This window comes from Ochotona curzoniae, unplaced genomic scaffold (assembly GCF_017591425.1).
Source record: "Ochotona curzoniae isolate NIBS_2020 unplaced genomic scaffold, NIBS_Ocur_1.0 contig_1, whole genome shotgun sequence".
Taxonomy (NCBI): domain Eukaryota; kingdom Metazoa; phylum Chordata; class Mammalia; order Lagomorpha; family Ochotonidae; genus Ochotona; species Ochotona curzoniae.
In genome coordinates, this window is record NW_024464918.1 from 46,300,022 (window position 1) to 46,370,475 (window position 70,454).

Sequence of the window (70,454 nt, forward strand, 5' to 3'; positions counted from 1 at the left end):
AGGGTTACCTGTGTGACACAGCAAAGGAGCTGTTTATTCATAACTGCAGTGAGGTGAGGAACTGGGTAGGCATCAGAGCAAAGTGGTTCAGACCTAACTCACATCACAAAGTTGCTTGGTAAGTCATTCTATGGCTTTGCCAATAGAATTTCCATGAACTTGTGAATTCTGAACCAACACCTCATGGGATGAACTAAGAGCCACTCTGCGCTTAACATCCTGCACTCCAGCCGGACAGTGAATTCTTGCTTGTATATTTATACTCATGGGCTAATCAGGAAACTGTGGAACAGAAAGGTGGAGAGAAGGAAGGGGTATTGGTGGCCGGTAAGACAGAGAAAATCAAGAGACTATGAAAAGCTAGAGCAAATAGAGCAAATTAACTAGAGTTGGAAGAATACAGAGATGTTGATCCAGAAGGAGCAAGGGAAAGAAAAATTAGGCAAGGGCAGTTGGTGGAATGCAGATCTGGGTGGCCCTGGAGGTGCTGCCTTCTGCCAAGGCACAAAGCCTGTCCCGAGCTCCAGGGGAAGATGCGGGCCAGCACTGCCACAGAGGAGAAAGCAGGCAACCTCCCCCCGCCCCGGCATGCAGACTGAAACTCTCAGCCACCCCTCACAGACACCCTCTAAGCCAGTCGTCTACCCTTCAGCCCAAGCCACACACTGCTTGGGAGTGTTTCCCGGGCTCCTGGCCAGTAGCACTCCCCAGGTCAGCAGCTGGTGCTCTGAGGACTCAAGGTCTCTGCAGAACAGGCTTCTGTCCCCGTGTGCAGAACACTGCTCAGGCTTCCACCCCCAGTGGGTCACCTGCTCTCTGCCATGTGTGTCTGCTCATGGCCCCTGCAGCACACAGGTCCCGCAGCTTCGCTCCCAAGCAATATCCTTCCCGAGTCCTTCCCCAGGTGCACAAACTCCTCACCTCCTTGAGTGGCAAGATCTTGCATCTCTGTCCGTGTGTCTTTGTTCACTTGGTACGGACTGAACTGTGCATGTACAGAGCTCACAGAACACACATGACCTTACCGCTGTGTTGCACAACAGACTAAGATCCTAGGCTCTCCTGTGCAACCTGTCCGCCTGTGCTTGCTGCTTCCTTGCCAATTTCTGTCACCAGATAAAATCTGAACTCTCTCTCAGACTTGGATTTCATTTCCTGCACTTTTCCATGGTGCATTGTAGGACAGAAAGACTTCATTCTTCCAATTCCCCATAATGCGCACCTCACAGTACGCATTTTCAGATGTACTTTGACATAATACAAATTTGTGTGCTTTTTAAAAACTATCACAGTGAGTGCTAGTATTCCTTACTGGCAGCAATTCCTGGAAATGCTTTCTCGTTAGACTGCTGTTCCTGGTGGGTATCTATGTGCACTGGATCAAGCAAGCACTCGTGACACACACAGCGTGCCTACAAGCCACCCTAAAGCCCAAAGCCAGGAACAAGCAGAGCCCGTGCAGCCTCCCTTCTGCCCTCCTGCTCTAAACACTACCTGACAGCAGCTGGCAGCCTCAACCTCACCACCTCGCTCAGCCAGCTGTGGAACAGATGCATGCGAAAGGTTGAGTCCCGTGAGTGGGACTAGGGCCCTGAGTTCATGGCTGTTGACTGTGCGAGCTGCTACCGGCTGGGACAGAACATCTGGGCAATTGTGGACCAGGGCTCCCCAACTCACCTCCTAGGGATTCCATACAAGTGCAGCCCTTGCAGGGCAGTCCAACAGCTTTAAGTGTTAGAGGAAGCCCAGGGAACAGGATTTTGCCATGTCATTGACGATTTAAGTCTGCAGTCCCTCTGGAACCTTCAATTACACCACTGCAGGTTAGCAGCCGTGTTTTCCTCTAGGGCGTGAGACAAAATTAGTTACCCATCTTGAAAATGAGAATCTTACTGCCATTTAAGATCACAAAAAAGGATTTTTCCATTTCCTGGGTTAACAAAGAGAAATGCTTTTCTCTCTTCTGGCTCATTCAGGCATTAATGATTCCATTTCACTGTGTTTTCAGAAAACTTCTTTTTTGTTATTCCATTTCAGAGAGGGGAGGGGTTTGAGAGAGAGAGAAGATAAGTTCCCATCATTTTCTCAATTCTGCCACAGCTGAAGGCTAGCTGGGATGAAGACGGGGGCCAAAGACCAGGAAATAAACCCAAGCCCCACAGGAGTGATGGGAGCTGGAAGCCATGACCCACATGAGCAGGAAGTTAGTGAATTCCTGGAACCTGAACCCAGCACACCACACAGACACAGGTGTCCAATCCAGTGTCTTACTCACCAGGCCTGATGCCTGGCCCTGCTTTTATTTATTTATTTTTTCATCTCTCATATTTTCAGGCTATTCCTTTCTTTACCTTACAAGCTTGAGGCAGAAGCAGGCTACTGGATTTCCTGCTTTTAGATAAAATGTCTTCCCAGTGCCCTGCCCTTTGACAACTGCAATCTGTACTCTGCAAATGAGTTGTATGAGTTCCAACTGGCTGAGCCCACTGGCCTTGAACATGGTGATCCCACCATGTACTCTGTCATGATGCCATGGCACTCCTGTTGGAGCCTGCCATGCATTTACCTCCTCCAGCTGTGCTGTGGCTGTACCTGAGAACAGGGCTGCACTGGAAGCATGTGCCAACAGTCACCACGTCTTGTCAGTCACCACGTCTTGTCAGTCACCATGTCCCGTCAGTCACCGTATTCTGTCAGTCACATGCCCCCACAGTCACCACTTCCTGTCAGTCACCACTTCCTGTCAGTCACCACTTCCTGTCAGTCATCACTTCCTGTCAGTCACTCACTCGCAGCACGCGCTGACTGGCTACAGCAGGCTGCTCTCTGACAGTGCCCTCGGCGCTTGCATCCCCACCCTCCTAGCACTGCTAAGTGTTGATCAGTGTCTTGTGGCTCACTGGGGTGTGGGTGCCAAGTGGTGTTATATGACTCTGTCACTTTTCTAAGACCCAAAGACCAAGTTTCAGCCACTCTTGGCTGGCTTGTCACCAACATGGGACCATTCTTCAGGCTGTCTCTGTTAATTTTGGTTGGATGTCCCAGCCAAACTGAATTCTTATTTGTCCTGAATTAAATAACATTTCATTAGTCTTTGCTTCTTTAAGGTGTCCTTTATTTTAAAAAGACAATACATCCTTACATACTATGTTGAAATAATTTTGAATTGAAGTATATATTTAAGTTTTACATGTATCTGCATTCCATTTTCCACGTTTCTAAAAGGTATAAAAATACATTTACTCTATGCATTGGGCACTGTTTGGAATTCCAGCTGTTCCATTTCTGACTCAGCTTCCTATTAAGGGAGAGTGCCTAGTGCCCTAGTGCCTGAACCCCTGCCACCCCTGAAAGAGAGCTGGGTGAAGTCCCACACTAACCACCTGATGAACCCATGTCACCATGTGGGAGAGCTGGTTGACATCCCGTGCTCACAGCTGCTGAGCCCATGTCACCATGTGGGAGAGCTGGGTGAAGTCCCGTGCTCACAGCTGCTGAGCCCGTGTCACCATGTGGGAGAGCTGGGCGACATCCCGTGCTCAGGGCTGTAGCCTGGCTTAGCCCTGGCCATTCCTGGCATCGGAGAGTGAACCAGCAGATGGAAGACTTCTGTTTACTCCTCTCTCTCTTACTCTGCCTTTGAATTGAAGAAGTAGTTATTTGTAAAAAGAAAATTAAGATCACTCTTATTCTAGGGCTATCAATATTTGAGGAGAGAATAAATGCAGAGACACATTCGTTCTTGCAATATTTGATTGACCCATGAATGACATAGTCACAGGGTGTGTCTCCAGTGCGTGTATGTAACATTAACGGTCAGATCCAGGTGCCTGCATCTCCATCATCTCAGAGACATTGACTGTGCTGGGGACACTCAACATCCCCTCCCACCTGTTCCAAAAAGCACTGTGCCCCTACTGCGTTTGGAGCATAAAGGTGATTTTTCTTGGCCAATTGGCATGGCAGGTTTCTAGCATTAACATCCTAGGCATCATAAGATTATTTTTAGTGAGAATTCCCAGCTGTACAAATGCGTATTATAAAGACGTTTTTATTACCAGTTCTTTCAAATTATCCACAAAATCTCAGAAAAGAAAGATTTGACCTGTAATCCACTTTGATGCCTTATTTGCCACACCGCAGCAATGCTGACTGTCTCAGTACTGACAGATGAATTGATTCCCACTCAGTAGCTCTGGCTGGGCCTCCTTCGCTCTACTGAGTCCTAAACGAAGCGTGCTTTTGTGATCTTCTTGATGGCACCCTTTATCTGCTTGTTTCTGAGACTGTAGATGATTGGATTGAAGAGAGGTGGGATTATGGTGTAAAACACAGACAGGACCACGTCCTGCAGGGCTGCAGAGATGGCGGCTGGCCTCAGGTACACATAGAAGCTGGAGGTGAGGAAGATGGTCACCACGAGGATGTGGGGGACGCAGGTGGAGAAGGCCTTACTCCTGTCTGCTCCCTTCGGGAGTCTGAACACCATGAACAAGATGTGGACGTAGGACCTGATGATGAAACTGAAGCAGCTGCCCCCAAAGACCAGACCACAGACAAGGATCACAACCTCATTACTGAAGGTGTCAGCACAGGAGAGCCGGAGCAGGGACGGGATGTCACAGAAGAACTGGCGGACCACGCGGGACCGGCAGAAGGACAGCCGGAATGTGGAGCCTGTGTGCACACCTGCATAGATGAGGCCACTGAGCAGGGCGGCCAGCGTGGCCTGGACACACACGCGTGGACTCATGATCACGGTGTAGTGCAGGGGCTGGCAGATGGCCACATAGCGGTCGTGAGCCATGAAGGTAAGGAACAGAAGTTCTAGATACACAAACAAGACCACCAGGAAGACCTGGGCAGCACAGCCCACCACGGAGATGGCACTGCTGTTCAGCAGGGAGTTCATGAACGACTTGGGCACAGTGACGGAGACGAAGCAGGCATCCAGCACAGAAAGATTCCTAAGGAAGAAGTACATAGGCGTGTGGAGACCCCTGTCAAGCGTGGTGGCTGCAACAATGAGAACGTTTCCTGTGATCGTGACCAAGTACAGCAGGGAGAAGGACACGGCATGCAGAACCCGTAGCTCCCACGCGTCTGCAAATCTCATGAGCAAGAAGCCCAACATGGCGGTGGAATTGGGCATCTGTGGGAGAGGGGAGACATGCCGAACCCTTGGAGAGGCAGAACAACAGCTGATCCACATAGACAAACCATCCTTGCTCCTGTGAACCCCGAGGGTCCTCCAGTGGCTATGGGATGTGCTGTACAGATGCTAGCTGTTCAGACTCTTCAAGGATCCTGTCCTGTGGAGTGCTGGAGTCACAGACACATTTGCTAAACATTTGCTTTTAAGACACTGAGTAAGTGGCAATGCCCATCACTAACCAGGGGAGGAAGGCGCTGGCCATGGTGGCTGGGAGGGAAACCCCTGAGCTGACAAACCCCATGTTCTGCGGCTTTCTAAGGCTTGTTGGTTCATGGTAGAAAGTCCGACAGTTGGTGGATATCATGGGATTTTTGGTTATTTGGTCCATGATGATAGCTCCCTTCCTGGTGTGAAATGGATGCTTCATTTGTTGAGCCAGGAAGGATGCTCGGTTCTGCACCTGCACCTGCTTGTGTGTATTCCCGAAGTGTTCCCTGTTGTCACTCCTGGTTTACTGTCCGCTCTCAGGATGCCTGCACACCCATCAGGAGCCTGGTTCCAGCTCTGCCGACCCTCAGCTCCCAAGCAGGTCTCCTGCACTGCCCTCTCTGGGGACTAGAAGGAGGCAGCAGGGATGACTCCACTGTGGGTCCATGCCACCCACATGGGAGGCCTGCATGGAGTTTGGCTTTGGTTCTCACCCAGGCATTTAGGGGGTAAAGAAAAGATGGAAGAGGCCTCTTTCACTCTTACTCTTTCTTTATTACTCTGCCTTTCAAATACACAAAAAAAATTTCAAAACAGATACACCAGTTTAACGTCCTTGTGAGGGAATCAAGAAGACGTACCGATTGTAAACATATACCACATATATATATATATATATATGGACTGGATATACCAAATAGGTGTTAGGGGAGTGGAGGGGAGTGGCTGGGTGGTACCATCATAGCGGGGAGCTTTAATTTGACTTTCCTAGTTATAAAACAATATCCTACAGAAAAACAAAAACAAAGAGAAATAAAATAATACCATCTGCCAGGAAGTAAGGCTCCATGCCAGGTGCATTTCTGGCGCATTTTGAGTTTTAACCTCAGAGATACCACAGCTCTTCTGGGGACAAGGAATGGCCATGCAATGCTGTCTTCTCATAAAAATTTGCATTTCTGCACTTCCTCTGCACTTCCTCTGCTGGCTGCCCTTTAGCCCACACACAGCCTCCGCACAGGACACAGGTGGAACCTGACCGCGACCCAGGCAGAGTTACTCTCAGTAGCTTGTCACCAGCGAGGTGTCTGCACCCCGCACTACTCCCTGCCCCTGGAAGCCAGCCCTCCTGCTGCCCCCTCCCCCTCCGAGTCCCACTGCTCTGCACTGCTATGGCCCCCACCACCCTCCTGCCCCTGGAAGCCCAGGCCAGCCCTCCTGCTGCCCCCTCCCCCTCTGAGTCCTACCTCCTTGCCTGACGCCTGGAGCATGGTTTGTGTGTCTTCCCTGTGGTCTTCTAGCTTCGGCTCGTTTCACAGACATGAAGTGTTATCTCTTCCCTCTACTTCTGACTTGTCTCAATTACCCTCAGATGTCAATTACTGCTAATAATTGCCTTTTAAACTAACCATACTTAAGCACTTCCAGAACTGTTAAACTATTAAAATGCATGCTATTTCAAAGGAAATCTTTCAATTTGCTGATCATGTGGTATGGAAGGTGTTCCCTTAGAAACCTCTGCTTAACAAGATGACCCAATTCTGTACTTATAAACGCACTCTCTGTTTGCCGCTGAAATTCTCCAGGCGAGCCTCTCTGTCCCTCCAGGTCACAGGCTCTCGCTCCCGAAGCACCCAAAGACATCATCTGGACGGTTTCTCTCAACTGGGATCAGTAGCTGAGCTTCTTGCCTGAGCTCCAAAGACAATGAGTTTCTGTGAAAGCATGAAGGATACCACAGCCTTACCTTGGAGAGGATAAAAAGAAAATCTACTGCCCGAGGTTTCCATTACTCATGAAGTCAGACACTTGTTCAGCCGTTCAGGAACTCGTGGCTGAGTCGGTGCCGTCTCCCTGTTCGTGACCCCAGGGCTGAGTGGTACAGAAAAGAGTGCACCCTGGTTTGTGACGTGGTCTTTAAATCATGGAAACAGGTATAACACTTTAACACTTTTTACAGTTGCCATATTCTACACTAAACATTAAAAATAAGTTTGTATTCCTTTATCTTCCTTTTGAATTGTGATTCCCTTTTCTGTCTCAGAGCCTGTGTCTTGGGGGCACTGCGCGTCAGGATAAGCTGGGTTTTAAGTCCCAGTGAGCTGTGGCCTCTCTTGTTTCGGGGATCACCCCAGCCAAACGCCACAGTCATTAGGGTGGTAGAAACAGGGACAGCGCTCAGCGGCCGGGGTCACTGCTTCCACCCAGCTCGCAATGCAAGCTGACACAGAATGAACTGGTGGGTTTTTATGGAATAATTGATTTGGGTGACTTCACAAGAAATGTGGAATAGTTAAGTTTTGTAACCACTGATAGACGCTATTTCTAATTGGGTTTATGTTTTGTTTTAACATAGACAAGAAGGGAGTGCATGGAGGGAGCAAAAAGCCTGAGAAAGAAGCAAGAAAGGGCTTATCGTGGCCATCACCCTCATCAACAACAACGACAGATGCTCACCATGTCTGTGCCCTGCACAGAGGACCGACCCCTTTGACAGTAGTGTCTGCCTCCGAAGCAGGTAACATGTAGATGAGTAGTCTCTCCAAGTCTTGACCAGAACAACCGTGTTCCTTCATGGGGAGACCTTGAGGCATCCTACAGTCTGGCTGTGGCCATTAGGTTCATGTCCACATAAATGCACAGCCACCTCCGTGTCTCCCCTGGCAAGTCCTTGAGGAGCAAGGCTCTAAACACGTCCAGGTGTCCCAGGAGCAGCTGGGATGTGGCCTCTCGGCACTGAGTGGATCTGGCTCAATTAGGCGAGTAGACATGCATGCTGTTCACATGGAAAGATGTACTCACATGAGTTTCATAAACTACCCCTGGGATTAATGGCTGCCCAGCACTCAGAGAGGTGAGGAAGTGGTGGAAGCCTCGGTTACCTCATCAGTGACAGGATTGGGAAGAAGAGACCTAGGCGGGTGTTGGACTTGAGGTCTAGAGGGAGTTCTTTGGAAAACTCGGAAACTAGCCCAGCAAACCTGCAATTACCTGACACTCTGTCTCTCCTAGAAGTCGGACTGCAGGAACAATGCAGCGCGAGTGTTCAGACGCCTAAGGTGCATTTGCAAAGCCATGGCAATGAGCACACCACACTGCAAAGGAGGGGCTCACACCAAAGCCCCCACAGCTTACACTGAAACCCCCATGGCTCAGGCCAAAGTCCCCCATAGCTCAAGCCGAAGCCCCCACAGCTCAGGCCAAAGCCCCCACAGCTCACACTGAACCCTCCCCTCCATGTCTCACTCCAAAGTCCCCCATGGTTCAGGTCAAAGGCCCCACAGCTTATGCCCAATCCCCCATGCCTCATGCTGAGCTGACTGTAACTCTCTGAGGTCACTGGAGGCAGTGCTGGGTCAAAGGACCATCCCGACTCTTCAGCATCTGACTTTAATACATTAGCTGTAAGTGAACTAAAGTGCCACTCAAACAGTGTTTACTGAGCACCTGCTGTTTGCTATACAGTATTTCATAGAATATGAATAAATGAACAAAATAGAAAAAGAATTTTGATGTTGAAAAGTCTTAAGCTCCATTAGTGGGAAGAGAAAATGACTTTCTACTGAGTAAGAAAACAAACGTTTACATTATACAAGCAGGTGACAGCTGTGAGGACAAGTCTTCAGACAGGATACAAGCACCCTCGTTTCCAGGCCCAGGCTCAGCAGCTCCAGGGCATGACATGGCTGGGAAACACCCTCAGGGAGCTTGTCTTCCAAAGCTGGCACACTGCTAGTGGGCAGCTCTCTCCCTCCCCCCAGCTCTTGGAGCTACTGTTGGGGTTTCCTTGTGTGAATGGGACAGTGTAGACACCTCATACAAGTGGCTTCAACTCAACACAGTGCCTGCCAGTTCATCTGTTACCATTTAGGGTGGGGTACTGGCACATGGCACACCTCTACTATCTTTTGCTGACACCCTGGTCCATACATCCACTGATGGACATGGGCATGCTTCCCCTTAGGGTCACTGTGAATCGAGTGGCTGTGAACCGAGTTCAGGAAACATTTCTGAGTGCATCATTTAGGAGGAATTGCCTATTACAAATTTGAGGAGAAATACAACATTTTAAAGGGAGATCAGCAGAAGATGTCCCAGGAGTGGACTTCCCAGGGTAGCTGGTCCAGGATCAGTGGACACTTCCCATGGCCCCATGTGGGTGAGATTAGAGAAGTCCCAAGTGGCTAAGGATGCAATGCCACCACTGACACACTGCCTGCAGCTCTTAAAATAGACTCCCACTTTGACTACATTGCCTGGATATGTTTTAAACTGAAACTCATTTCCCAAGATGGAGGTTTCCAGGCAACAAGATGTTTCCCACACGATGTTTTAAAACCAATTTTGATAATTTCCCAGGCTTATCAAGAAATGTAAGCAACCAAGGAAGCACTGAAACTTACAGGATCGAGGCCTCGACAGCGGCAGATGCAGCATCAGCTGCAGGCAGCCCAGCATAGGACCTAGGAAGGACCAACAGCATGAGGGCCTGGCAGCAGAGGCCTCTGCTCCGTCCTCTGCAGGCAGAATGTGAGGGGACACATGTGACTTGGCTTTGCGTCAGTGTGCACTGGGGAACAGGGAATTGTTTCAAAGATTTGAAAGAGGAAGTATTAGGTTTGCTGACAGCGCAGACTCTGTGTAACAGAACTGCCGACGTGGGAGCCGGGCTCAGCCAAGGGTAACAATTCATCAGGAAACAGATGTTCCCAGGACAGGTGTTTAGCCGAGTGGTTAAGCACCTGAATTCCACATCTGAGTGCGGTGACTCAACTCCCAGCCTCACTTGCAGAGTGCAACTTCAGCCAGTAGAGACCCCTGGAGGCAGGGGTGATGGTCCTCTCCCCAGACGGGAGACACGGTGGAGCTCTGGGACTTACCAACTGATGCTTGCTCTCTCCAGCTGTCACTCACCTCAGAAGCTTCCATACCCACACTTTGAGGTTTTAGCGTTCATCCTCTTCCTCTTTTTTCCATAGACTTAATGTCCCTCTCAGTACGTCACTTCTCTCCAAAATTGTCAGCCATCATCTCCTTGGGTCTTCTCAGTTTCCCACTAATAACTAATGAGAAGACATATATGTGGATCAAGATGGATCCAGATACGGGAGGGCTGGACAATTGTGACATTTAATCCTATCTTATTTTTTGTAAAGATGCTTTAATCTATTTGGTAGGTGGAGAGGGAGAGAGAGAGAACAAGGCTTTGAAGCACTGGCTCAATCCCCAAACACCGAGAAGGATAGGGATGGAGAAGACCAACCTGGACAGTCAGGCAGATTTCCCATGCAGGTGGCTCGGCACAGCCACCTGAGCCTTCCCCGCTGCCTCCTGGGGTGCACATCAGCAGGAAGTTAGGAATCATAAACATGGCTGGGGAAACAGATGTCCACTTAAGGCTCTATGCTCACCTTGACTAGTGTTTGCAGATGTGAGAAGACAGAAAGCAGCTTTTTCAGTGCTGACTGCCTTGAGAGCAACAGTCTTCATGACACCCACCTACAGTTACTGACCACTGTGGCTGAGCTTGCTGGGATTAGAATAAACGCACTGTTGTCACTTGCAGGTGAGCCTGTGTCCTGCTGGGCAGTGTCTTCCTGGTTTAATAATGGCTGAAAACAGCTGAGCCAGTGGCCCACCCACTCACTGCAACTTTCAGGCAGCCCCTGAAGTTGGGGAAGGCATCCCATATTTGGAATGCTTGCACTGCCAGCTGAGTGCCTTGTCCCATACCTATCTGAAAACTGAGCCTAACTGCTTACCTTCCCTAAAACTTCCAGGTATGACAAGCCATCCATGATGCTCTGGGGGAAATCATACTTTCAGCCCCACCTTCATCCTGCTGGGGATCTTCGACCACAGCTCCACTCACACCTTCCTCTTCATGCTCATCCTGGCTGTCTTCTTAGTGGCCCTGATGGGGAACTCAGCCATGGTCCTCCTCATCCATGTGGATGCCCAGCTCCACACACCCATGTGTGTCCTGCTCAGCCAGCTTTCCCTCATGGACCTCATGCTCATCTGCACCACCGTGCCCAAGATGGCCTTCAACTACCTGTCCGAGAGGAGAACCATCTCACCAGCCAGCTGTGGAACCCAGATCTTCTTCTATGTCTCGCTGCTAGGAATGGAATGCTTCCTGTTGGCAGCCATGGCCTATGACCGTTATGTGGCCATTTGCCAGCCCTTGAGGTACCCGATTCTCATGAGCCACAAAGTGTGTGGGCTCCTGGTGGCTGCATCCTGGCTGTTGGGCTCACTGGATGGCCTCATTGTACTGGTGGCCACCCTGTTGTTCTCTTACTGTGGCTCCCTGGAGATTCGCCACTGTTTCTGTGATGTGACTGCCCTCCTGCCTCTGTCATGCACAGACACATCTGCATTTGAAAGACTGCTCTTCATCTGTTGTGTGGTGATGTTGATCTTCCCAGTGACTGTCATCACCATCTCCTATTCCCATGTCCTCAGAGCTGTCCTCCACATGGGCTCCGCTGAAGGCCATCACAAAGCCTTTGCCACCTGCTCCTCCCACCTGTCTGTGGTAGGATTCTACCATAGGGCCGCCATGTTCATGTACATGAGACCTGCCTCTAGTCACACTCCAGATGAGGACAAGATGGTGTCAGCCTTCTACACCATCCTGACCCCCATGCTCAACCCCCTTATCTACAGCCTGAGGAACAGGGAAGTGGCCAGGGCTCTTAAGAAGCTTTTGAGGAAGGGAACGGCTGCATAACTTCATCCTACAGCTTCCACTTGGTCACAAGGAACCTGGAATCACTGACACTGCTCGATTCTTGCCACCTCGTGTTTTTCCCTCTCTTTAAATGTAAAACATCTGTAACATACTATTGGAAACACATCATAAGCCAGCTGGGCTGGAGATGCACATTAGCAGGCCCCGTGTCTCCCTGAGAACATTGGCTATGCTATTGGTTGCTAGCCCTGAATGCCCTCGACTTGGGCATGCCAGGAGCTCATGTACAAGTTCTTAGCTTTCCGTGAGGACACAGGCTGGAGCTGATCCTCTAGTCTCGGAGAGACGCCCGTTTGGTCATAGATCCAGCCAGGCCTGTCTGAAGTTTCTCTAGTCCTCTATCCTGGCACTGACTAAGGTAATTCCAAGAGTTTGGAAGTGGATGATGAATGTTAGGTTTCTGTCTATAAGATAACTTGTACAAATTGCTATTTTGATCCTTGTTAAAAGTAGATATTGTAGTAGGTCCAGATACGATCTTTATTTCATTTAGGCACACAATCATCAGCAACTGATAACTTCATCATTGTCATTTCTTATGCATTCTTGTGTTGATAACTACAATCTTTCTAAATAAATTAGAAGGCTATCAATGTTTAGAATGGCTAATTATGATTTTGGATATCACTTCAAGAAATGCAAAGAATTTTGCACAAAACTCAGGAAAGTTTTTCTAAAGATTTCTGCTCTTTAAGTCTGTTTACATAATTATTACTGCAATGATCCATGAGTTGCCCACACTTGGGATGTGCACAGGACGACCAGCAGATGGCAGATGCAGGTGTTCTCCTCTGCATCACACTAGGACGACCAGCAGATGGCAGATGCAGGTGTACTCCTCTGCATCACGCTAGGGCGACCAGCAGATGGCAGGTCTAATCCCTTAGCATCATTCATGGATTAATAGCCGCTTGTAGACTGTTAATTTACATCACTGAGCATTTCCAGCAGATGGCGCTCTGTGTGTTTAAGTCCTCTGCATCCTGGAGAATTGAACACAGCCCTTGCCTGCTCTGCAGAGCATTGTTGCTTTCTGTGCCCATGTAGTTCATCAGCCCTTATCACACAATATCTTGTTACTCTAATGGATTTGATTTATTTTTGCTGCTTAAACTAAATGTTAATTTTGTGTTTCAATGGCATGACCATGCATTACATCTGCTGCATCCCTGAAGGCATTATAAAATCCTATCAGGCAACTAGAATATCCCCAATGGGTTTTTTAGGTAAATTCATATACATAAAATTTGGCATTTATAATACATCATTCAGTGGCTTTTAGCATATTCACAGATTAGTGTGAACACAGACTGTCCAATTGCATTTTTTAAAAGATTTATTTATTTTTATTGCAAAGTCAGATATACAGAGAGGAGGAGAGAGAGAGAAAGATCTTCCATCTGATGGTTCACTCCCCAAGTGGCTGCAATGGCTGAAGCAAAGCCAATCCGAAGCCAGGAGCCAGGAGCTTCTTTTGGGCCTCCCACATGGGTGCTGGGTCCCAAAGCTTTGGGTTGTCCTCAACTGCCTTCCCAGGCCACAAACAGAGAGCTGGATGGGAAGCAGGGCTGCCAGGATTAGAACCGGCGCCCATATGGGATCCTGGGCATGCAAGGCAAGGACTTTAACCACTACTCTATCGCTCTGGGCCCCAATTACATTTTTACTTCTCCCTTAAAGACTTCACATCATAGATTCCAGCATACACGGTGCTTGTGAGAGCCAGGATTGGTGTAGAATGGGGTGGGCTAGGTCTTGGCTTTTGCTGAACCATGCAAAAGCTGTCTGTGTGGGGGCCAGGGTAGCTGGGCAATAACACCCAACAGTAAGAACTGGAATAGATGTGAGTCAATTGGGCAATGCCATTGTTCCTGTCACAACAGGAGGTGGAATAAGTCAGCCTGGCCAAGGACCCACTGGTGTGCATAAAATCTGCCACTGGGAGGACACCTAAGAGAGGAGCTTCAGGGACTCCTTTGTCAGAGTGCAGTCCCTGCATGTGACCACAACCATGGCAAAGAGCAGCTCAGACCAGGCCAGGTTACAATACCCACCAGCACATGTGTGGCTCAGATCTGGGGGCAGGCCAGGCGGGGCCAGTTTATAACACTCACTGGAAAATCTGAGAACCAGGATAGGATGTGGGCTGGGCCATGTGGGGCCACAGCATCAGCCAGTCCACATTAGGGCCAGAACTGGGGGCTAAGTGGGCGGGGTTGGGTGGCAGCAACCACTAGCACGAGCTGGAACTGTGGCTAGATGGGGGATGGGCCAGGCTACAGCAGCTGCTGGTAAATGACAATGTAAGATGAGCCATGCCGGACTGAGCCACAGCACCCACCAGCTGTGACTTGGTGGGGGTGGGTGCGAGCCTAGCAGGGGAGCTGTGGGGACTGTCCTGCTGAGCCATTCCTCCTGCTGGTGAGCATTGTACTGGATTAGTTGCTTGTGTTGACTGCTGAGTTACCTCCTCTGCATTCTACTCCCAAAGCTATGAAGTGCACACATTTGTAAGAGTCCATTTTTGGGCTTATAAATGTGGTGTGATTTTAAGGAATCTGTGATGAAATTTGCAATTAGAAAGATTTGAGCCTATATTTTCTTTGAAGAGCACCGTGATTTTAGTTTCTGTTCATGTCAAGGTGATTCCCGTGTGCAGGGGCAGGCAGGAGCTCAGTTCCTTCTTCCGCATGAGTACCTGTGCCATTAGCCAAGAAGCCCATGCTTTCTCTATTGCATTTTAATACTCTGTCAATATTCAGTTGATCTTGGATTTGTGTGTTGACTTCGAACTCTGGATTCAACCTCATAGGCCTATAAATCTATTTCATGTTAATGTTTACTAACATAGTCTGGCAGTAATGATGGATTCCAGGAGGCTCCACTCTTCTAGGGCTCTTGCACACAAACATCCCACAGCAACACTGGGGTCAGCTTTCCAATCTCCAGAGGAATGACTGCTGGTAATCCCCTAGCAATGATATGGCGTATATTGATCAATTTTACAAGAATTTTTATTTTGACAACAAATCTTCTAATTAGTGGATACTACACTTTGTGTTTCTTTATATCAATCTTATAGTTATGAGGTATACAAATATTAAAGCATGTTATCATTTACATTTAGTGTAAAGTTATGTTGGCTTTGATTGTTTCTTGTGTCAGTATATTTTGTTGAAATTCCAGTAATGCTACATTTGCTGAAAATTTGACCTATGCTTGATCCCTTTTCATCCTTTTTATGATCATCTTCATAGAAATGGCTTGTGCAGTAAGAATGTGATTCAATAGTAACTCTATCATCATTATCTGGGTCCCTGAAGTAACTTGGCAGGTTCCCTTGTGACATCCTCACTCGGAAGCCTGCAGTGCTAACTGTGACAGGCTTATTTGACCATCCTGAACAATAGACTTTGATGATTAACTCCCACATATAACATTTGTGTCTGAAATGTTGTCTAACTTCCTAGCCCCAAAGTAAGACTGAATATTGTCAAATATCAGGTTTATACTTTGTAGAATTTAACTAAACAGCAAGGCTTCACATAGCATGTGGCACTCAGGCCAAAGTGGTTCAGAATGACCCACCTGGCTTTCTCTCCACCAGGGTGCAGGCTGTGGTCCTCTCCAGGGGCAGGCTGTAATCGTCTCCACCAGGGGGCAGTCTGTGATCCTCTCCACCAGGGGGCAGGCTGTAATCGTCTCCACCAGGGGGCAGGCTGTGATCGTCTCCACCAGGAGGCAGTCTGTGATCATCTCCACCAGGGGGCAGGCTGTGGTCCTCTCCACCAGGGGGCAGGCAGGGGGCAGGCTGTGATCCTCTCCACCAGGGGGCAATCTGTGGTCCTCTCCACCAGGGGGCAGTCTGTGGTCCTCTCCACCAGGGGGCAGGCTGTGATCCTCTCCACCAGGAGGCAGTCTGTGATCCTCTCCACCAGGGGGCAGTCTGTGATCCTCTCCACCAGGGGGCAGGCTGTGGTCCTCTCCACCAGGGGGCAGGCTGTGATCGTCTCCACCAGGAGGCAGGCTGTGATCGTCTCCACCAGGAGGCAGTCTGTGATCCTCTCCACCAGGGGGCAGTCTGTGATCCTCTCCACCAGGGGGCAGTCTGTGATCCTCTCCACCAGGGGGCAGGCTGCATTCATAGCCTGCAGAAAGGAGTTGGTGCAGTCTAATGCAGACCTTACTCCCTGCCTCACTGCAGCAGTTGGTTGAGGACTGTCAGCTTGCCCCAGGAGCATATGCTGTCACACTCTAGGTCACAGCTGGCTTGCACATCAAGTCAGGTTACAGTTCATTGCCTGTGGAGACAGGGTTATGCCAAGTCTAATGGAAGATTACGTGTGTGTACCTAATCTGGGACTTTTTTTTAATTTTTAAGTTTTTCTCTGTTTCCTTTGTGGAAGTCTGGGAGTGGCGAGAAAGTGGCATCCCACACCCAGCCAGTTTTGTTCCGTGCTTTCCCTAGGTCCAGGAAGCCATCCAAATGAAGGACATTCTTAAAATACTGACACCTCTCACAGGTTCAAGTCTATGTGAAAGAGAAGACACCATGTAACTTACCTAAATAACTAAACGTGATTCTTCCTGGTGTTACACATTTTCTTTAATTTCACAAAACAGCTCACTAGTGACCTGTGCCTCTCAGCCCTTCCAGGAATGCTGCTGGTACGCAGCTGCGGGCCCCGCTTCTGCAAGGCCTGCTCTAGGTGGGGAGCCAGCTAATGCCTGTGGCAGTGCAGGCAGTGCAGGGGAACACGGCTCCTCTGCCCTCATCTGGTCCCTGCTGGGCAGTGCGGACTCACACGGCTCCTCTGCCCTGCCCTCAGCTGGCCTCTACGGCCATTTCAGCTGCTCACTGCCCCGTGGGGACCCCAGGCTGTTGCAGGTGTTCTGAGCCAAGTCACTTTGGCCACCTACGAGTTAACAAGGAGCCTGTTGATGATATGTTCTCACACGGAAGCACAGAATCCCTGATGGAAAACAGAGGTCTGAGTTTGAAGCTGTCATCAGGAAAGACTGGATATCCTGTGTGGAAGGAACCGCTTTGGCTGGCAAGAAGTGCCTTCTGGAGAACATGGGGAATGTATCCGTGGTGACGGCAAGAGGATGACGGTTGCTAAGTTGATTGATACTCTGGAAAACAATCAAGAGATACAGCTGATCATCACTTGAAAGCTAAATGAGCGTGCACTGGACCATTCTGGGAGCTTCTCATCCCCTACAGAGAGTCGAGTCCAAAACAGTGACTTGGGATAAGTGCTTGAAACAGATGCTCTGACGAAGAGGCGAAATTGTCAACCAAAGCCATCTGCTGTGCCAAGGCCCGGGCTGGGAGCGAGTGGCGCCTTGGAACGTGGTGTCCTGATGCATGGATTATGTCCCCAAGTCTCCTGTGTTCGTCACGACTGAGCTCTGATGGGCTGAAGTAGCTCACCCCGTCCTGTTACTCTGGGAATGCTCACATGAACTCCCTTAATCTGAAGCTGTGCTGCAGTTCCTTCCCCACAGGACAACATGCATTGTGGCTGATCCCCATTATGGCCACCAGGTCCACAAACAGGATCAGACTACTGTAAGACTCAGCTTGTAGTGTGTGTGTGTGTGTGTGTGTGTGAGAGAGAGAGAGAGAGAGAGAGAGAGAGAGAGAGAACATGGTGCTTGGACCACCAACAGTGAAACAAGCCAATCCCCAGCACTGTGGCCGCAGCCCCAGCAGGAGGTGGGGAATACGCACAGGAGTCACCCTGCTGCCCTCAATAGCACAACAAGGGTGTGTTCTCAACTTGGACACAGGGCTCTGTCCTCCAGGGATCACCCAGCAGGTGGCTCCCAGAGGGGTGTGACTGTGTATGCATCAAATCAGACCTGAGCTACGTAAAAATGAAGATGCACAGAATTTGCTTCTAATCTTAAATAAGATACAGTGCAAAAGCATCAATTATTATATTTCCAAATTTATAATGTGTATATGTGCTGCTGAGGCGAGCACAATTTCCAGATTTATAATGTGAATCAACCTACACTATATGACTGTAAAATTTGTTGTAAGACTCGTATGCAAAGTGGTCTACCTGAAGATAAACTTGTAGATTAAGGACGCTGATCCACCTACAAATCACTTGGAAACAGAAAAAGCTAATGGTGAAAACCAATTTCTCATCAGCACCCAAGGGTGGCACCTCGGGCATCTGATTCTTTCTTCCTCCTGTTTGACTCATGCACACTTATGCTCAGGCTATGACTGGCCACGTGCTGGGCTGCACACACCGTGACTGGCCATGTGCTGAGCCCCCTACACTGTGGCCAGCCACATGCCAAGCTACCACACTACTGCTCGCCACATGTGCAGAGCCACTCACACTGTGGCCAGCCACGTGCTGAGACACGCCCCCTCCATGCTGTGGCCCTCTGCATGCCATGCCCTCCACGTTACAGCCAGCCATGTGTCCACAGCTGCTCACGCTGTGGCCAGCCACATCCTGAGCCCCCACACTGTGGCCCTCCACATGCCAAGCTCCCCAAGCTACATCCGGCCCTGAGCCAAGCTCCACCTGCTGTAATGAAAGCACCACATTTACCAAGGGATCCACTGCTGAAGCTCTATGAGGCCTGCACCACTCCCCTCTCACAAAGCTGATGAGAGCACTATCTGAAATGCCTTCTGTAATGTAGTGTTGCTTCTGATTCTCCTGCCCTTGGAGAGCAACTACAGTTAACAGCATCTGCTGTGCCTTCCTCACCTGAGTGACCCAAAGTGCCCAGCTCAGGAGACCAGTGGTCAGGTATTCCTACAGATTCTGCTCCCACATCCTGTGGGAGACAGAGAGATGATGGGGGTCAGCATGTCTTCCTTCATAAGCTTGGCTTCTGATCATGGACAGCCTGGGGTACCCGGGATTCCCATGTCACCCCTGTGGCATCAACAGACCACCTGAGCCCCAGCAACAGTGGCATCCCCATCCAGTCTCCAAGCCCTTCTTGGAGGACACTCGTCCCATAAGCACCCAGGTCTCAGGGCCTGTGCAAGGTGAAGCCAGAACCCACGTTATCATAGAGGACCTGGGCGAGAGAGGGTGGTAGGCGACACCACCCCAGCTAGCCACCAGGGGGCACTGGTGGTGTGATGTCGCAGGACCACTGTGGGTAGTGCTGGGGGAGGAGACATTCATGGCCGGTCAGGGCTCATCTCGCAGGTCTGCTTCCCAGAACCATGTGTGCTGTTGACTCTCTCAGTGTAAAGGAGGAAACAGAGGAATCACCTCACTAGGAAGGTGGTGGGCACCTAGTGGATGCAGCCATTTGGGGAAGCAGCTAGGCATCTGGTGGTGGGACTTGGTGCATGTGTAAACAGACCCACAGCTCAGCCCCAGCTGTTGCCGGAAACAGGTGGAGGCAGAACGGAAGAGGGTGCTGTCGGTGCGCTTCTGATTTTCTCTCACGGCCCAAGCCGTGATTCTGCCGGCCCTGATGATGCATGCCCAGGAGGACATGAGATGGCTCGGCCATTGGTGCTCTCGAGGGAAGTCTTGGATCCCAGCTCCTGGACTTCCCTGGCTGCATGAAGGAAGAGCAGCAGGTTGGCTCAGACTGGGACATTGAATGGGCCCTGGGACTGGATGAGCGGGAGGACGGGGTAGGTCCTGTGCTGCAGCCTGGACTTCCTTGGACTCTGTTTTGGATGACCGGGACCATCAGGACACTTCAGCAAGGACGTGGATGTGTGCTGTCCATGAAGGCATGAGGCCCCAGACATTCCCGACCACCCCACGTGCTTGGCTTTCTGTCCCGAGCAGCAACTGAGTGGTGCAGTTAATGACTGAAGCCCAAGCCTGCAACACCTCTGCTTTAGGGGCGGCTATTTCTCCACCGCCTTTAGTACCAGAGTCTCTGGGGCTGCACACCCCGCCCCCGACCAAGCACTGGCACAGCCTGTGGGTCAGGCAGGAGGTACTTATGGGAGTGGGCAGCTGAGGCAGGAGCAGGATAGTCCTGCCCTGAGTGCATGGGTCCCTTTCAGGAAGGCCAGTTGAGCCGGTGGCTACTGAGGATTAGAGAGGGAAACTGAGTTCTTGGGTCTGGGTCCCAAGGTGTTGAGAACCCACTATGCCCTCCCCATCAGCCTGTGCACCTGCCACTCTAATTCAGAACAGCAGTGATGCCTGCTGCCCCTTGGGGGGACAGGCCTCAGGAATGCGATTCCCAAGTGCCCGCCCCTTTGTTTCCAGAGCTGTGATACAACTGAGTGAAACACTGGACTCCCAGAGGCCGTGTCCCCCAAGGCCTGGCTGCTGAGACACACTGCACATAGCAGACTCATTGAGAGATTGCTCCAGGCTGGCCCCTGCCCCAGCCAGTCCCGGGGTCATGGGGTTCACTGTGCTGCCCCTTACATGGGCCTGCAATTCACATGCGTAGCGACAAGTCTCAGGGACTCTGCAAGTCTGTGTCTCAGGGACCATGCAGGCTTCCATGTCTCAACAGACTGTGACCACAAGTTGAGAGTCACGTCGCTGCCAGGTAACCCAGGCAGTCACAGACTTGGCTTCACTTTCTGCCCACACCTGGGAGACAGGGATGTTGGCTAACCAGGTGAGGAAGATGCAAAACCCCACAAGCCCGGTGCCCCTGCTCCATGCTGGGCGGGGAAAGTCCTTAATTGGTAGAGTGTTGGCACACCTTGTTTAACCAGGCTTCCGGGATCGCAATGGAAAACTTTTAATGAGATTGGCAAGGCTGGGCATACGGAGCCTTGTTAGTGTCTCCCAATTAACAAGAGTTGCAACTTTATTTGTCCCTCTGAGACTGGGGATTAATTGGAGTCTTGGGGTGCTAGAGGAGGAAAGTTCTTGGGGATCAATCAGGACACTCCGAGCCAATGCACAGGAGACAGTCAGGAGGTTGCCATGGTGACCCTTGGCCGAGAATGTCTCAGGGCTGTGAAGTCACTTTTCTCCAAAGTCTATACCCAGTCAGCCAGCGGTTGCCAGCCTGTGCTTGGCAGAACAGATTACCCGCAATGGGATGAGCTTTTAGCAGCAAAAAGTTACCACTGTGCCACCTTAAAGGCGTGATGTTAATTCAGACTCACACATGCAGAAGGAAGTAGACTTATTTGTCATGCTTACAGAAAACAAATCTTCCCTTCCAAATACAATTGCTGTGTCATCTGCTGCCAGGCCTGTGGTGGACATCTGCTTCCCAGCTACATCCTGGGAACTTCTGCCTCTCACGGGGGCGGGGAGGGGAGGCAGTGCAAGTCCAGGCACAGGGTGGACAGTCCCCGGGACTGCTGAGGACTGTCCCTGACTTGGGATGCCTAATAGCCCCATCTACCAGATGAGAGGGAGAGCTTCAAACCCAGAGTAAATTAATAAAAGGAAGTAGTGCTTGATTTGAAATATTCAGGGCGAGTAGAGGATAACATAATAAATATGCAGACATCTAACACTTGGGTCGAAAAGGCATGTGTCTTCCCAGACTATATCCTTTCATTTAAGATGTATTTATTTTTATTGGAAAGTTAGATATACAGAGAGGAGGAGAGACAGAGACAAAGAGCTTCCATCTGATGACTCACTCCCCAAGTGGCCGCACTGGTCGGAGCTGAACTGATCCAAAGCCAGGAGCCAGGAGCTTTTTCCAGGTCTCCCACATGGATGCCGGGTCCCAAGGCTTTGGGCCATCCTTGACTGATTTTCCAGCCACAGCACCAACAATGATATGTGGAAACTGAAGGTAAAAAGATGCAAAAAGATATTCCAAGCTAATTGAAAGGGAAAATGCGCAGGTATAGCCATTCAGGCAATATAGGCTTTGATGTGAAAAGCATTAAAAGAGATGAAGGACACCATATATTGATCAAAGGATGCATTCAGCAAGAAGTCATGATAATAGATCTCTATGCACCAAATGCAGGGCACCTAGCTGTGTGAAACAAATACTAACAGAATTAAGGGGAGAAATAGACTCCTCTACAATGGCAGTGGGTACCCTAACAACCTTCTACCTCAATGGACAGATCAATGAGAGAGAAACTCAGCAAGCAAACAACAGAGCTCACCCAGACAGTAGAGCTAACTGCTATCTATAGAACCTTTCATCCTACAGACACAGAGTACACTTTTTTCATTAGTACATGAAACCTCTCCAGGATTGATCATATTATAGGCCACATTACAAGTCTTGGCAAATTTTAAAAAATAGAAAATATACCATGCGTCTTCCCAGGCCATTAGGAATTAAACTGGAGATCAACAAGTCAAAATATGCCCAGAATATATGTAAATACCTGGATATCGAATATGGGATCCCATCAAGGCAGTGTTAGGAGGAAAGTTTATTCCATTAGTACCCATGTCAAAAAACTACAAATGTACCAAGTAAGTGGGCCATATATCTGAAAGAGCTAGAAAAACAGCATCAAAATAATTCCACTGTGTGCTGATGGGCTGTTTGGTAAATATTTGGTCAAACATGTATTAACTTGGCTATAATTGCATTTAGAGCAAAGCATAAATAAAGCTGTGGAAATAGCCTGGGAATACTGTCTTTGGTTGCTTCAAGAATTTCTAGGGTGTTTTGAAGTACAATATGGTTAAAATAATTTTTATTACTTTAGAGAGGACAATCAATGTGAGAAAACAAATGAACTTTTTTGTGGGGATTATGGGTGATTGCGTTTTCCTAGTTTCACATCTTCCTTTATTCTTAAAGTTAGGCTGACATCTGGCTTTGTCAATCACGGTGTGTTTTATTTTCCTGATAATGCTGTGTAGTTTTTTCTATTGGTGCGCTGGTAAACTTTAAACTGTGTGCTAGCTGCAATAAATTATATGGACTGAGAAAAAAACAATTTCAAGGTTAGCAGGAAAAAAGAAAGAACCAAAATAAGGGAGGAAAGAAACCAAATACAGACAGGAACAACACCTAAGTTCACTGAATCAAAACTCTGGCTCTTTGAGAAAATTAACAAAATAGATTTCCTACCTCTCAACTAATCAAAAAAGGAGAGATAATATATGAATCAATAGAATCAGAGACAGGGGAAAAAAAAAGGAAATATAGCAACGGACACCTCAGACATACATAAAATTGTTAAGGAATATTTCAAGCTATTATATGATAACAAATTGGAAGACCTAGAAGAAACAGGTTTTTGGAAATATAAAATTTGCCAAAACTGAATTATGAGGAAATTAAAAATCTAAATGGGCCTATAGCCAGGATGGAGATTGAATTAATAATTAAATCCTCCCTAAGCAAAAAAAAGCTCTGGACCAAATGGCTTCATTTCAAAATTCTATCAAATAGTCCAGCAAGAACTTACACCAATCCTCCACAAACTGTGCAAAACAATAGGGAACAATCCTCCCAAACTCTTCCTATGAAGCCAATATCAGCTTAATCCCAAAGAGAGATAAAGATACAACAGAGAAAGAGAACTACACACCTATATCCCTGATGAACATAGATGCAAAAGTCTTCAACAAAACACAAACCAACAGGATCCAGCAATACATCAGACAAATCGTCCTTTCAGATCAGGTGGTTTTTATCCCTAACATGCAGGGGTGATCTATCATAGGCAAATCAATAAATATGACACACCACATGAACAAGTTGAATTATAAAACCATATGATTATCATAATAAATGGAGAGAAAGAATTAAGAAGAACATTCTATAACACAATCAAAGCAATATACGAAAAACCCAATGTCAGCATCATACTGAATGGGGAAAGACTATACAAGGATGCTCACGTTCACGCTGCTTCTCAACACAGTACTGGAAGTCCTTGCTATAACTGCTAGACAAGAGAAAGAAATGAAAGGATTGGAAAAGAGAGATTACAACTACAGTTGCTCAAGGGTGACATGATTCTATGTATAGGAGAACCAAAAGACTCAATCAAGAGACTATAGGAACTCATAAGGGACTTTGACAGGACAGAGTACAAAATCAATGAACACAAATTGATGGCACCAGTCAGTAATATATACAAATACTTCATGGTTGAGAAAGAACTTGTGAACAGTCTTCCTTAAAACAGAAGGGCCTCTGAAAAAAGAGAAGAACCTTAAATGCCTTGAAATAAATCAACCAAATATGTGAAAGACACATATGATGAAAATTGCAAATCAGTTTAAAAAAAGAAAGAAGTGGAAGAAGGCATTAAATTATGAGGAAATTTACCATGTTCCTGAATTGATAAAATCAACATCTTCAAAGCATCCATATTACTAAAAGTAATGTACAGACTCAACTGATTCCAATCAAAATTTACATTCTCAGAATTAGAAAAGAACATGCAAAAGCTCACTGAGAAACACAACAGGCATGAATAGTCAAAGCTATCCTGAAGAATAAGAGTATATCTGGAGCAATCACAAGGCAGTGGTAATCAAAACAGCCTGGTTCTTGCACAGAAACAAAGATCAGTGGAAAAATCTGCACACTAAACATCAGAGAGCGGACTAACATCCACAATTTACAAAGAGCTTCAGAAACACAACCACAGAAACGCAAACAGCTCTGTGAAGACATGCACAGAGGAAATGAGCAAGTATTTTTCAAAAGAACAAATTCAAATGGTTAATACACATTTGAAAAATGCTCAGGTCCCCTAGGTAACAGGGAAATACAAATAGAAATCACATTGAGGTTCTGTTTGACTGCAGTGAGAATGGGCTACATTTGGAGATCTTCCAGTAACACCTGCACAAGGATGTTGGGAGAAAGGAACCCTTCCTCCACTGTTGGTGGGATTGTAGATTTATTCAGCCACTATGGAATTCAGAATGGAGAGAGCTAAGATAACTGAGAATTCATCTACTGTATGATGCAGCTCTCCCACTTCTGGGAATATATCCAACGGAATTGAAACCTGCATATGAAAACGTGGCCCGCAACCATTTATTTATAAGAGCACAATCCACAATAGCAAAGACATGGAAATAACCCAGATGCACATGGAAAAAGGAGTGGATAAAGACACTGGTACATTTGCTCTATGCAATACTACTCAGCCCTTAAAAAGAATGAAAAGCTATTACTTCCCAACTGGAGTCCATTATGCTCAGAGAAACAAGCCAATCACAAAAGGACAAATTCCACATTTTCTCTCTGATACAAAGCAACCTTCATACAAAATACAAGCTCACTAGGTATACAGGTAAGCATGTATACATGTTTCCTGTTGTCAAGGTGTATTTAACAAGTTTCCTTGGGAGTTCTCCATTTATTTAGTAGTGGAGATGCATATAGGAACGTATCTTCACTTCTCAGTATGCGAGCCTCCATTTTAAGTTCATCTATGAAATCTTCCATCCACAATATGGCCACAATAGCTAGAGCATGACCAAGTGGAAGCCAGGGTCCAGGGGATTTGCTGTGTCTCCCCTGGGAGTCACAACAGCCCAAGGATCTGAGCTGCGTTTCACTGGCTTCCCAGGAGCATTAGCAAGGTGCTGCTTTGAAAGGGGAACAGCTGGGACTTGAACCAGGGCCCATACGGGCTGTTGGCATCATGGCAGCAGCTTAACTCACTGCCGTAACACCAGACCCTTATTTCTCATCTTTAAATCCAGTTATTTGCGATGTATTTTTTTATTATTTAACAGTGAGTTGTCTATATTCCGTATGTGGTTTTGAATATTAATCTCTTATCCCATGCATCACCTATAAGATATAGGCATTGATTTTTCCCAGATCTTATTTTTAAGCACAGGACATATGCTTATCTGTGTCTTTGACTTTATTTGGTAAATATTTCCCTGTCTTTAGTGCACCAATCTTTCATCTTCTTAGGTGCATTAATTATGAAATATTTGTGTGGTTGCTGTAAGTGTAACATTTTGTGTCGCTCATTTTAAGGTGTAGAAGTGTTGCTGAGTTTTACCCACCAGCTGTGTATCCTCAACACCCTAACAGCTCTGGTGGCGTCTATAAAGTAAGATCACATCATCAGGAGACAGAACAAAATTCTTTCCTACTTGGATTTTCGTCTTAGTTTTAGATTTTTTTAAAGCTCGTTTTTCTTACCTAGTTGCTCTGTGCTAACTCAGGAATCGGTTTCTCTTTTTTACCCAGTTCTCTGAAGTGCTGACTTGGAGTTTGTTTGCTGTTTGTTTTTGTATTTATCATTGTATTTTATCTATGAACTGCTTTTGTTGAATCATGTGGGTTTTGACGTGTGAATGTGTATTCAGACTCATTCCCTGTCCAGATGACGCATGACAGAAAGTCTGTTATCAAAGCCTGCCTCCTGCTGCAATTGTGCACACCCCCTCTAGCTGTCCTGATCTATTCTCATTTGCTTTATAATCTAGTGTGAGAACTGGCTTGAACATCATCCCTGAAGTACCCCATCATTGACTGGGTACTATTTTAGGTATCTGCTTCGCCTTCCCAAGGCTCCCAAATTTCACACTGTTCTGGTTGCCCACCAATCCACTGTAACCTCATGGCACTGTATCTGACATCCCTCTTCACCAACCCTTCACAGTCCCTCCCACTAATCCCTGTCCACCTGCCAACCCTGTGGCTCTGACAATCCCATCCATCAATCCCTCGCACCCTGTAATGCCCACCCCCACCACAAAGCAGGCACACTCTGGTGTGTGTCTCTCTTCTCCCTTGGCATGGCTCTCCCTTCCCCTCCCCTTGCAGCCACCAGGTCAGAACACATTCCCCTTGTCTCTCCCTCCTTCTGCCTCTGCTCTTGTCCTTACCCTGCTGGAATAATAGGACCTCCTAGGTGCCCCACTGCATCTGATATTTCAGCTTATTGCAGCAAACTTATCCTGAAAAGAAGACCTGGTTCCACGTAAAAGCTAACATCTAGGGGTTACAGCATTGGGAGCAAATGAATTCCAAATTGTTCCATCATCTTGAGGAATTATCCCAGCCTTCAATATGCAATGATCACTTTTGCCTCGATGTCGACTTTGTTGCACATACGACTTGCACTCTCCTGTGCATCTTCTGCCTTCCGTTTGCATGGAGAACCTTTGTTCAGCCCTTAGATTTCTCTTTTTTCCTTTATTCAATTTTGTCGATATGGGGCTTCTCCCCCTGCCCCTTCCTTCCTCCCTCTCCCTTCCTCCCTACCTCATTGTCTCCTGTATTTTATAATAATACAGTCCTTCAGCCACATGACATTGTAAATGGATTTTCCGTTGTCTTAGCGCTCTCCATTCTGAATTTCAGTGGCTGAATAAATCTACAATCCCACCAACAGTGGAGGAAGGGTTCCTTTCTCCCAACATCCTCGTGCAGATGTTATTAGAAGATCTCCAAATGTAGCCCATTCTCACTGGAGTTAGGTAGCAAAAATAAATTGAGTATGATTTTAAAAGCAACTAAAGATCTAAGGATTAAAGAAGGGCTACTGCAAAGCTGCTTTTGTTCTGTCCTTTAATGTGTTTCACATGTGAACATACTGTATGTGTATGAGAGAAAATCTATTAAAAGCTTTTAATTATCTAGAATGTTTTTAAATCATTGACACATTTGTGCTTGAGTTTGCTGGTCAAACAAGACACTCTCGTAGTTAGATGTTCATTGCTCCCTAAAATATCCAATTTAACTTCCACAGTGCTTTAGAAAAATTCAAAACTCAAAAAGTAACCATGGGGTTGGCACAATGGCTCCACAGATGATTAACCCTCTGCCTATGAGCACCAGCATCCCACATGGGCACCAGTTCTCATCCCGACTACTCCACTTCCCATCCAGCTCCCTGCTAGTGGTCTGGGGAAACAGTAGAGGATGCCTGAAGCCTTCAGACCCTGTTCCCATGTGGGAACCCTGGAAGAAGCCACTAACTCCTGGCTTCAGAGTTTGTCAGCTCCAACTATTGCAATCATCTGGGGAGTAAGACAGCAGATGGAAGATCTTTCTCCCTGTCACCTCTTCTCTTTATAAAATTTTACATTCCAAGAAAAATAAATAAATATTTTAAAAATACTGTTTATCTAATACTTTAATCTCTTGTGTAACTCATGTATTATTTCTCTAGGTAAATGTAAAAGATAAATGTTTCCCATACATGTACTCTTGTCTTAAAATCCACAGAAGACATTGCACATTTAAGTCATCCCTTAGCTAGTTCTGATCATCTATGAACAAATAAGTTGCAACATCTGTGGTTAATTTTGTTTTGCTTTGTTTACTTTGCTTTAAGCTGATGTCTATTTCTTACCATTTGGTGGCCTTCTATAACCAGGACAAGTAAGGTTCACATTTGTCTCTGCTGAAGTACCCCAACACCTGAGTCTGCTTACCCGGCATGGAACCAGTCATTGCCGTGTGGGTGGTGGAAGGACGGAGGTACTCATTAGCCAAAATTTGACGCCAGAGAGCAGGAGGTTGTCACTGAAGCCCCAGGTTTCTTGAGGAGTCAGCATCTGGTATGTGGTTGACAGGCATGTGGTCAGCCCATGTGGGGGACTCTGGTTGGTCTGTCACATGCTTGTGGCCGCCCTGGACAGGTCAGTGAGATCTTTGGCCCCTACAGGCTTCCCATGGGCTGCTGTCGCATGGGGTTTTTTTAGGGCCTGGAGTTTCTGTGAAAAAGCCCCAGCCTCAGGTCAGGATCTGACACTGGAACCAAATCCTGGTAACACCCAGGCAGAACCCAGATTCTTATGTGTTCCATTATCCCAAGAGATCTTTGCTGCCTTCTGTGAAAAGGCCATGATCCAGCTGGCCCTGTAAGCTTCTCATCACTGGTCAACTGGAGCCAATGCAGCCATCGTGAATTCCCCTACGTCCACGGAAAGCCTGGAATTATGCACCGACTGCTTAACTCCTTGCTCCATTCTTTGCAATAAACAGCAATTTCCTTCAACCTCCCCATGTCAGTGATTGATTTTGTGTGTGTTGGGTGAGCAGTCCCAGTTTGGGGATTCAACAGCAGAATCTCCCGCCAGTTCAAGGAGTTGCTCAGCAACAGCATTAATCTGGAGGCAGCCAATGTCCCCAGATCTCCAGAAGTGCCATGTCAGGAGCCATTTTGTGCAGTAGGGCATAGGCTGAGTGACAGCAGGAATGGTAAGTTAACGCACGCACTACTTCAGGAGTGACTAGATGCTGTTTTCACAGAACCAGACACTGAGACTGGAGCGACAACAGTGAGCTGTGCAAGTGCTAAACTAGGAGCAAAATCACTTCCAGCTTAGTACATTGCACCGATGCTCCAGAAAAATCAGTTTTACAGGTTTCACCCTAAGTAGGTCTGGGTGGCCCACAGACCTAATGGCCAGTAAATGTCCGCATGATCAGCACCACTGACAATCCAGAAGTGGAAAAAGACAACGTAGTGGCCACAGCACGGGATCATGGCAGGTGGAGAGTGCTGAGCCAGAGGCTGGGGCAACGGAGGGAATTTGTGGCAGAAGTCTAACACAAGAGCCCAGGCCTGAAGTTCAGTAGAAGTGGCACAAGCTACTCAGCCATTAAAACTAATGAAATTCTATCATTTGCAACCAAATGGTCCCGACTAAGTCAATCCCAAAAGGACAAATACCATATGCTCTCTCTGATATAAGGCAGCATTAATGCAAATTATAAGATCAATAACCCTTTCAATACGGTTTTGTTGCAACCAATGGGTTTTGATATTGTTTTATTTCCATTTGTTCCAAATAGCTTTTTCCCCCTCTGATTAAATTCTTCACTGATTCATAGATTACACAGTGGCATAATTTTCTCCAAGAAGTTGCTGTGGTGTTGTAATTTTTTATTTTTCTTCCCGTTGTTGATTTTGTTTTGTGGCTTCTCATTTAAGGGGCTGTATGGTAACTGTGAAATAGAGACTATCACATCCCAGTTTTGAAGATACAATGCAGTATTTATCTCTACTTCCAAATCAAAGATGAATTCCCAATGAAACTGTTGGATGTATCTTGGCAGTTGTATGCTGGACTGTCTGCCATTGTCTGTGCCAGCATTGTCAGAGCACACTTAAATAACAGAATGATGGATTTATGACTGCTTATGAAGTGCTACATATTGTAATAAAATGGGAAGAGGGTACTTGGGGAAGGGGTAGGGGAAATCCCAGAGCTTATGGAATTGTATCATAAAATTAAAAATAAAATAGAGGGGGAAAAAGGAAAAACCCACATCTTGGTGGCCTTTACACTGGCAAGCAATCAAGCAAGGGAACAGAATCTGCAATAAGGTTAGAGCCACGATGAGCAATGCTGTAGTTATAGTTGCAGTTTAACTTGTTGGAAATTGATACTATTTTTCTTGGGGCTCAGTCCCAAGGCCCTGGTTCCTTCTAAAAGGGGGTGTCAGTCTAACCTAACCAGGGATCTGTGCATATGCTTACCCTGTCACAAGTACATGTAGAAATCCAACATAGTGGGCCCAGCGCGGTGGCGCAGTGGTTAAGGTCCTCGCTGGTTCTAATCCCGGCGGCCCCGCTTCCCTTCCAGCTCCCTGCTTGTGGCTTGGGAAAGCAGTCGAGGACGGCCCAAAGCTTTGGGACCCTGCACCCACGCGGGAGACCCAGAAGAGGCTCCTGGCTTCGGATCGGCATAGCATCGGCCGTTGCGCTCACTTGGGGAGTGAATCATCGGACGGAAGATCTTCCTCTCTGTCTCTCCTGTCTGTATATCCTTCTTTCCAATAAAAAATAAAATAAATCTTAAAAAAAAAAAAAAGAAATCCAACATAGCATGTTAGACGGAAGACTTCCAGAGCTGGTTGATGGTGATGGCAGCAAGAGATTATAAGCATGCTCATTAACAGGCATAACTCAGAAATCATTCCACTGTGGGGTGGGTGTTGTGATGCAGTGGGGGTAAGATGCCACTTGCTATCTGTGTGTCATGTCAGAATGCTGGGGTTTGTGTCCAGACTCTGCTTCTGATCCAGTTCCTGACTAATGCTCACCCTGGGAGGCAGAGACAATGACTCAAGTACTTGGTCCCTGCACCCACATGGGAGACCCCTGTGGAGCTCCTGGCTCCTGCCTTCAGCCTCGCCCAGCCCTGGCATCTGTGGCAGGTCTGTCATACCCAGGTTCCTTGTGCACCTCCATTAGCCTATGCACCTTTGCTCAACTCTGCAGGAAACAGTAAACAAAGTGTCAGGTCGGCTGGTGTCCCAGAGTTCATGGAAACATTACAGAGACAGCTTCCTCATGGAGAGTTCCTCAAGGTCAGGACTCTCGACTCCCCTCGGAACCCAGCTTCCACTTGACCCACCATCTTTAGCGGTCCTAAGGTTTGTGCAGGTGTGTGGCTCATCCTTTTAAAGCAGGAGAACTCATTTGGTCAGTTTTGTGTGTGCTGTGTTGCTTCCTTCAGGCACTAGTTATTATGGACAATCTTAAATTTTTCTGCCCCCTTTGTCAGTGTTAAGACACCCCAGGACACAGAAACATTCAAAGCACTTATTTTTTGGTGAGTTGAATAGATGATAAGGTTTCCTAGCCAACTGATCACTCCATGCCATGTCATCCAGCTATTTTAAAATTCCCCTGAGCGGGCACAGTTCTAAAGAATTGAGATCAGACACGATGTGGAAGCCTAGTGCCTAAATTCCTCACCCAGCATGTGCAAAGGATCCCGTATAGCCACCAGTTCATATCCTGGCTGCTCCACTTCCCTTCCAGCACTCTGTTTGTGACCTGGGAAAGCAGTCGAGGATGGCCCAATGCCATGGACACTGCAACCACGTGGGAGACCTGGAAGAAGCTCTGGCTTCAAATTGGTTCAGCTCTGGACATTATGGCCTTATGGGGAGTGAACCAGCAGATAGAAAATCTTTCTCTTGATATCTCCTCTTCCCAATAAAAATAAATAAATGTTTTTAAAAACTGAGGAGTACATCCTTGGAGACTTCCCCCCACTGCACAAATGGATCACTGGACTCAGAACTCCAACCACGGTGAAATTGACAGAATCTGTGGCCTGACTGTTGAGTGTGTATCTCAGAACTGGTTATCCACCGAGGCCTGTGCAGTGGATGGCATGCCCAGAGGACATGCAAACCAGTTCATTCAGGCATGCAGATGATGTCTAGAACAATGGAGGGCAGGAAAAAAGTGGACAGTTCTTTCCGTCAAGCTATGACACCTAGTATATGGGAGAACTGAGACTCAAGGTATGTCAACAAACGGACCTGGGAGGGATTTATTCAACCTTGAAGCAATAAAATCAACAGCATTTCAGAACTACTAAAATAACTTAAGTGGTGTCCTCTGAACATGCGAACATCGGACTCTGAGATGACATGAGGTATCTGTGCCCCACTCCTGTGTATCAATGTGCTGGGCTTTCTGAGACCAGAACTCTCACATTCCCCCACACTTCCCAGGCAGAAAGAAAAAAGAGACAATGGAGAAAGTGGTCTCATCCAGTTTCTCCCATTTCTTGACATTTCCCATTCATTAATGATCCACGTGGGCATGTATCCCTCTCATGTATGTAATTACCATAAATAACAAAATGAACTTATTATTTAAACAAAAGAATTGAGGTCAGCAGAAAAAGCTGCATCACAGTTTGCTCAGCCAAGTTAAGTTGTACAGAATAGACCTATCTAAAAATGCAACTTCAGGTTAAACAGAAAACCTGGAAGAGACAATTACATTCATACTTCACCTAGTCCATGCTCTGTCCTTTCCTTCGACAAGTGCAAGAAAGTGTCTTGTCAAACAAAACTTAACTTATTGTAACTCACTAATTCCCTCCAGAACTCCAGCACACAGCAGGCAGGAAATGACCACAACGCCAGTTGTACTCTCATTCACCGCAGGCTTGGACATGCACCACTCACTCATCAGGTACCCTGGGTCCCCAACAGATTCGGTGCTTGAGTTCAACAGTTCAGGCCCGAGCTGACCTCCACCTCCACATAGAATCCAATGAATGACCAAGGCATAGGTCTCCGTGGAGTGGGACACTGGGGATCAATTAGAAGGGAGAGAGGAGTGTCTAGAGGTGAGGCGATGGGGCTCTGCACTCAAAATACAGCAGCCCACGCCTCAGACTCCACAGCAGAGCCCGAGGCAGCTGAGGGTGACTGCCCCGCTTTCACAGGACAAGCTGATGCAGATTTGTGCCAGCTCTCCGCATGCACAGAAGAGAAAGAATTCAAAGATGCAGGGAAGATGTTTTCTGATCTTAGAAGTGAGTGTGGTTAGGAAGGAATTTATTGAGACTTCTAGAAATATCCTCTTTCTGACTCTATTCAGTCCAGGAATTCTAAGTGCTGTAAAGAAGTTTGACTTGATGATGGCCTATTGATCTCTGATGCTTCATGTGGTCCCCACTTTGGCGGTAGCTCTGGAAACACAGTGTGACACAGAGAATTTCAACAAAATGTCGTTGGGTTATCAGAAGGAAGCATGACTGCTACATCGGCTTCCTCTCCCCACACATCACTGCAGCCCTGCAGACTGGTGAGTTCTGGAACAACACTAACTTCTGATGCCTCAGTTTCTCTCATCAAGGGAGTTATGAGACAGGAACCACACTCAATGCGCAGTTCCATGAGAAAGCAGAAAGTCAAGAATGACTTCCAAGTGGAGACGTAGTGTATGCACCCACTGTCCCGTGGTGGGACTGAGTCCCTCTGCAGAGTCAAGAGGCCTCACCCATGGTTAAGATGGGGAAGGGACAAGCAGGGTGACACGTGGGGGTCCAGCCATGTGTGAGTGTGCCAACCTCACTCAGCACTGTCCTGAGGTGCTGCTGCACGTGGCAGAGGCTCAGGCAACTTGCCCATATTCCTGAGCTCACAGGAGCAGCTTTTCAGAGTGTGGATAAACTTTCAGTTCCATACAATAAATCAGGATTCTGCATGTGCTGTGCTCATGTGTAGTGCTCCTGATTTCTTCTGCATTCTTTCACTCTTAACTCCTTATAAGATTCAGCAATATGCCTTCAGAATGACTAGGACAGTTATGAATTTCAGAACCATTCCATAGCTATAGGAGCTATGTTCTCCAGGTGTAACAGAACAGGTGTGGTGTTTCGTGGGCGAACAGAGCATCATTCAGGTCCCTTCCTGCCTAAGAAGGTGCTTGACATCAGTGGAAGCAGACCCTGAGCTCAGCTCCAGGGCCCTGTGTTAGAGCTGGTACTCTATGGTCTAGGGAGCTCTGAGTAGGAACAGTCTCTACTGCTGTCAGACATCAGCTGTGTTTCAGTCTAAAATGCAAGACCGACAATCTTTACGATACTCTGAGTCTAATGTCCGTGGAACAAAATCTAGAATAAGTCAGTGTTTGTCCTCCATGGTGATGCCCATGGGATGTGTGAATTCTTGGGTTTCCACTCAGCATTCAGCACCTACTATAGGGGACTGTCAAGGTGCCTACTGTCTCCTCTTGGACCTGGACCTGAGGTAGTATCCCCAGGTCTTCATCCTTCATCCAGTGTTTGGATACTGAAAGCCATGTTTAACTAAGTTGTGTGATTTACTAGTGTAGCTCACCACACTCTCAATCAGAAATGTAGTTTATCTCAGCACTGAGTTGTGCCAAGAGTCCTCTGCGCAAATGTCACTGTAGGGAGTGCAGGACACTGTGTGGACAGAGCATGGTTTGGCCATTGCTACCATTCCGCCCATGCCCAAGGGGGGATCTGGGATGTTGGGACTTCATTTTGCACACCAGAACTTGGCCTGTCTGCTCTGAATGCCTCAAGGAGTGTTCCACCCAGCACTGTCCTGGGCCCTGGTGAGTCTGGAGACACATCAGGTAATAGTTACCGGCTCAGAACAGAGCCCACTCTGCTTCTGCCCATGCCACCACAACGCTACGGTCTCAGGTAACAAAGCAGATTTCCCCCTCAGATGACACCAGACCTGCACAAGGGTCATGTTCCAAGAGTGGCTTTTCCAATCTACGACCCCCCGTCCCAGTCCTGTGACTCACCACCCAGCCCACCACCCACGTTCCAGCTTCTACCCCTACTATCTGTCTCGCCCACTGCGTTTTAGCCACAGATGAGAGACCCATGTGTTCTAGTCCCTGAAGTGTGCTGCTAGCTTGCCATCAAACAGATGTGTACTACATAATCCTTGAAGGAGAGAATGTATCCTAACAACGGTGATCGAATGTCTGACTTCTCTATCTGCAAGGTGATGAGACTTTTTAAAGGAAATTTATTTACTTTACTTAAAAGGCAGCATGATGAAGGAGAGATAGAGAGATGGAGACAGACAGAGAGAAGAGCTCTTCCATCTTCTGGTTCAGGCATCAAATGTCTGCAGCCATCAGGGTTGGGCCAGGTTGAAGCCAGAGCCAAGAACTCCCTGCAGCTCTCCCACATGGGGTCAGGAACATAAGAACCTGGGCCGTCAGCAAATGTCACCCAGGTATGCATTAGCAGGAACACGAAGGAGCAGTTCAGAGCAGCCTGGACTTGACGTAGGCAGGGGATGCAAGGATCCAAAGCCACAGCTTTATCTGCTGCACTCCAGTACTGGCCCCTGTGGTGATGAGCTCCCATATGAAATGGTAGAGGAAGCAGAAGACTCTGTGTTCCAGCAGGCACTCATGCCCACCCATGTCAGTGCCATCTACTCCTGTTCAGTTCCTCCTCAGACACATCCCACTGAGGGTCGATCGAGCAGGTATAAAGTCCCTCCCTCTTTAGCTCTGGCAAACATTCTTCATTTCAGCCACATGTAGCAAAGCCACATGGGGGACCAGCTGAGGGCTGGACATAAATGGTCACCATTAGCTCTCACTTGCTGTTTGCAATTGCACAATAAGAAACCCGAGCTTCATCCAGCTCCACATCCTGGACATAGTGCTGAGTAGGAGAGCAGCTGCCCAGGCAGAGGGGACAGGAACAGACACATGCTGGACAAAGATGGAATCCAAGCAGCAGATCCAGGAAGGAACAGCAAGGATGTATATTGTCACCATAGTCCAGCAGCCTCATTGCAGTCACAGAATTTGAGTTCGTTGCCTTATTCTGTGCACAGAAGGGCATTTCCCAAACAACCAGAAAGGTTGGGACTCTGGTGGGCAAAGGCAATGCATGCCAGACAAGGACGAATCTGGCCAGCAGGTCCAGGATGAGGCAGGAAAAGAGAGGGGCTGTGGAGGCCTGGGTGACAAGACCTCACCCCCCAAAGGAAGGGCGTGGGCACAGAAAGCAGGCAGAGCTGCCCAGGAAGAGGAACTGCTTCCCTCTCCTTTCTGGGTGCTGCATTGTTGGACTAGCTCTCCACTTTGCATTTCTAATGATGATGGAAGCACACGCAGTGTGAGCTGTGAACCAGGACGGTCCTGGATGCTGACACAGGCGCTGTAGGCTACACAGCTCATGGGACCTGGGAGCCAGAGCTGGGGGACACACACACCTCTCAGCCCCAGACTGTGATCCAGGTTGACCCTGTGTCTGACCGGCAGCATCACAGTCACATAATTTGACTTGAATGACTTGTTGGGCACATAGTACTGCACTTAGAAAATTAGCGAAGCTGGACCATTGAAATGATGAAAGCCTTGGGAGCCACAGAGGCACGAACTTGCATCCCCTTGAGGTAGGCACCATGATAAGACATAACAGAGATATCAGCACCCATGTCAGGGAGCCTGGTGCAAATCCAGGCCTTGCTTCCAGCTCCAGCTCCCATGTCAGGGAGCCTGGTGTAAATCCAGGCCTTGCTTCCAGCTCCAGCTCCCATGTCAGGGAGCCTGGTGTAAATCCAGGCCTTGCTTCCAGCTCCAGCTCCCATGTCAGGGAGCCTGGTGGAGGTCCAGGCTTTGCTTCCAGCTCCAGTTTGCTGCAAGTGATAGCCCCAAAACTGAGTCCCTTCCACACATTGGAGAGCTGGGCAGAGCAGTGGACATGAGTGTCCGCCAGGCCAACCTGACTATCGTGGGCATTAGGGGGGTGAGCCAGAGGATGGAAGATCTGTGCCTGTCTGTCTCTCTTTCTCTTACATAAAGAAAACTGCAAATTTAGCATAATTAAAAATCAAAAGCAAAAGCTGATTCCAGTACTAACTAAAGAAAAGAATGTTATATTTTATATACAAGAATACTGCTTAGAAAACTTGAAAACCAAGATACTAATGCCTAAAATTTTAGCGTTTGGGGTGTGTTAGTCCTATTAAATAATATGTGGGAAAATTCACATAGCCTATGCCATTTCCACAGGTTCTTCTACACACCTATGTGCAAGCGAAATCCACCTGGGTGTGTCTGTTACACATGCCAGTACTTAAAGCATTCATAGAAAATGAAATTCAAATATGTTTCTTTTTGGCAAATCTTCAAGCACGTGCTCACGGGGCTTCTTCAGAAAGTTCATGGGAATTAAATACACATTAGAAATAGTTTCGCATCAAAATGAGTATCTTTCAAATTAATTTACTAAGATTATTGAGGTATTTCTGCATGATTTAACCCATGTTCAGATCAGGTTTTCACTATCTCATCCACTAAAAGATACAGCCCTGAAAAAAGAATGGAAAGGGTGGCACATTGTGTAACCTATGGCTTTGAGAACTGGCTCATATGTGAAGAAAAGAAGCTGTGATGAAACTCATGCCTGTGCGATTCTGGACCCTGTAAGGCTTCAGAAAGGGGTGACATCAGTACCACAGGTGCTACGTGACAGCAGTGGGTCCTGTGGGACCTTGAGACCAAGACTATGGGGGAAACAGAGGGGACCCAGTGCTCAGGTGGCCACACCTGCCTGAAAGGGACACCACACACTCCCACGTAGGAGAGGGCAGGCAGAGGAAGCACCAGGAATTCATGAGAACAGCAAGTTTCCAAACACAAAAGGCAGGTTTTACTGCGAAAAAATTAAACTCAGAAAATGGGGATGCAGGGAGACTAGTGGCCTGCGTTGCCATGGAGAGGGGCTGTATCTGCCAGAGAATTCTCAAAAAATGTCTTGTGTATTATACTACACTCTGTATGCTGCAAGAAAATAGAACACAGACTGAAAAAAAAAAACTCAAGATTTACTACATGAAAACACACATTATATAAACCCATGTGAGAATACCACCAACAGGCACAAAGTAAACTTCCATTTCTACTTATTTCCCAGGTACTATTTGAAGCACAGAGTACCACTGAGTGACGGGTTCCACAATTAAGATCATATATGGCTGCACAAATCATGATGTGGTGATGGACTCCGGTACTCCTGCAGGGCAGCTGAATCTCCATCCTAAACAACTCTAAGTCAAAGTTCTGTCCTGCAGGTGTCTCCTCCCACATGCTGGGCTCCTCACTGCTTCTTCCTCTTGCCAGGACCCTGAGGCACTAAGAGCTCATGGAGAAATGGAACCACACTTCCAGTGATTTCATTTTGTTGGGGCTCTTCCCCCAAAACCCAACAGGAATCCTGCTCTTGTCGCTCATCATCTTAGTATTTCTTCTTGCAACATTGGGCAACTCGGCCATGATCCACCTCATCCGCGTGGACGCCCGGCTGCACACACCCATGTACATCCTGCTCAGCCAGCTCTCCCTCATGGACCTCATGTACATCTCCACCACTGTGCCCAAGATGACCTTCAACTTCCTCTCTGGACAGAAAACCATTTCCTTCCTGGGATGCGGAGTGCAAAGTTTTTTCTTTCTGACAATGGCATGTTCTGAAGGTTTGCTGCTGGCATCCATGGCCTATGACCGTTACTTGGCCATCTGCCACCCTCTCCACTACCCTGTGCGCATGAGCAAGCAATTGTGTGTTAAGATGATCCTTGTTTCCTGGGTCCTGGGCTCTCTAAACTCCTTGGCACACACAGTCTATGCACTCCACATCCCTTATTGCAGGTCCAGGGCCATTGACCACTTCTTCTGTGATGTCCCAGCCATGTTGCCCCTGGCTTGCATGGACACCTGGGTCTATGAGTACATGGTCTTTGTGAGCACCAGCCTTTATCTCCTCTTCCCTTTCTTGGGCATCATGGCATCCTACGGCAAGGTTCTTTACTCCGTCTTCCACATGCGCTCCAAAGAGGGGAGGAAAAAGGCTTTCACCACCTGTTCTACCCATTTAACTGTGGTGACCTTTTATTATGCACCTTTTGTCTACACGTACCTTCGGCCCAGGAACCTGCGCTCCCCCAGCGAGGACAAGGCCCTGGCTGTCTTCTACACCATCCTCACCCCCATGCTCAACCCCATCATCTACAGCCTCAGGAACAAGGAGGTCCTGGGAGCCGTGACAAGGGTGTTTGGGGTATTCCCTTCCAGGAAGACATGACCCTGACTGCCCTATCCTCATCCTTGCTTCCCTATTCCATGTGATGAAGACACACTAGGCAATTTCACCCACATATAAATGTGCAACAGTCACATTCGTAATTACACATTCTAGAATGTTCATGTGCATGTAAAAATCTGGGAAACAGCTTGCTTTCTTGAATTTCTAGAGTGGAATACCATTGGCATCACAATTTAAATATATATTTAGTTAAGTAGATCACAATCTAATATCATAGTACGGGAGGGGGGCCTTGAGTCTGTTATGGACCCAGGTGTAACTGATGAGTGAGTGTATATCTAAGGCTTCAACTGAATGTGAACAGAGCCTATATTGTGGGTCTTACATTATTGTCTGCTATGTGCTGGAATGTGGAGTGAGTTAGTTTTGTTTGACAAGACAGTTTCTTGCACTTGTGGAAGGGAAGTCGATAACCCATAGTAAGACTGTTGTAGCTTGGTCTAGAGGAGTTCCCAGAAAGTGCTCAGTCACAACCCACACCACATGAGATACAAAAACAAAATAACTAAAAAGAAAAGATTACATGTGATTTGAAGCAGGCTTTGTGGGCCATCCTGCAGAAGGATCACACCACCAGTGCCTGGGTCTGTCCTGATGTCTGTGGACCACAATGCTTGCCTCCCAGGGTGCATAGCAGTGAGCTAGCCCCCACATGCAGGCAGGACACACACACAAACACTCCCACTGTGATGCAGGCTTCCAACCATGTTGCCACAGCTATTCTGGGCGCTGCCCCATCTTTTATTTTTCACTATTAGTGTTACCTCATGTGCTGTGCGGTGTGACTGGCCATTTGCTGTGAAGACTTCCAGACTAAGCTGGAACTGTCTGATTGTAGGTCTGTGGTCTTCCCTTCGACAAGTGCAAGAAAGTGTCTTGTCAAACAAAACTTAACTTATTGTAACTCACTAATTCCCTCCAGAACTCCAGCACACAGCAGGCAGGAAATGACCACAACGCCAGTTGTACTCTCATTCACCGCAGGCTTGGACATACACCACTCACACATCAGGTACCCTGGGTCCCCAACAGATTCGGTGCTTGAGTTCAACAGTTCAGGCCCGAGCTGATCTCCACCTCCACATAGAATCCAATGAATGACCAAGGCATAGGTCTCCGTGGAGTGGGACACTGGGGATCAATTAGAAGGGAGAGAGGAGTGTCTAGAGGTGAGGCGATGGGGCTCTGCACTCAAAATACAGCAGCCCACGCCTCAGACTCCACAGCAGAGCCCGAGGCAGCTGAGGGTGACTGCCCCGCTTTCACAGGACAAGCTGATGCAGATTTGTGCCAGCTCTCCGCATGCACAGAAGAGAAAGATCTCACAGGAAGTACAAAGGTATTTCTGCTTTGAATAGGAGAGAAAGCTTGGTGGTGAGCACAGTAAGGAAGTGATCCAATGACTTCTTCTAGGAACACACTCGTAAACGCACCCACCAAATCCAGGGCTGTAGCAGAACTTTGATGGTGACAGAAGGGCTCCCGTGCTCCCTGCCTTGGTGCGATGCTGGGAGAAATCCGTGGTGTGGAAACATTTTAAATAACTTGCTGTGCTGTCAGCAGGAAGTGTGCCACACTCAAGCTGCTTCCTCTGCCAGCTCATCCACTCAGGACCTGCAGAGAAGGTGAGTGCCAGCAACATCACTGATTCTGCAGGTGGAGGTGGACATCAACAAGTGCGTTACGTCTTCCTCTACTGAGGACACCCTCTGTGGTTCAGACATCAAGCAATTCTACAAGCAGGAGAAACACAGAGTGACACTAAAATGTAGAAAGGGAGTCTGTACCCACTGTCCCGTGGTGGGACTGAGTCCCTCTGCAGAGTCAAGAGGCCTCACCCATGGTTAAGATGGGGAAGGGACAAGCAGGGTGACACGTGGGGGTCCAGCCATGTGTGAGTGTGCCAACCTCACTCAGCACTGTCCTGAGGTGCTGCTGCACGTGGCAGAGGCTCAGGCAACTTGCCCATATTCCTGAGCTCACGGGAGCAGCTTTTCAGAGTGTGGATAAACTTTCAGTTCCATACAATAAATCAGGATTCTGCATGTGCTGTGCTCATGTGTAGTGCTCCTGATTTCTTCTGCATTCTTTCACTCTTAACTCCTTATAAGATTCAGCAATATGCCTTCAGAATGACTAGGACAGTTATGAATTTCAGAACCATTCCATAGCTATAGGAGCTATGTTCTCCAGGTGTAACAGAACAGGTGTGGTGTTTCGTGGGCGAACAGAGCATCATTCAGGTCCCTTCCTGCCTAAGAAGGTGCTTGACATCAGTGGAAGCAGACCCTGAGCTCAGCTCCAGGGCCCTGTGTTAGAGCTGGTACTCTATGGTCTAGGGAGCTCTGAGTAGGAACAGTCTCTACTGCTGTCAGGCATCAGCTGTGTTTTGGTCAGGAAAACCAGAAAGTGGGTTGCTCACAACCCTCAGACCATCGCTTTGATGCACTGAGCTCAAACTATACCTCCGATGCCAAACATGCAAACCTGGGCTCCCCTCAAATCAGGAAGCCTGTGGAAATCCTCAACTCACAGGCCACGATGTTCGGGGACACTGTTGGACGCACGTGCAGGAGCCTAACTAAAGCCTTTCTTCCCTTCATTCTAATCCCAGATCAAACAAAGTGATGCAGAAAAATAGCCAGAGGCAATTCCACACTTATCTCACTGATTCTGTTTGTGTGTGTGTGTGTGAGAGGAAATACGGTTGAAGATGTTTCACTTCACAAGTGTGAACAGACGTAAGATCTTAGTTTTAAGAAAAGCTCTGATTCAATAGGACAAGAACAAGTGACAATAAACAGTTGTGCATCCCCATGCAGGCCGTGATGGTCACCGCCCGTGCCCCAGGAGTTGGTGAGCTGATGTGGGGTGTGGCAGAGCAAGCAAACACCCTTGGCACTGGGATCTGCCCTATAGAGTCATTGCTCATGCACATCTGACTGAGGTCCTTATCTCACAAGCAGTTGTAACGTCCCACAAACATTTCATCTGGAAACTCTTGTTCACCATTTCAGCCACACTTAGCAAACACACTGAAAGGACCAGCTGAGAGGCAGCTATTGAAAGTGAATAATCACAGCTTGCTCTCCTTTGCTGGTTTCCACAATGGCACAATTCTGAGTGTCACCCAGGTCCATGTCCTTGACACAGTGCTGCTCAGGTAAGCAGCTGCTCGGAGACAGAGGACAGGGACAGACATATGGTAAACAGAAATGGAATCCAGTTCAGGAGGGAGAGGCAAGGAAGCATACCGTCACCGCAGCCCCACGCTATGACCCAGGATAACCACATGTCCGTGCAGCCCTATTGTAGTAACTTAATGCGAATTCATTGCCTGCTCTGGGCACTGAGAGACATTTCCTGAACAACCGGGAAGGCTGAAGCTCTGCTTAGCAGAGGTTTGAAGCAGCCACATGGATAAGACCATGACGATGTGAGGTTTGCATTCAGTGCAGCAACAGGACATTGGTTAGGAGCCTTGCCTCATGGGTGTGGGTGTTTCAGCTCTAGTCTGGTTTCTGCCTCTACTTGTGGCTTCCTGACATGCACTGGGAGTCAGCAGATGGCGCTCCACATCATTGAGAGCACTCAAATCAAGTGTGAGATCTGGACAAGCTCTGAGTCGTAAAGGATTGTGAGTTTGACCATAAAGCAGTGAGGGTGGGCATCTCCCTGCAGGGGAGACCATGGAGAGTGTCCTTGGTTTGGTGCCTGCCTGAGAGGAGTACAAGGGACTCAACTGTAGGAGACGGTAAGTCAAGGGTGAGCCTGGAGTTCACAACTAGAGCAAATCTCACAGTCACACATGGCAGTTTCTATTGTTACTGAATTAAACAAAGACATTGGGGAGTGCAGGGAGCCCTGCCTTAGCCAGTACCCCTGAGTGGGGATAGCATGGGTGGATGGGATGTGGCCAGAGAATGCTCAGGAGGATGCCCTGTCTGTTTCTCCTTGCAGCCTGTGGAGCTGCACCTCCTGGACTCCACAGTGATGGAAATGTCATGACACGGGTTTTGGGAAATGCATGTTAGGCAGAACTCTGTGTGAAGAACACCAACTGCCACAAAACAACTCATCATTCAGCAGTGCATTGCTGACATAGTGAATTCCTCACCAGAGGGGATGAGGAGAGGGCCCTGGGTTCTGATGCTGTGGACGAGCTGCAAGGCAGCTGAATCTCCATCCTAAACAACTCTAAGTCAAAGTTCTGTCTTGCAGGTGTCTCCTCCCACATGCTGGGCTCCTCACTGCTTCTTCCTCTTGCCAGGACCCTGAGGCACTAAGAGCTCATGGAGAAATGGAACCACACTTCCAGTGATTTCATTTTGTTGGGGCTCTTCCCCCAAAACCCAACAGGAATCCTGCTCTTGTCGCTCATCATCTTTGTGTTTGCTATTGCAACATCTGGTAACCTAATTATGATCCACCTCATCCGCGTGGACGCCCGGCTGCACACACCCATGTACATCCTGCTCAGCCAGCTCTCCCTCATGGACCTCATGTACATCTCCACCACTGTGCCCAAGATGACCTTCAACTTCCTCTCTGGACAGAAAACCATTTCCTTCCTGGGATGCGGAGTGCAAAGTTTTTTCTTTCTGACAATGGCATGTTCTGAAGGTTTGCTGCTGGCATCCATGGCCTATGACCGTTACTTGGCCATCTGCCACCCTCTCCACTACCCTGTGCGCATGAGCAAGCAATTGTGTGTTAAGATGATCCTTGCCACTTGGGTCATAGGCACAGTTAATTCAATTCCACATGCAGCCTATGTTCTCCACATCCCTTATTGCAGGTCCAGGGCCATTGACCACTTCTTCTGTGACATCCCAGCCATGTTGTCCGTTGCCTGTATGGACACTGGGTTCTATGAGTACACAGTCTTCATGAGCACCAGCTTTTTCCTCCTCGTCCCTCTCGTGGGTATCATAGCATCCTATGGCAAGGTTCTGTATGCCATTTTCCACATGCGCTCCAAAGAGGGGAGGAAAAAGGCTTTCACCACCTGTTCAACTCATTTAACTGTGGTAACTTTCTACTACATTCCATTTGCCTGCACCTATCTTCGGCCCAGGAACCTGCGCTCCCCCAGCGAGGACAAGGCCCTGGCTGTCTTCTACACCATCCTCACCCCCATGCTCAACCCCATCATCTACAGCCTCAGGAACAAGGAGGTCCTGGGAGCCGTGACAAGGGTGTTTGGGGTATTCCCTTCCAGGAAGACACGACCCTGACTGCCCTATCCTCATCCTTGCTTCCCCATCCTTTGTGATGGCCACACTACTGTTCCTCTTAGAACAATAACACTAGTCACAGTCACAATTTACACATTCTAGAATGTTCACATGCATGCAATGACCCTTAGAAGCAGCTTTCCATCTCCAAGTTCTCCGTCATGTACCATTGGCATCCATATTTCCAATAATAATTTAATTGAATGAAGTTGGTTCATATCCACTGAATAACTATGTGATTGGATGCTTTGGGAACATCTTAGAAGGCATGCCTTGTACAGAACAGTTGCCCATTCGGGGCTGAGCCTCACAGATTGATACTTCCTTGTTGGGGTGTATCCCAGTAGTGCCCAGCAGCACATACAGTGCATGGGAACCCCTCCCAGGACAATCTGACTTGGTGTCACGAGCAGCATGGGAATTGTCTCCAGTGGGAGCTGGAGTGTGATTTGGGTGGGGCATCACGGGTAGATTGGATGCACTGATCACCAAGTGAGCTTGGCAGCTGCCTCTCCTGGTAGACTCGGGTGCCTTTGAGCAGCTGACCACCAAGCCCCCTGGTTCTCTGAAAGCAAGACTGATGTCTGGATCTCTTCTGCACTGTACTGCCGTGTCCAAGGGTGCATTGGTGGGCAGTTGGATCAGATGTGTCAGCAGAACGTACCTAGGCACTATTATTTTAACTGATATGTCAATCATATCTCAGTTTTTAAAGTTTTGTTTGTTTAAATATTTAAAAGTATTTTTTCAAGTTTTAAAAAAAAAGGTTTCAATTGTGTTTCATTGTCTGGTGGGTCTTCATCCATTTGACTTAATGCAATCGAGTGTGGTACCCATGATATGGCAACATTGTGCTTCAAGAAGCAGCAGTGTGACGAGACCTCGTCTGTGAAGTCAGCTCTGGACCGGCCTTCCCAGAGCCCTGCTGTCGCCTGTGGTGCAGCCATTCATCACGTTTGGGTTGCCGGTCACTGTTCCCACACTACAGCTTGAACCAGCTCACAAAGGACACGGGCAGGATGCTCATCCCCATCTCCTAGTCTGCTATGCTCCCACCACTGCATGCAAGCCAGACTCCTCCACTATGTGAGAAGCTGACTCTAGCTCCCAACCCTTCGCCTTAGCCACCCCCATTCGTCCCTTAGCTGTTGAGGGGATTTGTAGAATAGGAGTCGGGACCTCTTTGCCTGCTCATTTCCAAGAGAGACAATTAAAATTGAAAATTACCTTCTGAACAAGAAGGCGCTTCACATCATGTTCTATGTGCTCCGCTTACTTAATGAGGAAGAGAAAATACTCGTTGAGGATACAGCAGCGACGGTGTGAAGCCGCTGGCAGCATGCGACTGTTTCTGTGGTGTGGAAGAAAGCATTAACGCAGTGCTGGTTTTATATTCAGATGAATCCATGCTTGCATGAAACACATTTCTGTAAAGTTAGAATTTTTGAGAAAATCTCCTCTTGAGCATTATCATCCACAAGTGTACCAAGATACTTATTGTAAAATAACTGATCAAGAATTTCCCCAGTGTTTCTAAGTCTGAACCAGTCCTGAAGGCCTGTGTCACAAAAACCAATGGATTTTTCTCAAAGCAAAAATGTATTGAAATTAAAGAAGGTTGACTCTGTGGCAAGTCTGCCTGACAGCACTTAAATTATGTCAAATGCAGACACAGTTGCTGAAAGTCTGACTTTTTGAAAGATTTATTATAGAGGAAGAGGAATGGCCGGAGGGAATACTCTGCCATCTGCTGATTCACCACCAAATGGTGGCAGAGCCAGGGCTGGGCAAGGCTGGTGCTGGGAAGGGGAACACCACTTGCATCTTCCAGAGGGTTGTAGGAGCCCATACCTGGGTCACCTTCTCCTATTTTCTCAGGTCAGAAACAGATTAGCTGGAATGAGAACCAGCACCCCAACCTGCGTGAGAGACCGATGTCCCAGGTGGGAACCTCAATAACAGACCTAGAAGTACAAACACTCCTAACCAATTCCTCTCGACAAAGTGAACCATGCAAATGTCAGTGAAAACATTGTATGGGGGCCCAGTGCGATAGTGTAATGGTTGAGGTCCTTGCCTTGAACGTGCCGGGAAACCATATGAGCGCCACTTCCCATCCAGCTCCCTGCTTGTGGCCTGGGAAAGCAGTCGAGGATGGCCCAAAGTCTTGGGACCCTGCCCCCGCATGGGAGACCCGGAAAGAAGTTCCTGATTCCTGGCTTCAGATCAGTGCAGCACCAGCCGTTGCGGTCACTTGGGAAGTGAACCATCAGAGGGACGATTTTCCTTTCTGTCTCTCCTCTCTATACATCTGTCTTTACAATAAAATAAATCTTTTAAAAAATATTGTATGAAAAATCATTCATATTTATTACATTTTAGACTTAAAAGTTGTAACAGAACATTTGATGATATGTAACTTTGGGTTTTGGTGAAGGGTTGGTGGATCTGCCCTGTGACTCAGAGCCCATGACCTTGTCTATGTGCCACACTTCCGCCCTGGCCCTTCTGGACAGTGACAAGGTCCCAGTTGCGGAGTCCACTGAGTCATGCTGTCATCAGGTGGAATGAGGCAGCTGTGCATGGCTCCCAACCCCATGCTCTCTCATTGGTGTCAGGGAGCTGCACATGCAGGGAAGCTAAAATCAACACACAGCCACTGATCTGCCCCATGATCTCAGTGGGAGGGTGAGGTGTACCGAGAGGAGAAAACTACATCTGAAAGATAGTGGTCGTGTAGGACAGAGTATACGATTCAAGGAAGGATGGGAGAGTGACCTTTGGACTCTAACCTCCAGTCAGGGTGAACCCTTGCGCTGACTTCCCACCAACCTGGTCTCCACCAGTAACTGGCAGGACTCATGGTGTCTTAGGGTACACCCATGCTAGTGCCAACAGGTCCACCTGATATTAAAGCACTGGATCTACTTGTCTGCAAGGGCAGAACTCATCCTGTGCAGCCAGGAGGGGTAGAGGACTTCAGAACCATGGACGGTCACCTCTAGAAGGCTGCCAGAAGGACATCCTGTGCTCAAAACACGACAGGTCCAGCAAAGCTCAGGGAAGCGAAACAGCACATGTAAGTGTTACAACTAGGGTTAGTGATTCAAGAAACAGGTATTAATCTGCCTTAAATGAACCAAAAATCGGGGGGCGGGGGGCAATTATTCCTTCTATTCTAGACATGACATGATGTTTCTTCAAAAAGTATACATTGCTACAAGTCTGGGAACAGAAACTGGTCTACACTTTCACAGAGTGGATTCTCTGAGTCAGCCTTCTCACGGCTCCCAGGACCTCCTTGTTCCTGAGGCTGTAGATGATGGGGTTGAGCATGGGGGTGAGGATGGTGTAGAAGACAGCCAGGGCCTTGTCCTCGGTGGGGGAGCGAAAGGACTTTGGGCGCAGGTAGGTGTAAGCAAAGGGTGCGTAGAAGAAGGTTACCACGGTGAGGTGGCTGCTGCAGGTGGAGTAGGCCTTCTTCCTCCCTTCCCCCGAGTGCATGCGAGAGACCGCGAGCAGTACCCGGCCATAGGAGCACACAATGACCAGGAAAGGAAGTACCAGGAAAATGACGGTGCTCAGAAACACAGTGTACTCATAGACCCAGGTGTCCATGCAGGCCAGGGTCAGCATGGCTGGGACATCGCAGAAGAAATGGTTGATGGCTCTGGACCGGCAGTACGGGATGTGGAATGCATAGGCAGTGTGAGCACAGGAGTTGGTGCAGCCCATTACCCAGGACACAGTCACCATCAGCACACACACTCGCCTGTTCATGCGCACATGATAGTGGAGAGGGTGACAAATGGCCACGTAGCGGTCATAGGCCATGGAGGTCAGGAGCATTGTCTCTGCACCTCCTAAAGCCAAGAAGAAGAAGCTCTGAACCCCACAGCCAAGGCAGGAGATGGCCTTGTTCCCGAGCAGGAAATCCGAGGCCATCCTGGGGACGATGGTGGAGATGTAGCTGAGGTCGATGAGGGAGAGCTGACTGAGCAGGAGGTACATGGGTGTGTGGAGCTGAGAGTCCAGGAGGATAAGCAGAGCCATGCACAGGTTGCCCAGCAGAGCGATGAGGAAAATGAGACCCAACAGGAGGAAGAGGAGCAGGCCCAGCCGTGCGCGGGGGAACAAGCCCAGTAAGATGAAATCAGTGCACGTCTGGTTTGATGGTTCCATGCAGTGTTCCTGTGTGTTCTCCTAGAAGTAGAGTCGTGAGTTATATGTAAAGCCTTGTCTACTATAGCTCACTGTTTGATTTGTGTTTTATTAACACAAAGAATGAAGTATTTTGAAACAGGATTCCAGTTTTCTGCCTCATGAGCAAGCATTCGGGCGGTAAGCAAGCATGACCCCTGAGGTCCACAGTGCCTGCAACGTGTTTCCATAATGACCTCACTTGGATATGGATATTTTATTTTCATTCAAATTGATGTTCTATCAATCTGTGCCTTACAAGTGTATACACACAGAAATCAATTTGAATGGATCTATCATTGACTCAAATCTGAATATATTTTTATAACCTCTTAGAGTGTTCTTTCTTCCATATTTTAACCACAAGGCTTACCTGCAAACACCTGTCATTCAGGTTGGAAAACCAAACTCAGCCTTGGCTGATCCTGGCACTGCTACTTACTCCCTTTTCCCATTTTGATTTCTTATATTTAAAATCATTTTCATTGCAAATGCATATGGGGATTTAGCATATGTAATTATCACTTTTCCTTCTCAAATCCACCCTCAGTGGTAATAAAGAAATATCTGCTGTTAAAGCAGAGTGTGGGGAAGCAAGCAGAGGGCAATCAGGGCAAGCTGTCAGGGATTGGAAAGGGCGTCCAGACTGCCCTGTAACTGTCAGCAGTGGGAGGGTTCCTCTGGCAGGAACACCGTGAAGGACAGCGCTGGGCCTGCGGTACCCACAAGGAAACTGGGCACCAAGACCTGCAGACTTGGAGCAAATGTACAGATTCATGCACACTTGTAAGTATATGGAAACATGCCCACACACGCAAACATGCAAACACATGCAGACACTCACAGAGACATACATGCCCAAAGGTAGACATGTGCATACAGAGACACACATGCTCATGGAGACACCTGTGTGTACATGCAGAAACATGTAAACACACATGAACACAGGGAGACACATGCAGACACTCACAGAGACACACATGCCAAAGGTAGACACGTGCATACAGAGACACACATGCACATGGAGACACCTGTGTGTACATGCAGAAACATGTAAACACACATGTAACAGGGAGGCACATGCAGACACTCACAGAGACACACATGCACTAGGTAGAAATGTGCATACACATGTGCATGGAGACACACGTGTGCATACACAGACACACGTTTGTATGTGTTTGCACATGTACACACAGGGACACGCATGCACACGCAGACACATGCAGACACACACTGAGACTCATGCACACACACAGACAGACACATCTAGAAACATGCAAACACACACACCTGTGGAATGAGTTAGAAATTATTGGGAAAAGTTTTATGAAAACGTTGATATCTTCAGAGTGTAAACATTTGTTGGAATCACAGCATGGTATGTTGTGCTATGGAAAGGAAAGACAGCAAGAAAGATTGGTTAAGATGATCATAAAGGATGCAAAAAATTCAATAAAAATTTCAAAGGCAGGTTAGGTCAAATCTCTGAGAAAGCAAAGGAAATGGCTATATAACAAGAGTGTGAAGTGTAGAGAAGATCCGGAATTAGGGAACTGCACATTCTCTCGTGCAGCCCAGCTATTGCATGCGACAGAGGAGACGCACTGCTCCCCAGCAGGGAGGCACCCAGGCTAAGCTCTGCCGACATCTCTCAGGGTGCTGGTGTTAGTCCTGGCAATAATGAAGTCACTGGGAATCAGGCCACTGCAGTGCACTCATGGCAGAAACACCTACAAGAATCCTAGTGGGAAATGGGCTCCTCCAGGCTCCACCAACACTGCTCAGGGTCTTTGCTCCCTCCGTCAGACTTCACAGGGATGGGGCTCAAGGCCACCTTAGAACCTCACTGCTCTTCTAACCAGAGAGCATGCGTACCCACACCTCAGCTCCCAGACCACACCCTACTGTGAAGGAACGTCCTACCTAACCGCCTCTGATTTGCATCTGAATGCCCCAGCCCCACCACACAGGTTACACGCCTGTTCCTTGACACAGCTCGGCGTGAACGGCAGTAATTGCCAGCAGCCAGCAATCCACATTCAGCCACCCGCTCCTGTGAGATGTGGAGACGGCCCACTCCCCCAGCCTGTGAGATGGTACCACTGCCTCAGCCCCAGCCTCTCTCACGTCCAGGTCTGTTACAGGTCCACACACAGGCCTCTCAAACCTGGTTCTTCCTACAACTGCATTGGTTTATTCAAGGCCAAATGTGTTCCTTCAAAATCTGAAATATCATTTGAATTCGCAAATTTTCTAGTGTATATATATATATATCATTCTTTACTATTATGTGTAAATTGACCATATTTTCAAGAATGTACTTAATTTGATGTGGACATTAGTCTTATTCACTGTAAAACTAGTCAAAAAAAAAAAAAAGTCAACCATGGGCTGTATTTCCCATTTCTCACCTCACACTAGGCATTTGCAATCACAGATATTCTTGGAAGACTTGTCTCATAATATAAACTTAAGGTTTAAAACTAGTCCTGTTTCTTTAAAGCATGGAACTATTTAAGCAATCCATTCTCGTTTTATTAACTTGGGTGGAAAAGGTATGTACTGGTTCGTCTACCTACTTCTCTTTTATATCTACTGTAGTCAAATAAAACTTTCTAAATTCTCTGGTTAAAATAATTGCTAATTATGGTAATTTATAAAGGCTTATTTATGACTTGCGTATACTAGAACGTTATGTAAATATAAATATAAATAATTAATCAATTCTAATAAATGCTCTCTTAGGCACTTTGAAGAAATCCCAGCTTTGATGTGATAAGTGAAGTAAATCCAGCATTTCCCCTTTACATGCCAGCACTTGCACAAACCCACTGGAATGGGTTGTTGATGTCATCCCACGATCCTGTGGATACAGTCATTTTTTTCTGGCTAAATATTTTTTTTCAACCCAATGTACTTACTCATCTCTCATGCCCGTGCTTGGCATTTTAGTTCCTCCATGAAGACTGAGCACCAACTGTGAGTGCAGGCAAGCTTGATGTGGAGATGAGTGTGTGTGTGTGTGTTCGCACAGACACATCCACTGAGACTTGAGCAGCATGAGCCAATTCACTAATAGCACAGGCTGGCCTTGGGCCAAGGTCGGACGGTGAGCTCTGCTAATTCCCTTAAATGTGAGCTAGGTACACCAATTGTCAGTTCAATGGAGAAACCCATGTACGATGTATTCAGCCTTCCAACATCATTATATCTCAGTTTTGTGGCGTCATGTATTATATTTTCACTCACTGCATACATGCAAGAATGTTTCCACATACATTAATGTAATTTTGGGTCTTTTTGGCTAACCAGTTTACATTAAATCTAATGACAACTTTACATAAACATATTCATAGACATTCTTACAATTTTTAAGCTGGGAAATAATTTTTAATTTGCTACAGGTACTATTCTCAATTATTATAAAAATGATTAATAAGGGCCCAGTTCAGTAGCTTAGTGGCTAAGTCCTTGCCTTGCACCTGCTGGGATCCCATATGGGTGCCATTTCTAATCCTTGTGGCCCCACTTCTCATCCAGCTCACTGCTTGTGGCCTAGGAAAGCTGTAGAGGACGGCCCAAAAGCCTTGGGACCCTGCACCCGCGTGGGAGACCTGAAAGAAGTTCCTGGCTCCTGGCTTCGGATCAGCATAGCATCGACCGTTGTGCTCACTTGGGGAGTGAATCATCGGACGGAAGATCTCCCTCTCTGTCTCTCCTCTCTGTATATCTGCCTTTCCAATAAAAATAAATCGTAAAAAATTTACCAATAATTTTTTCTTTCATATATATGCTCTTTTCCCTTTATTTTTGACAATCTTTACATGGTTAATTAGGGCACACAGGGTCAAGGGCTACAGGAAAGTGGGCAAGACCATTATTTCCACATTCTCTTTTTTTGTATCTGGGGTAAAGGGAGAGACTAAGGGAGAAGCCCCACACAGCCTCCCACCCATCCCAGGTCCCCGATGTGGGGCATGTGCTGAGGGTCTTGCTCAACTTGTTTTGATAGTTCAACTGCTATGAATTGCTGCCAATCTCACCATGCCAAGCATGATGAAGTTGCTGCAGAATCCACTGATTGACACAGTCCACATTAGAGTCTCCTTAGAGTCTCCGTTTGCCCAGTTTTTCACTGCCAACACATGGCTGTGGTAGTTGATTGATTAGTTCTGTCCTCTGTTGGGTGTCCTCTGCAGGTTCCGATAGACTGTCATATCCTCCATGTGTACCTGGTTATGCTCTCCACTGCTCTGTCTGAGCTTCTTAGGAGGCTTGGATCTGGCACTTGCACTCCATGGCAGACCATGGAACGTGCACTTCTCTTCATGGTTAGGGTTCTGAGTCCAGCAGCTCAATTGGGGAGATCCCAAAAGAAACTTTGTCTGAGGTAATCCCAGACCAGATTCTTGTGTGTACCTGGCAAGTACAGGGCCCGGCACAGTCCATCACCCAATCAGGTAGTAGCTGCAATTGCTGGGTTGGTTCTGTTTTCAGCCCTGTCTTCCACTGGAACCAACAGGTGTTGCAGTCCAGCCTGATTCTGCCCAGCAGACACTCAGCCCTCATATAAACCAGTGGGAGTTGCAGCCTAGTCGGAGCAATCCACAATAGACTAATAAACTATTAAATGAGTTTTTTTTTTAATTTCAGAATAATACAAGGATACCATTACTCACATCTGGAGACAAATGGTGAGATTACCAAGGATCAGTGGCAGGGAATACTCTGAGGCCTCAGAAGGGAACAGTTCTACCACATGCTGCAGCAAGGATGAACCTGGAAGTATTGTCATACGTGAAATAAGTCACCATGAGTGAGCTCCACCTGAGTGAGGATCCCAGAGAGGTGAGTCACATAGAGGGTTGGGCAGGCTGAGGCCAGGGGTGTGGGCAGCTCACTGACCACAGGGGGGGCAGGCTGAGGCCGGGGGTGTGGGCAGCTCACTGACCACAGGGGGGGCAGGCTGAGGCCGGGGGTGTGGGCAATTCACAGACCACAGGGTTGGGCAGGCTGAGGCCGGGGGTGTGGGCAGCTCACTGACCACAGGGGGTCAGGCTGAGGCCGGGGGTGTGGGCAGCTCACTGACCACAGGGGGTCAGGCTGAGGCCGGGGGTGTGGGCAATTCACAGACCACAGGGTTGGGCAGGCTGAGGCCGGGGGTGTGGGCAGCTCACTGACCACAGGGGGGGCAGGCTGAGGCCGGGGGTGTGGGCAGCTCACTGACCACAGGGGGGCAGGCTGAGGCCGGGGATGTGGGCAGCTCACTGACCACAGGGTGAAGGACTGAGCTTGGGTAAGGACCGTCCTGGGAGCGTGTGGTACTGACGGACACGCAATGCTAGCTTTCACTTAATGTCGCTGACGAGTGCAGTAACTGTAACTGCAGCATAAATTTCATGTGAAACATTTCACCACAATAAAAAAAAAGAAAATTTAAAAAATTAAACTATACCAATGGAGACATCTCCAGGAAAAAACACATTAATTCAAACATTGGAAGCCATGGGGAAATATTTAAGATCGTTCAAGGTACTGCTTGCGGTAAAAATACAATTAAGGAAATAAAACTTCAGTGATGTGCAATTACTAAGACACTGCACAACCTAGTTCCTATCAGGGTTCGGAAGCAGCTTTCTCGCACATGTGGAGAGTTCGAAGCTTTCGTTCGCTACTGAGGAGAAACCAACAGGCTTGAGGAGAACCTGGGGGGACCAGAGTTCACGTCTCACGAGGAGAGCGACCTTTCAGCAGGGTTTGCACAGCCGCCAGAACGTCCTTGTTCCTGAAGCTGTAGACGAGCGGGTTGAGTGCCGGGGTGAGGACGGTGTAGAAGACGGCCAGAGCCTTGTCCTGGCCGGGAGAGTGGAAGGGTTTAGGCCGCATGTAGGTGAAGATGAAGGGCCCGTAGTACATCACCACCACCAGCATGTGGAAGGAGCAGGTGGAGAAGGCCTTCCTGCGCGCCTCCGCCGACCTCATGGCGAGCACCGTGAGCAGAACGCGACCGTAAGACGCTGAGATGACGGCGAAGGGGACGAGCAAGAAGATGATGCCGCTCACATAGACGCCTCGTTCGTAGCGCGCCGTGTCCACACAGGACAGCTTCAGCATGGTGGGGACCTCGCAGAAGAAGTGGTCGATGGCCCTGGAGCAGAAGGGGAAGCGGAGCACGCAGGCCGTGTGAACCGTGGAGTTGAGGGTCCCCACGAGCCAGGCGCCCGCCGCCATGAGAAGGGCAGTCCTGTGGTTCATGAGTGCCGGGTAGCGCAGTGGGTGGCAGATGGCCACATAGCGGTCACAGGACATGGCGGCCAGCAGCAGGCACTCGCCGCCCAGAAGGATGAGAGACAGGAAGACCTGGACCCCACAGCCTGCAAAGGAGATGGCCCCGCTGCCGGTCACGAAGTCGGCGACCATCTTGGGGACGATGTTGGAGCTGTGCAGAATGTCCATACCGGACAGGTGGCTGAGCAGGAAGTACATGGGGGTGTGGAGCCGCGGATCCCTGCAAATGAGCAGGATCATGAACGCATTTTCTGTCACCGTCAGGACAAAGAGGAGGACCAGGACCGGGAGCAAGGCCCTGCGTGCCTGGGCAGATGAGAAGAGCCCCAGCAACATGAAGCCGCTGTCCACTGTGAGGTTCTCAGGGACCCGCATGGAGGCCGTGGCAACCCTAAAGGAAAAGGAACAAAGAAAGCCATGGAGAGTCGAAGCTGGGCCTGAGCTGGGCGCCTGCCACATGGGAGCCATGCAAGGTCCGAGCTGGGCCCACCGTACAGGAGATGTGCAAGGTCTGAGCAGGGCCTGAGCTGGTCCCTGCCACGTGGGAGCCATGCAAGATGGGAGCTGGGCCTGAGCTGGTCCCCTGCCACGTGGGAGCCGTGCAAGGTGGGAGCTGGGCCTGAGCTGGTCCCCTGCCGCAGAGAAGCCATGCAAGGTCCAAGTTGGGCCCACTGTACAGGAGCTGTGCAAGGTGGGAGCTGTGCCCAGGCCAGTCCCCTACCCCATGGGAGCCACACAAGTTTGGAGCTGTGCCCATGTCAGGCCCTGCCCATATCCTCACAGTCAGAAGGAGGCAGAGCTCGCGTGTGCTCACTCCCTTTCCCTTCAAAAATAAGTAAGTAAATGTTCCATAAACACACACTACGAATTCATTAGGTTAGGCTAAATCAGACTAAAATAATGTCTTCGTTTTCTAGCCATGGCGTAGTGGATTAAGGTCTCCACCTGCTCTGGTTCATGTCCTGGCTGCTCCACTTGAGGTTGGGTCCCTGTTGACGACCTGGGAAAGCAGCAGAGTTGGCCCAGTGCTTGGGCCCCTACACCCGTGTGAGAGACCAGCTGGAAGCTCCTGGCTCCTGGCTTCAGACCGTCTCAGCTCCAACCATTGCAGCTATTTGAGGAGTGAGCCAGTGGATGGAAAATCTGTCTCTGTTTCTCCTCTTTTTGTAACTTTTTCTTTCAAATTAAAATAAACAAATATTTAAGAAGTTACACAATACCTGTTTAAGCCAGACCTGCACAATCATGAATTGGTCGTTATTATCTGTCACGTCATGTCCCTACATTACATTTTTGAGTGAAAAAGGCAGCCAAAGACAAAACAGTAAAGCATTGAACAATGCCTGGCTGAGGAATACTTACTTAGGTAATAGTGCAATTGGAAATCCTGGGAATGTCATCTGTATGCCTTATTCTATGAGGACATTATTTTTTAAAAACTCTCTCACTAATGTTGATTTAGTGTTGTGTCTTTTCATTTAAGGGGACGTATAGTAACTGTGTAATGGAGGCTATCAGATCCAGATGTGAGGATACAATGCAGTATGCATCTCTACTTCCAGATCAAAGATGGATTCCCAGTAAAACTGTTAACTACCTTGACAATAAGATGCTGGACTCCCTGTCATTGTCCATGCCTGCAATGATGGACAAATGACTGCTTATGAAGAACTATAGTAATGATACAGGGGAACTCAGTGGGGGGGGAAGGGAACTTGGAGAGGCAGTAAGGAAAATCCCATGGCCTATGGAACTGTATCATAAAATTATAATAATAAAAAAGGAAAACTCCACCACTGAGAGATGAACAGCCCAATATTCAGAGTACGTTAGTTCCATCATTACCACACTTGCTATTTCACTCTTCTTTATATATGTATATAAAAACTGTTGTATCTCAGCTAGATGATATGAAAGAAAGAGGGAGAAAGAGGAGGTGAGGTTGGGAGCCTGTGAGGCAGGGCTGAGGGTGGGAGCTGGCAGGGCAGGGCTGAGGTGGGAGCTGGCAAGGCAGGGCTGAGGGTAGGAGCCCGTGGGCAGGGCTGAGGGTGGGAGCTGGCAGGGCAGGGCTGAGGTGGGAGCTGGCAAGGCAGGGCTGAGGGTAGGAGCCCGTGGGCAGGGCTGAGGGTGGGAGCCCGTGGGGCAGGGCTGAAGGCAGCGCAGGGCACCAGGCTCAGGTGTGTTGGGTGCTCGGGGTTCTGGCTGCCTTCAGTTGTCCTCAGGAAGCTCGAGGGCAGGGAGGCCTCAGGGGAGTGAGACTGCGGGGTCTTCTGTTCCCATCACAGACACACACACATAGCGATGTGCTCCAGGTGGCCAGCAGAGCTGTCCATAGAGGCCCTCTGCCCTGGCAGCTGGACATTTGCCCACTTTCACTCTTGCTTTTTCCCGGAGAAAGCCAGCAGAGCTGCCCCGCACTGCTGCTGCCATCACCACCAAGCCCTGCGATGACATCACCAGGGTCTCAGTCCATTCCCTCCCACGGCAATCGGTGCCATGTGCTGCTGACTGCTCCCTTCCTGTCTTCTCCCTGGTCCTCTCACAGGTATGGCCTTCGGCAGTATCCACTTGCCTCAGCGACTCCCACAGGCTGCCTTCTCCTTTGCCAGGTCGGGGGGCTGCTGGGGTGCCTGCGCAGGGTCCATCCTCTCCTCTGTCCCATAGCAGCACCTGGCCAGCCACAGGACTGCTTGCTCACAGCCAGGAGACACCCACAGACTGCCTGAGCTCTGGGGACAGGGCGGGGGAGGGCATTGCAGGCACTAGAATGGAGGACCAGCCATTGTCATCTCCCTGACCCCAGCAGCCACCCCCACCCTCCATACTCAACGCTCACATCCCACCTACAAGCCCAAGGCAACCTGAGTTTTGGCTTTTGAATCCCTGTTAAACAGGTCTCTCCTACTGATGGCCAAGCCCAGCTCACTCTGACTGCACATCCAATAGCCCCAAGCAGTGGTGGCCCTCGAAGTGGAGATATCTGGAAGCAAAGGCACCAGGGAACTGGGCCCCCAGGCAGGCATGTGCCATGGCAGGTTCACCTGTTCCCTCTCCCCCGTGAAAACAGGAAGGCCCTGGCATTGATCCCACAGGAACAAAGGCAATGGACTGCTGACCCTGCACTTGGCACTGCAACCAAATCCAACAGCAGGAGCCACTTCTGCTCGAGGTGAGCTGACGGGCTTCCAGTCAGAGAGGAGGCATTCACTAACACACAGTGGACAGCATGCCAGCCTCACCATCGGGAGCCGCAAACAATGGGCCTGGATGTCAGCCTCCTGGGTGTGTGGCTGTGCCCTCTCCAGCACTGCTCCCCATCCCGACACTGTCCTCCAGCAGCAGAGGGCACACTGCTGCTAGGGGACACAGCCTGCCTCTCTCCGCTCCCACCTGCCATGGAGTGTGTCCTTCATGCTTTCCAGAGTGGTCAGTCTCAGGAGCCATCCAGAGGTGGCCAACTTACCTGGCTGTGGCTTCAGACTGACAGTTGAGGTCTCCTGGGGTAGGGTAGGCTGGCCACCCATCAAACGCTGAACCATGGGCATCAGCAACAGGAACCTGAATGTGGCCAGCACCGGTCCACATCCTTGAATTCCAGAGCCGCCAACTACTCCCCAGTCAACTGAACCTGTGTGATCACAAGCCACACACCACAGAACAGCCTCCACCTGTCCCCAGAGCAGGGCCACAGCTCCAGGAGGAAACATCAAGGCCAAGGCTGATGAGTAAGGGGACAAGCAGGAGTCTTTCAGAGGCCAACCCAGGACTGTGTAAGGAGCTGACCCCGCCGTGCCTTATGAGGGGACCCCGGCATTGGGCCCAGCTTTGAATCCAACACTCTGCCTGGCCACCCCCAGTAGAAAATCCCAAGCCTCCCCCACTTCGTTCCCACTGTTTTCCCCTGAATTTTACCTCTAGCACCATCACTGCTCCCCGCAAAGGACCCAACATGACAAGGGGTTCTCGGGGCTCACAGGCCTGCCCTTCTCTGTGTCTCTCTCTCTCTCTCTCTCTCTCTCTCTCTCTCTCTCTCTCTCTCTCTCTGTGTGTGTTTCTCTCCCTCCCTCTCTCTATCAGCAGCTGAGCCTGCTCCTCTACCTTTGGGGCTTCACAAGGTCACCATGTTGGTCACTGACAAGCCCTGCTGATTACAGGTACACAGTAGCTCAACCGTCCATGACTGACTAAGACCCTGAGACTGCCCGGGCCATCTCCTCCCACCCCAATGGAACTCCCCCATATTGCAACCCACAGGCTCACCAGGGTGTCAGATCCTCCACCTCGGGTGCTGAGTCCTGGCTCATTCCCCTAAGACATGGGCCTCAGTGTCACTTCCATGAAGGTGTCTACAGGCCCAAGAAGCAGCCTCACTCAGGCTGGCTGGACCTGCAGGGCAGGGGGCAGATGTTGGAAGCAGCAAGAATACTTGGAAGATGCCGGCACTCCTCCTGCTCCTAAACTTGTGGTGTCAGGGAGCACAGAGGCAACCTCTGAAGGCCAGCATCAGCGGGAGCTAGCCAGGGGGACAGTGCAGGAAGTCTGTGTGTGGGAGGAAGGGCAACTGCTGCGGCTGACACAGCAGCCAGTCCCTGGGGGAACACGGCACCTCGTTGTCCCAAGGGACCCATAGAAACTGCCAGTGTCTATGTGGCTTGGACAGAGGGGGATCAGGAATCAGTGCTTGCTGGGGCCAAGGCCAGCAGGTAAAGCCACCTTTTGCAACACAGACATCCTAGTGAGCACAGGATCAAGCCCTGACTCATCCATCTCCAGCCCAGAGAGCAGAGGGCTATGTGTGCGTGTCTGTAATTCTGGCTTTCAAAGACATAAATCTCATTTTCAAAAAGATTTTATTTTCAGCTGAAAGGCAGGGATACAAACAGAAGAGAGAGAAAGATCTTCCATCCATTGTTTCACTCTCCAAATTGCCACAACACCTGGAACTGAGCTGATCCAAAGCCAAGAACCAGGAGCTTCTGAGTCTCCCACACGGGTGCAGGGTCCCAAGGCTTTGGGCCATCCTCCACTGCTTTCCCAGGCCACAAGTGGGAGCTGGATTGGAAGTGAAGCAGCCGGGAGATGGACTGGCACCCATATGGGATGCCAGCATCAGTCTCAGCTGTCATGCATGGCACCAGCCCCCCAAATAAATAAATCTTAAAAACATTAATAATTTGTATTGAAGGACTGGCACGATGGCAGGCTAACCTCTGCCCACAGCGCCTGCATCCGGAGATGGGAGCTTGTTTCTGGGGTGCATCCTCCAAGCCTCCTTCCCTCTCCAGTTGTGGGATGCAGGAACCTGCAGAGCTAGCCCTGGCCTGTGCCTCCATGTGGGGGAAAGCAAAGTGACTAAAATGGTACCCAAGAAAAGCTGTGAGACAGGACTGCATGTGACAGCAGCGGTAACAGAAGGAAAGACACAAAGAAGCAAAAACTAGAAAGGTTTTCTGAACAAGTTGTACTGAATCGCATCATTTTAGAGAACATATAAGTACTATTTATAAATATATTCCCTAGAAAACAGAATTTATTTCTCTCAAAATGCCAAATATTTTGCCTGAAAATTATTGTAGACTTAAAACAATTTGCCCACAAAGGGTAAGAAATACTCTGAGCATCTGAAATTTATTTTTTTCAATTGTTCTTGCCCTTCCTCACCTGCCTCTCATATTTACAATGATGCTTCTTCTCGATGGATCTCTTAACATTTTGTTACACATCATAACTAAAAGGAACAGATTCAGTTTCTGGAAAAATGGGGAAAGCAGAAATGTTGTAGTACATAGCTGTATATTTTATTAACATGTAATTTTCAGAAGTTGAATATTCGGGTAAAAAATTTAACTTCTCAACATGGTTTAATAATCTGAATTTTTCACACATCGTTTCTACTGTGAAGCATGTCTATGCTTTCTTTGATTTTCACTTTCCAGAGACTAAAATGATATTAACCAAAGTAGATACATGATATGGCAATAACCTAAGTGCAGTCTTCAACATGATCAGTATTCCGAGACACCTGGAGGCAGAGGCAGCCACCCCCCGCACACGCGGGAGGGCTGAGATGACAAGCCTGCTGGTGTTGGTGCAGCTGGCCCTTGGGAACTGCTTTGTCCCACTTTGACAAGACTGCCCATCACCCCCTAGTAAGGGAGGAAGCAACACAACTCGAGGAAGCAGCTGTAGTCTGCAGACCCGAACAGGCAGATGGCACCTGCTAGCCATAGGGCAAGCTAGGACTGGGAGCCCAGCTCCTGGTCCAGGACTCAGCAGAAATTCAGGAATAAACCAGCATGTCTCTGCCAAGTTCCTCTGGCTGTCTCTTTATCTCTCTCTCTCTCTCAAATAATTAATTCAAAATATTGAAAACATGCCCCAGCTGTGGGCAATGACCTGGGTTTCATTGTACCTAGGTAAATGTTACACTACTGGGAGAAAAGCAGCTAATGGCTGGTGGGCATCCTGGGCCTGGTTAATGCCAACTCTCTGATAACTATACCAGTGTGCTAGCGTAGACACCTAGCCTATTCTATCATTTTCTTAGAAATGTGGGGAGCAGATATCAGCAGGCCTGAATAAAGGACCCATATGGAGTGTGCATGGGCCCACAGCACACAGCCAGAAGACGGGGCATGGGGGAGGGTGTGGATTGCTCAGGGAAGTGAATTTGGAGATGTGTGGGAGGGAGGCTTGCTGAGCGAAAACATGTCAGGTGAGGCGTGACTTCTGAGGGATTTTCACCAACCTGACTACAGCACTTGCAGGTAAACAATGGGACTGAGACCAGGTGGTTTAGATGAGGGAAACCAGAGGACCTTTTAGGGCCAAACCAATACACCTGCCCACATGGGAGACCTGAGCTGGGATTGTTGGAATTAATCACCGCCTACCAGCACACACGAAGCCATGGCTGCGGGGCCTGCCTGAGGAGGCTCCACCACAGTACACTCCAGTGAGTGTTGGGGCAGGGGTAGACCACGTCAGGCTGGGCCATGACACTAACCAGTATACGAGAGAGCTGGATCTTGGGGCAGATTCTGTGGGGGGTTGTGAGCTCACCTCTGTGGGACTGCCATACCTGCTGGTTTCCTTGAGGGTTGGGGTGGTGACAGGCCGAGCTAGGCATGGCCATGGAACGCAATAGCGGTCGGCAGCATTCACTAGTGTGCACATGAAATGGGGTGGGGGACAGAACTGATGAGGTGACCGCAGCCACCAGTGTGTGTGTAGGCTGGCGTGAGTGGTGGACTGAGCCAGAGCCCACACAGGGGTCAGGTTGGGATCACTCTATGAAGGTTTCTTAGGGAGCCCTAAGATCACAGTATCCATGTTCTCACCGTGGAGTGCATGTGTCAAAACGCCAAGGTTGTTGAGCCCTGTGTGGTGGACCGTATGCCCAGATGCTACTGCCTGTGGTGCCTACATGGGCGAGCCTGCTGGAGCCCGCCTGCTTGTCGGCTGACCCAGCTCCTTGTTAATGTACCTGGGTAGGCAGTTGAAGTCGTTGGGTGCCTGCACCCATGTGGACAGGGATCCTCGCTTCAGCCTGGCCCAGCTGCGGCTGTTGTAGCCATTTGCAGAGTGAACTAGGTGATGGAAGATCTCTGTGTGTCTCTGTCTCCCTCCTCTGTTGCTATTTCAAATAGATAAAATAACTCTTACAAAAGAAGAGGTGAATGATCTCCACTTGAGAAGAAGAGAGGAAAATGTAGCCCAAGATCACTAAGGCAGGACAAATGCTGCTGCAGAGCTCTGAGGAACAGAAATGACACTAAGTGTTTCCTGTCGAAGTCACAGACACAGGCAGAATGCACAGGCCAGAGAAGGCACGCAGTTCCCTGCTCTGTCGTCTGAAATAGTAGGCCCTCTCTGGGGCCACAATGCTGCCCAACATTCTCTGGAAGTCCCACAAAGTCACTTTGCACGGGCATGAAAGATGGGGCAAACCGCTGGGATCCTGCTGAGGAGAGCGGCCGCCTGAGCCCTGCACTTGATCAGGGCACCCTTGACATCACTGTTCCGCAGGCTGTAGATGAGGGGGTTCAGCACAGGTGTGAAGATGATGTAGAAGGTAGACACAGCCTTGTTGTGGCTGGCCGACCTGTGGGACATGGGCCTCATGTATTCAAACAAACCTGCTCCGAAGAAGAGTCCCACCACCACCAGGTGGGAAGAGCAGGTGGCCAAGGCCTTCCTGCAGGCCTCCACAGAGCGCATGCGCAGGACAGCAGCCAGGATGAGGCCGTAGGAGGCCAGGATGAGGGCAAAGGGGACCAGCAGCATCAGCACACAGCAGGTGTACATGAGGTACTCAAAGACTGACATGTCGGCACAGGCCAGGGGCACGAGGGCGGGGGCCTCGCACAAGAAATGGTCAATCTCGTGTGACCCACAAAAGGGGAAGCTCAGGGTGACGGCCGCCTGCAGGATCCCGTCTGCCGCGCCCAGGACCCACGACCCTGCGGTCATCTGCAGACAGAGGCGCCGGTTCATGAGCACCAGGTAGCGCAGCGGGTGGCAGATGGCCACGTAGCGGTCGTAAGACATGGCTGCCAGCAGGAAGCACTCCCCGCCTGCTAAGGTCACGAGGGAGAAAATCTGCGCCCCGCACGCGGCGCGGGAGATGGACATGTTTCCGGTCAGGTAGTCGGCAGCCATCTTGGGCACGATGGCCGACACAATCATGAGGTCCATGAGGGCCAGCTGGCCCAGGAGGCGGTACATGGGAGTGTGGAGCCGGCGGTCCCTGAGGATCAGGAGCAGCAGGAACGTGTTGCCCATGATGGACACGGTGGTCACTGCCAGCATAGCGCTGAAGAGGAGGAAGTGCAGCCTGGTGTGGCTGAAGAGCCCCAGGAGCAGAAAGTCTGAGGTGACGCTCCCGTTTTCCATAGTGTCAGACAGAGGAGGCCCCGTCCGATGGGCAGCGGGGGCGGGAGACTGTCAGCACGCACAGTGGGTTACAGGAATCTCGCCTTTGCAGCGTCGGCCTGTGGGAAGACAATGAAGCCCATCCCACATCTCCCACCCTCCTACCCAGAAATGTCCTCACTGGGACATGAAGCTTGCTTCAAACCCAGCTCATGAGCAGGCTGTCCTGATGACTGGACATGCTGAGTGACGATGACGGGACGAGTGCAAACGGATGATGCATAGTGAGCAACGCAGCAGTGAGAGTTTGCATGAGCTGACACCAACGTGGTGGCCCAGCAAGAAAGAAGCAGCTGCTAAGCCACTCGTATCCATGCTTGCCTCACGTCATGCTTGGCTAACATTCCTAGAACCAAAATAATATTAAAGGCAGTATTAATATAAAGGTTACACATTTAGAACACATCAACATGTATTGAAATTGTTCCCAACAAAATTTATCTAGGAGAAGCAGGTGCCCTGGTATGGTGGGCTAAGCTTCTGCCTTGGTACCAATGTCCCATGTGAGCAGCAGTGTGTCCCAGTGTGTCCCAGCTGCTCCACTTCCAATCCAGCTACCTGCTGATGGAAAAGAAGCAAATGACGACTCAGGTGTTTGGTCTCCTGCACTCACACGGAAGACCCAGAAGTAAGACCTGGCTCCCAGCTTCGGATCAGCTTGGCTCCAGTCATTTGAAGATGGAATACCTCTCTCTCCCTTTCCCCCTCTCTCTCCCTCTCCTTCCCTCTCTCTCTCTCTCCCTCTGTGTGTGTGTTTCCTTCTAATTCTGCCTCTCAAATAAAAATAAAAGTAAATCTTTAAAAGTCAACCTGGAAAGGAAGCCAGAAGGACTGAGTGTGCAGCCGGAAGCACACCTGATTCAGGAAATACATTTTCTTATGATGACGTTTAAGAGATTCTTAAACTGGAAATTATTATAGCTTGGTATTCTTAGATAGCGATATCTCTGCACTTTTAATTCGAAATAAATAAATTTAAGGAATCATTATGAATTATATTGTCTTATCAGTATGCAATAATGTTGAGGTCCCTGGAGGGAAAGATCAAGAAGTGTGCCAGTCAGCTGAGTGGTATGTCACATGCAACAGTGGCATTCACTTTTCTTAAAAATCAGTGTCTCCCTGTCCATATTCCACATGCGACACAATTTACCACCAGTTAAACATGTAAGCACAGAGAGTAACAAATCCTAAAAAGTCAACCATGGATTTTAAAAAAAAATGTAATTAAATTAGTCATTAGGAATGACCTTGCAAGTCAGATACCTGAACATCACAGGGAGGGACAAAGGCTCACACACCAACAGCTGCAGGGTTCCAGCGTCCTGGAAACCCTTTCCGCTGTGAGACTGCGGGAAGCTGGAGAGCCCTGGACTCCACTCTGCTCAGCTCCTGGAGCCTCCTGCCACAGGGGCTAACATGGCCACAGCTTCTTTAATTTCCCATCTGTCCTTTCCAAAGCTGTTGGAAGGCACAGATACATACTTTTGCTTTTGCAACAAAGCCCTTTGAGAGATCATAGAAAATTGAGCACTGACTCTGTCATCTCATTTCCTGGGCTTTTCTGGTGATGTTGTCAAAATTTGATATTGAAAGATTCCTTAACTGAAGTACCAAAGCAATGAGTCAATGTAAAATATAAATGAGCTGATATAAAACAGTGAGAGACGGGTTTTTTTTTTACCTGAGAGAACTGGCAGGTGGCTGCAGGATTAGCCTTCCTGGAGAATGTGAGCTGGATGACAGCAAGCGTGCTGTGACTGCAGAGCGAGTGGCGCACCTGCAGGGTCCAGGGCAAACGTGGCTGCGGTGACTGAGACCCACTCAGAGGACGGCATCTCCAGCACTCCTCTGTGTCCGCTCACTTATGCCAGCACCTGTAGTGTCCTGTGAGAGCATGTGGCCTCGTGCCAGCCTTGGCTATTAACACGGTCTCATTAACATGTCTAAAGTTTGTTCTGTTTCCCACCTGCTTCCCAAGGCTGCAATTTGCTAAAACAGGATGATTTAGAGACAGTAAAGTGTGAAGCATGACTTGGAATGGGACAGCTGTTTGACCTTATCTCCCCATGCAAAAGAGTGTGATTCTGGCTTTTCTTCAATAGGAGAGAAAATTAAACAAGATGCTACTGAAACTGGCTCTTGTTACGAATAGGCAATAGATAGCAGTGAAGGCCATGGCAGAGTTCAGCTGTTATTTGTCATGAACTGAATGTGACAGAATCAATGCTTATTAAACATAGCAATTTATTTGCATCTATGATAAATAATTGCATTTGGGGGGCCAGTATTACGGCACACCAGGTTAGGCTGTCACCTACAACAACAATATTCCATATAGGCACGGGGCTGAGCTCTGAGCTCTGGTTGCTCTACTTCCCATCCTGCTCCTAACTACTGTGCCTGAGAAAGCAAACGACGCACCTGCACCCATGAGGGAGACCTGGATGAAGCTGCAGCCTCCTGGCCTTGGCTATTGTGGCCATGTAGGAAGTGAACCAGCAGATGGAAGAGCTTTCTCTTTTCCATGTCTCATTTTCTCCCTATAACTCCACCTTTTGAATGAATAAATAAATCTTTATATGTGCATGCAAACTTATATTTTTATGTTGAATTTTTTGCATGTATGTGAAAACCCAGTGGGAACAGCATCAAAGGGCAAGGCGGGCTGCGTGCACACCACATCTGTGCCGGAAGGTCTTGTGTGGCAAGCTGCGGCTCCTTCTGAAAACTGTTGGCAGAGCCCCGAGAGCCCAGTGCATACACTGCATCTCCTGTGGCCTCAGGAGCAGGGAAAGCCATGACACTGAAATCACTTCATGCAGGTGAGTCTCTGCTATTTTGTTTGTTGATAAGAAAGGCACGTCACAGATTTCTGGAATTTCCTTCATTCTTTTTATTCGCTTATTTTGACCAACAGAATCAGAGACAGAATCAGATGTGCAGATCTCCCAGCCATTGCTCACTCCTCAAAGACTGCCACAGTCAGGACCACAGCAGGCTGAAGCCTGCAGACCCCTAACCCATAAGGTCTCCCAGGTGGACATCAGGGACCCAAGCACGTTGGACCGCCAACTGCAACCCTCTGGGTGCATCAGCAGGAAGTGAATAGGGCACTCTGGGCCATCACTTGCACAGGCCACGTCCCCAGGGGGGCCCAGACACTGTGGGGTGGGATGTGGGTCACGCCGGCAGCAGCCAGTCGTCCACCCCACAGCTTTCACTGAATTTGGCCTGTGGACACTGAGTCTTAGTGGAATTCAGATCCCACTACCTTACATGTCTGCTTGATAGTTTAGCTGTGGGCATCATTTACAAAGGCTGGAGTTTGCACTGCCAGGCACGTGGTCTGTGAGCTGCCCAGGGTGTCATTTTGCTGTGCAGTTACTTCTGACTTCCAGAGTCTCATTTACTTTTGGTTTTGCAACTTGCTTTTGATGAGATATATAAAAAAATAAAATAAAATGACTCGTCAAGGCTCACATTACAGAGATGTCCTTGCCTTTGAACTTTAGTGTCCCACGTCTGGAGTTGAGGTGTTTCAAAGCCACTTGTGTTACTTTCCTTTATGGGGAAAGACTGTAAGATACCAGTGCAACTTATTCCTTTCGTTGTGGAAATCCCGTTTTCTAAATTACTTGTTGAAAAAACAGTCTCATACCCTGGGAACTTCTTTGCTGTTCATGTGTTGATGAATCGTGAGGCAGGTCAGTGTTTGCTTAAACACATTTTCAAATGAGGAAATTACCAACAACAAAGCAGAAAGATGGAAACACATCCCGTCCAGCTATACACGCAGCTGTTACTTCCTGGTGCCCACAGGGGCCAAGTGTCCGCTGCACTGCAAACGATGCTGGAGATCTGGGTCCATCTGGCCTGTCTCCATGGGACAATACACCCCTGGCACAGCTCTGACTTGCTGCAACCCTAGCCTTCTTCCAGGAGGAGGAAAAGGATCAAGTAAGTTGTCCTCCTGGTCTTTAAGGATCTGAGGTTATGACTCAGCCATAACCCATTTGCTGAGGCTTCCACTCTCCTCCTTTCCCAGATGCCGAGACATGGCTCCCACATGAACACTGGCCAGCCGAGCTCTTACCCCAGCCTGTGGCCATGGTGTGTGCCCACAGAGATGGGTGCCTATACCTGCTTCAGCATCAGTGTGAGCAGCCTTCAGGGTGGCTGTGTGGGTTATGATGTGAGTGTCACCTCTTTAGAGGATCCAGGTGACAGGTGCACAGCTGCCTCTTTGTTGCCCTCACCCCGGTACCCACGTGTTCCATTTTGGAGATTCTCTGGCCTTGTCTGGCCACTGGTCAGTCTCCACATGTGGTCTTGGTCTAGGCTGCATCACAAGACCACAGTGATCCTGGCCCAGACCAGCCAGCAAGCTTTTGTGTCGGATGTGCACATCTGATAATTAAGTGATGAGATTGGCATAGTGGCAATCTAGGGAGTGCAATGGAGCAGTAGTCACTGCCACACAGCCCAACAGCGCTGTAGAAATCTTGGAAGCTGCTTTATTCTTGTACTGTTTAGTTACCTGAACTAGATATGGTTTCTAATTTCCTCAAAGTATGTACTTGGATACAGTTAAGTGAAAGCATCAGGGTAGCTCATTAGCATACAGGAAACCATCCACCAAAGGAGGCAAAGGGTTGGACTTGGTTCCCCTGAGGAGGGCAGCTGCTGTTGCTAGAGCTGGCGACGTAGCATTGTTCTGTCTGTCTGTTAGACACACGCCACGTCACAGAACACCAAAGAGGGGAGAGAAGTGGGTCTCCAGAGACTACCACATCCAGATCCCCAGAACTTGCCACTGTCTTGGGCTCTAAGTCAGGGGAATTGAGATGGAACAAAGGCTGCTAATTTTGAGATATTTTGTCAGTTTCCATTCTGCTTACTCATGCCTGTAACCTCGTCACAGCACAGAGCTGTAAGATGTCTGAGGAGCTGTGGCTGAGAGAAGGAATTGCTGTCGGAGCCAGCATGGCCGTATGATGCCACAGGAACAGGGCTGGCCACAGTCAGTGAGTTGTTTTTCAGCGGGGCTTTCACCACGTGGGCCACTAGCTAGGTGTTACCAGCACAAGAAAATGGCTCGGCCTGTGTAGATCATAGACAGTAGCCCAGAACCTCAGGCAGGCCTGCAGCCTGTTCACCTGGACCACCTCACACACCGTCCTGTCACTTCAATCACTGTCTACAGGAGTTTCATGTTAGCCGTAGCGCTTGCTGCCTATGAATTCCATTTCAGGGCATTAAAGATCATTCAAAACAAGGATGCTGTGGAGATGCAAGACTGAGAAAACCTTACAAGTCCAGTAGATTTGGCAGGTGTCCACATAGATCTCCCCTGACGTCATCCCAGGTGGTGTTCAGGAGCAGCTATCTAAAGTTGTTAACGTTGTGTCAGCATCAGAGTTCAAAGACGCATGTGTGTGCCACTCTCCACTATCCCAGCAGTCTCCTCATAGCCCCTATAACGTCCTTATTCCTCAGGCTATAGATAAACGGGTTCAGGAGAGGGGTGACAATGGTATAAAACACGGCCACCACCTTGTCCTGTGCAGGAGAATGCAAGGAGTGTGGCCTTGTGTAGGTGGACAGGGTGGTTGCATAGAACAGGCTGGCCACAATCAGGTGTGAGGAACAAGTGGACACGGCCTTGGACTGCCCCTTTCCTGAGCTCATCTGGAAGACAATGACAAGCACCCGTGCATAGGAAGCTATGATGGCCACAAAGGGCAGCAGCAGGATAATAAGCCCACTCAGGAGCACTGTGTACTCATACTGGGAAGTGTCCTGACACACCAAGGGCAGCAGAGATGGGACCTCACAGAAGAAGTGGTCGACAAGCCGAGACCCGCAGAAGGGAAGTTGGAATACATACAGCGTGTGCATGAATGCATTGATGGAACCGCTGGTCCACGCACAAGCCACCATGAAGCCACAGACCTTCCTGCTCATGAGGACAGAGTACCGTAAGGGGTGGCAGATGGCAATGTACCGATCATAAGCCATGAAGCCCAGAAGAAGGGCCTCGGATCCTCCCAGCCCCAAGAACACAAATGCTTGAATCTCACAACCCATGAAAGTAATGGTCCTGGTATTCGAGAGAAAGTTAGCTGCCATCTTGGGCACGGTGGTTGAGATGTACATGGTGTCGATGATGGAGAGCTGGCTGAGCAGGAAGTACATGGGTGTGTGGAGCCGGGCGTCCAACCGGATGAGGTGGATCAGGATGAAGTTACCTGTCAGAGCTGCTAAAAAGAGGATGGCAAGGACAGCAAAGAGAAGAACGTTCATCTGGCCATAATGGAAAAGACCAGAAAGTGTGAAATCTGTCCCAGAGCTTTGGTTCCCCTTTCTCATGGCTTAGATGGAGAATCCTGAACATGCGTGTGACGGAGATCACTGCTCCTGGAAAGAAAGCAAAA

General features: G+C 48.7%; 8 protein-coding genes and 1 long non-coding RNA gene across 9 annotated transcripts; 3 read left to right on the plus strand and 6 right to left on the minus strand.

The window, feature by feature from the left end:
* Positions 1-3,617: 3,617 nt before the first annotated feature.
* On the minus strand, positions 3,618-5,880 carry LOC121154237 (olfactory receptor 14C36-like). The gene has a single exon (XM_040977194.1). It carries the CDS (start codon positions 5,210-5,212, stop codon positions 4,226-4,228), a length of 987 nt encoding a protein of 328 aa, XP_040833128.1. The 5' UTR covers positions 5,213-5,880; the 3' UTR covers positions 3,618-4,225.
* Positions 5,881-8,568: 2,688 nt separating this feature from the next.
* On the minus strand, positions 8,569-10,850 carry LOC121154247. Its single transcript, XR_005883470.1, has 3 exons — positions 10,774-10,850; positions 9,766-10,425; positions 8,569-9,399 (listed from the first exon to the last, which is right to left on the minus strand). It is a non-coding gene; the product is annotated as an uncharacterized LOC121154247 (long non-coding RNA).
* A 330-nt stretch (positions 10,851-11,180) lies between these two features.
* On the plus strand, positions 11,181-12,098 carry LOC121152768 (olfactory receptor 2M4-like; the record flags this gene model as incomplete). Its single annotated transcript, XM_040974947.1, has 1 exon — positions 11,181-12,098. A coding segment is annotated over one exon (918 nt), but the record flags the coding sequence as incomplete, so codon positions are not given.
* Positions 12,099-38,395: 26,297 nt separating this feature from the next.
* LOC121152784 (olfactory receptor 2L13-like) lies at positions 38,396-39,334 on the plus strand. Its single transcript, XM_040974951.1, has one exon. It carries the CDS (start codon positions 38,396-38,398, stop codon positions 39,332-39,334), a length of 939 nt encoding a protein of 312 aa, XP_040830885.1.
* A 4,313-nt stretch (positions 39,335-43,647) lies between these two features.
* LOC121152795 (olfactory receptor 2L13-like) lies at positions 43,648-44,592 on the plus strand. The gene has a single exon (XM_040974955.1). It carries the CDS (start codon positions 43,648-43,650, stop codon positions 44,590-44,592), a length of 945 nt encoding a protein of 314 aa, XP_040830889.1.
* Positions 44,593-47,835: 3,243 nt separating this feature from the next.
* LOC121154253 (olfactory receptor 2L3-like) lies at positions 47,836-48,774 on the minus strand. The gene has a single exon (XM_040977214.1). It carries the CDS (start codon positions 48,772-48,774, stop codon positions 47,836-47,838), a length of 939 nt encoding a protein of 312 aa, XP_040833148.1.
* Positions 48,775-54,516: 5,742 nt separating this feature from the next.
* On the minus strand, positions 54,517-55,458 carry LOC121152804 (olfactory receptor 2AJ1). Its single transcript, XM_040974956.1, has one exon. It carries the CDS (start codon positions 55,456-55,458, stop codon positions 54,517-54,519), a length of 942 nt encoding a protein of 313 aa, XP_040830890.1.
* A 7,542-nt stretch (positions 55,459-63,000) lies between these two features.
* LOC121152805 (olfactory receptor 2T8) lies at positions 63,001-63,978 on the minus strand. Its single transcript, XM_040974957.1, has one exon. It carries the CDS (start codon positions 63,976-63,978, stop codon positions 63,001-63,003), a length of 978 nt encoding a protein of 325 aa, XP_040830891.1.
* A 5,490-nt stretch (positions 63,979-69,468) lies between these two features.
* Positions 69,469-70,389, minus strand: LOC121154260 (olfactory receptor 2AK2). The gene has a single exon (XM_040977226.1). The coding sequence runs from the start codon at positions 70,387-70,389 to the stop codon at positions 69,469-69,471; it is 921 nt and encodes a 306-aa protein (XP_040833160.1).
* Positions 70,390-70,454: the final 65 nt, after the last annotated feature.

Excerpts from the sequence above, each read along its gene's own strand:
- LOC121154237 (XM_040977194.1), bottom strand. The coding sequence starts at position 5,212 with ATGTGGATCAGCTGTTGTTCTGCCTCTCCAAGGGTTCGGCATGTCTCC.
- LOC121152784 (XM_040974951.1), top strand. The coding sequence starts at position 38,396 with ATGGAGAAATGGAACCACACTTCCAGTGATTTCATTTTGTTGGGGCTC.
- LOC121152795 (XM_040974955.1), top strand. The coding sequence starts at position 43,648 with ATGGAGAAATGGAACCACACTTCCAGTGATTTCATTTTGTTGGGGCTC.
- LOC121154253 (XM_040977214.1), bottom strand. The coding sequence starts at position 48,774 with ATGGAACCATCAAACCAGACGTGCACTGATTTCATCTTACTGGGCTTG.
- LOC121152804 (XM_040974956.1), bottom strand. The coding sequence starts at position 55,458 with ATGCGGGTCCCTGAGAACCTCACAGTGGACAGCGGCTTCATGTTGCTG.
- LOC121152805 (XM_040974957.1), bottom strand. The coding sequence starts at position 63,978 with ATGGAAAACGGGAGCGTCACCTCAGACTTTCTGCTCCTGGGGCTCTTC.
- LOC121154260 (XM_040977226.1), bottom strand. The coding sequence starts at position 70,389 with ATGAGAAAGGGGAACCAAAGCTCTGGGACAGATTTCACACTTTCTGGT.